Source organism: Aegilops tauschii, chromosome 4 (assembly GCF_002575655.3).
Source record: "Aegilops tauschii subsp. strangulata cultivar AL8/78 chromosome 4, Aet v6.0, whole genome shotgun sequence".
NCBI lineage: Eukaryota > Viridiplantae > Streptophyta > Magnoliopsida > Poales > Poaceae > Aegilops > Aegilops tauschii.
In genome coordinates, this window is record NC_053038.3 from 510,215,808 (window position 1) to 510,287,496 (window position 71,689).

Here is a 71,689-nt window from a genome sequence, read left to right on the forward strand (position 1 = left end):
CGAACTGGAATGCTGCTGCAGATCTACGGGTACAGGATGTCGCTGTGGGCGGAGCACACCGGGGGCGTGGAGGCGGTCTTCGAGCGGCCGGACACGCTGGAGTGCGTGCGGCGGGTGCGGGGCATCGGGGACGCCAACTGGAAGCGGTTCGTGGCGGAGGAGGTGACCGAGATGCGGGGGCACCTCATCAGGTACCCCGTCGCCGTCGAGTGGAACGGCAAGGTGGGGCCGCTGCAGGGGTGCGCCGCCTTCCCGGACGTCGGCGGCAACATCTGCGGCTCCTTCTCCGGCATCCAGGAGAACCTCACCATATGATCTCTTCTCTAGTAGTGCGCCAAGCATTCGTAGACGCACGATTAACAAATTAGTGGTCCAGATGCAAAGAGAGAGACAACTCAGTCATATGTAGTGCTCCCCGCAGTTTTATGCTCTTTCTCCGGTAAAAAAAAAGTGTTTTTGCATGGGTTTCACAATATTTTCAGGCATGCTGGAGCAAAGTTTGCTGAACATATTTTCAGGGAAAAAGAATGTTTTTAACACGTTTGTTTTTCTGTTTTGAAATACGCGATTTCAAACAAAGTTCCATGGTTCATTTCCTTTGGCCGCGTTTTCCCCATAATATTTAGGTATATTTCGCACGATTTTGTGAATGCTTGAGCATTTCGCCAAATTTGGTTAACATTTACACATTGCTTACATAGCCGTTTCATTCGAGTTTCAATAAATGAAAATTTTCAAAACATATTCAACATTGATCATGTATCGAAGAGCACGTCCAGACCAAGAGGATGGCGAAAACAGTTACTAAATCGGACACACACTTCGAAAAAAGATCTTACTTTGGGTAATTTTTTTAAAGCATGGATTAAATAATCGGAGACGGAAATGGTAGACTGTGGGCAGTTTTTTTAAATAGCTCACATATGTAAGTGAAAAATGTTTGAATCTAGATCAGCAAATCGAACGTCTCACAGTTAGGCCCCTCAGCATAGTTGTGCTTCCCCACAAATTTAACCACGTATGTGCATATGCGTGAAGCACATTTGTGCTTCCTCGAAAGTGAAGCATAGTTATGCTTCACCCCGTGGAAGCACATATTTTTCTAGGGGATGGGGAAGGACATGTTAGTTTATTTGAAAGCACGGGTTAGTATAGTTTGAAAGCACATATTACTGCTAGTTAAAAGCACAAATTAGCCCCAAAAAAAGTTCATCAAAAGTTATCAACATGAGATCTAGTTTCGAAGATCTCGACACGAGAAAGACAACAATGAAAATGGTTCGTGATTTGGATGCACAGTAAAAGAGATAAAACCTTTTTAAAAATTGAATCTACAAAAAGGCACAAACAAACCCAATCGTGTCTCCCTGCGTGGGAAAAAATGCCACCAAAATTCTCAAGTTGCGATAAGTGTCACACATGCAGTCAGTAGTAGAAAAATGGCCTAATGTGAAGCTCATTAGTCCCGGTTTGTAATTGAACCGGCACTAGGTTCGAACGGCTAGGCGGGCGGCGCTCATTTGTATCGGTTCGTGGCGAATCTTTAGTACCGGTTCGTGCCACGAACCGGTACTAAAGAGGTTGTGGCAGGCTATTATCAGGATGGGGCCCCACCAGCACCTTTAGTACCGGTTCATGCCACAAACCGGTATTAGAGTTTTTTAGTTGATTCTTTTTGCAGCGGTTTTTTAGTCCCACCTCGCTCCGCTAATAGGTTTTTTACCACCTTAAATATGTTACTTTTCAAATTATCACAACCACTTGGTCTTCATTGAACTCTATGTGTAGAATTTGTGGCCGCAATATGAGTCTCCTCCGGTTTCAAAATCGGTGAGGACTCATATTGACAATTCAAATTGTATACAAAAAGATCATTGATGATCAATGTATTTTTGATATATATTTTTTACATGTTTACACATAGCAGTAGCGCGTTTTAGCTGAAAGGTGCTACTGGTCAATGTATTTTTCATGTATATTTTTACATGTTTATACAATCTCTTTCGAAGTATCAGGGTTTCGGATGAAAAACTCATCTGTTATAAAGGCATTTCATTTTTTAAATTTATTACACAACTTCAGACTTTTTATGCGTTTAGTATGCACCATTCAAAGCCACGTCATCAACTTTCAACCTTTTCTGACATCGTTTGCTATTTTTCATGCATTTACTGATTTGTTTTGAGCTAAATGACCCTGAAATTGAAAAGCACTACAAATGAACTCTGAAAAGGTTGAAACTTGGCATGGTATCATCATTCCACCCACATAGCATGTGCGAAAAAGCAGAGAGGGTTACGGCAAAAACTGGATGCACTTCGTGTACAAACTGGACAATCTCTTTCGAAGTGTCAGGGTTTCGGACGAAAACTCATCTGTTACAAAGGCATTTCATTTTTTAAACTTATTACAACTCCAGACTTTTTGTGCGTTCAGTATGCACCATTCAAAGCCACGTCATCAACTTTCAACCCTTTCTGACATCATTTTGCTATTTTTCATGCATTTACTGATCTCTTTTGAGCTAAATGACCCTGAAATTTAAAAGCACTACAAATGTACTCTGAAAAGGTTGAAACTTGGTATGGTATCATCATTTCACCCACATAGCATGTGCAAAAAAGTAGAGAGGGTTACAGCAAAAACTGGATGCACTTCGTGTACAAACTGGACAATCTCTTTCGAAGTGTCAGGGTTTCGGACGAAAACTCATCTGTTACAAAGGCATTTCATTTTTAAAACTTATTACAACTCCAGACTTTTTGTGCGTTTAGTATGCACCATTCAAAGCCACGTCATCAACTTTCAACCCTTTCTGACATCATTTGCTATTTTTCATGTATTTACTGATTTGTTTTGAGCTAAATGACCCTAAAATTGAAAAACACTACAAATGAACTCTGAAAAGGTTGAAACTTGGCATGGTATCATCATTTCACCCACATAGCATGTGCAAAAAAGTAGAGAGGGTTACGACAAAAACTGGATGCACTTCGTGTACAAACTGGACAATCTCTTTCGAAGTATCAGGGTTTCGGACGAACACTCATCTGTTACAAAGGCATTTCATTTTTTTAACTTATTACAACTCCAGACATTTTGTGCGTTTAGTATGCACCATTCAAAAGCACGTCATCAACTTTCAACCCTTTCTGACATCATTTGTTATTTTTCATGTATTTACTGATTTGTTTTGAGCTAAATGACCCTGAAATTTAAAAGCACTACAAATGAACTTTGAAAAGGTTGAAACTTGATATGGTATCATCATTTCACCCACATAGCATGTGCAAAAAAGTAGAGAGGGTTACGGGAAAAACTGGATGCACTTCGTGTACAAACTGGACAATCTCTTTCGAAGTATCAGGGTTTCGGACGAAAACTCATCTGTTACAAAGGCAACGCACCCCCTTTACTACTGGTTCGTGGCTCCAAACTAGTGATAAAACACAGTAATATTAAACATAAGAAAAAAGAATCACTGAAAGTCTAAATTTTAAAGTTAAGTTATTCACAAACTAGTGATTTACACAAATTTCAAATAATTCAAATTTAAAAACTACTCGCACTAACATAAAGTTTGTAATTTTTTGTACCTAAAGCAAAAATATTCACAAAGAAACTCTAAATACAGCAAAAAATAACTCAGAAATAAATAAAAGAAAATATATAAAGCAGAAAAGAAAAAAAAACTACATAAGAAAAACAACTTTGCGCGCTGCCTAGTGGGCCTGCTTGGCCTTGGGCCAGGATGCAGGCCCGTTAGGCCCACAGGGCAGCGCGCAGTTAGGCCTAGAAGCCTGCTATAGAGAGAAGCTCGCGAGAGCTACCGCACTGGGGCTTATAAACCAGTGCGGACGCCCCTCGGCTAGCGAGGTGGGACTAAACTTGCCGCACCGCACTTGCGCCAGCGCACCCCTTTAGTACCGGTTCGTGGCTCCAACCGGTACTAAAGGGGGGGGGCTCTTTAGTACCGGTTTCAGCCACGACCCGGTACTAAAGGGGATCGCTTCCCGCCGTTTGGCCTGACCAAAATTGACCTTTAGTACCGGCTGGTGGCTCCAACCGGTACTAAAGACCCCTCCTATATATATAGCACTTACGAAAATTTCAGTTAGTTTCTTCTTCATCTGCTTCGTCGTCGCGCCCGTCCCCGTCGTCGCCCATGTCGCGCGCGCCCGTTCCCTTCCCCGTCCCCGCCCCCGGCCAGTCGTCGCGCGCACCGCCCCCGGCCCGTCCCCGTACGTCGCCGCCCCGGCCCGTCGCCCCCCACCCCCCCGTCGCCTCGTAGCGCCGGCCGTCGTCCCGCTGTAAGACCGCCCCGGCCTGCCGCGCCATGGCGGCCCTCACACACACACAGTACACACACACAGTGTACACACACAAAGAGACATTTTTTTCTTAATTAATTTCTTTTTTTTAGTTTTTTATACTTTTAGTTTATATAAATGTTAGATTAATGTCAACTTTTGGATGATTATATATATATAGAAATGTGTGCGACCAAACGTCACAACGTAACTGGGTGATTATAAAGGTGCTCTACAGGTGTCTCCGAAGGTACTTCTTGGGTTAGCGTATTTCGAGATTAGGATTTGTCACTCCGATTGTCGGAGAGGTATCTCTGGGCCTTCTCGGTAATGCACATCACTTAAGCCTTGCAACTAATGAGTTAGTTGCGGGATGATGTATTACGGAACGAGTAAAGAGACTTGCCGGTAACGAGATTGAACTAGGTATTGAGATACCGGCGATCGAATCTCGGGCAAGTAACATACCGATGACAAAGGGAACAACGTATGTTGTTATGCGGTCTGACCGATAAAGATCTTCGTAGAATATGTGGGAGCCAATATGAGCATCCAGGTTCCGCTATTGGTTATTGACCGGAGACGTGTCTCGGTCATGTCTACATAGTTCTCGAACCCGTAGGGTCCGCACGCTTAAAGTTTCGATGACGGTTATATTATGAGTTTATATGTTTTGATGTACCGAAGGTTGTTCGGAGTCCCGGATGTGATCACGGACATGACGAGGAGCCTCGAGATGGTCGAGACATGAAGATTGATATATTGGAAGCCTATATTTGGATATCGGAAGTGCTCCGGGTGAAATCGGAATTTTACCGGAGTACCGGGAGGTTACCGGAACCCCCCGGGGGCTTAATGGGCCATAGTGGGCCTTAGTGGAAGAGAGGAGAGGCGGCCAGGGCAGGGCCGCGTGCCCCTCCCCCCTAGTCCGAATAGGACAAGGAGAGGGGGGCGGCGCCCCCCCTTTCCTTCCTCTCTCCCTCCTCTTTCCCCCTCCACTCCTAATGCAATAAGGAAAAGGGAGGGAGTCCTACTCCCGGTGGGAGTAGGACTCCTCCTGGCGCGCCCCCTCCTGGCCGGCCGCACCTCCCCCCTTGCTCCTTTATATACGGGGGCAGGGGGGCAACCTAGAGACACAACAATTGATCGTTTGATCTTTTAGCCGTGTGCGGTGCCCCCCTCCACCATAGTCCACCTCGATAATACTGTAGCGGTGCTTAGGCGAAGCCCTGCATCGGCAGAACATCATCATCGTCACCACGCCGTCATGCTGACGGAACTCTCCCTCAACACTCGGCTGGATCGGAGTTCGAGGGACGTCATCGGGCTGAACGTGTGCTGAACTCGGAGGTGCCGTGCGTTCGGTACTTGATCGGTCGGATCGTGAAGACGTACGACTACATCAACCGCGTTGTGCTAACGCTTCCGCTTTCGGCCTACGAGGGTACGTGGACAACACTCTCCCCTCTCGTTGCTATGCATCACCATGATCTTGCGTGTGCGTAGGAAATTTTTGAAATTACTACGTTCCCCAACAGTGGCATCCGAGCCAGGTTTTATGCATAGATGTCATATGCACGAGTAGAACACAAGTGAGTTGTGGCCGATATAAGTCATACTGCTTACCAGCATGTCATACTTTGGTTCGGCGGTATTGTTGGATGAAGCGACCCGGACCGACATTACGCGTACGCTTATGCGAGACTGGTTCTACCGACGTGCTTTGCACACAGGTGGCTGGCGGGTGTCAGTTTCTCCAACTTTAGTTGAACCGAGTGTGGCTACGCCCGGTCCTTGCGAAGGTTAAAACAGCACCAACTTGACAAACTATCGTTGTGGTTTTGATGCGTAGGTAAGAACGGTTCTTGCTAAGCCCAGTAGCAGCCACGTAAAACATGCAACAACAAAGTAGAGGACGTCTAACTTGTTTTTGCAGGGCATGTTGTGATGTGATATGGTCAAGACATGATGCTAAATTTTATTGTATGAGATGATCATGTTTTGTAACCGAGTTATCGGCAACTGGCAGGAGCCATATGGTTGTCGCTTTATTGTATGCAATGCAATCACCCTGTAATGCTTTACTTTATCACTAAGCGGTAGCGATAGTCGAAGAAGCATAAGATTGGCGACACGACAACGATGCTACGATGGAGATCAAGGTGTCGCGCTGGTGACGATGGTGATCATGACGATGCTTCGGAGATGGAGATCACAAGCACAAGATGATGATGGCCATATCATATCACTTATATTGATTGCATGTGATGTTTATCTTTTATGCATCTTATCTTGCTTTGATTGACAGTAGCATTATAAGATGATCTCTCACTAAATTTCAAGATAAAAGTGTTCTCCCTGAGTATGCACCGTTGCCAAAGTTCGTCGTGCCCAGACACCACGTGATGATCGGGTGTGATAAGCTCTACGTCCATCTACAACGGGTGCAAGCCAGTTTTGCACACGCAGAATACTCAGGTTAAGCTTGACGAGCCTAGCATATAACAGATATGGCCTCGGAACACGGAGACCGAAAGGTCGAGTGTGAATCATATAGTAGATATGATCAACATAGTGATGTTCACCGTTGAAACTACTCCATCTCACGTGATGATCGGACATGGTTTAGTTGATATGGATCACGTGATCACTTAGAGGATTAGAGGGATGTCTATCTAAGTGGGAGTTCTTAAGTAATATGATTAATTGAAATTAAATTTATCATGAACTTAGTCCTGATAGTATTTTGTAAATTATGTTGTAGATCAATAGCTCGCGTTGTTGCTTCCCTGTGTTTATTTTTGATATGTTCCTAGAGAAAAATTATGTTGAAAGATGTTAGTAGCAAAGATGCGGATTGGATCCGTGATCTGAGGATTATCCTCATTGCTGCACAGAAGAATTATGTCCTTGATGCACCGCTAGGTGACAGACCTATTGCAGGAGCAGATGCAGACGTTATGAATGTTTGGCTAGCTCAATATGATGACTACTTGATAGTTTAGTGCACCATGCTTAACGGCTTAGAATCGGGACTTCAAAGACGTTTTGAACGTCATGGACCATATGAGATGTTCCAAGAGTTGAAGTTAATATTTCAAGCAAATACCCGAGTTGAGAGATATGAAGTCTCCAACAAGTTCTATAGCTAAAAGATGGAGGAGAATAGCTCAAGCAGTGAGCATGTGCTCAGATTGTCTGGGTACTACAATCGCTTGAATCAAGTGGGAGTTAATCTTCCAGATAAAATAGTGATTGACAGAATTCTCTAGTCACCATCACCAAGTTAGTAAAACTTCGTGATGAACTATAGTATGCAAGGGATGACGAAAGTAATTCCCGAGCTCTTCGTGATGCTGAAATCGACGAAGGTAGAAATCAAGAAAAACATCAAGTGTTGATGGTTGACGAGACCACTAGTTTCAAGAAAAGGGCAAAGGGAAGAAGGGGAACTTCAAGAAGAACGGCAAGCAAGTTGCTGCTCAAGTGAAGAAGCCTAAGTCTGGTCCTAAGCCTGAGACTAAGTGCTTCTACTGCAAAGGGACTAGTCACTGGAAGCGGAACTACCCCAAGTATTTGGTGGATAAGAAGGATGGCAAAGTGAACAAAGGTATATTGGATATACATGTTATTGATGTGTACTTTACTAGTGTTTATAGCAACCCCTCGGCATTTGATACTGGTTCAGTTGCTAAGAGTAGTAACTCGAAACGGGAGTTGCAGAATAAACAGAGACTAGTAAAAGGCAAGGTAACGATGTGTGTTGGAAGTAGTTCCAAGATTGATATGATCATCATCGCACACTCCCTATACTTTCGGGATTAGTGTTGAAACTAAATAAGTGTTATTTGGTGTTCGCGTTGAGCATGAATATGATTTGATCATGTTTGTTGCAATACGTTTATTCATTTAAATTAGAGAATAATTGTTGTTCTGTTTACATGAATAAAACCTTCTATGGTCATACACCCAATAAAATGGTTTGTTGGATCTCGATCGTAGTGATACACATATTCATAATAATGAAGCCAAAAGATGCAAAGTTAATAATGATAGTGCAACTTATTTGTGGCACTGCCGTTTAGGTCATATTGGTGTAAAGCGCATGAAGAAACTCCATACTGATGGGATTTTGGAATCACTTGATTATGAATCACTTGATGCTTGCGAACCGTGCCTCATGGGCAATATGACTAAAACGCCGTTCTCCGGAACTATGGAAAGAGCAACAGATTTGCTGGAAATCATACATACAGATGTATGTGGTCCAATGAATATTGAGGCTCGTAACAGGTATCATTATTTTCTGATCTTCACAGATGATTTGAGCAGATATGGGTATATCTACTTAATGAAACAGAAGTCTGAAACATTTGAAAAGTTCATATAATTTCAGAGTGAAGTGGAAAATCATCGTAACAAGAAAATAAAGTTTCTACGATCTGATCGTGGAGAAGAGTATTTGAGTTACGAGTTTGGCCTTCAGTTAAAACAATGTGAAATAGTTTCACTACTCACGCCACCTGGAACACCACAGTGTAATGGTGTGTCCGAACATCGTAACCGTACTTTATTAGATATGGTGCGATATATGATGTCTCTTACCGATCTACCACTATCGTTTTGGGGTTATGCATTAGAGACAGCTGCATTCACGTTAAATAGGGTACCATCTAAATCCGTTGAGACGACATCTTATGAACTGTGGTTTGGCAAGAAACCAAAGTTGTCGTTTCTTAAAGTTTGGGGTTGCGATGCTTATGTGAAAAAATTTCATCCTGATAAGCTCAAACCCAAATCGGAGAAATGTGTCTTCATAGGATACCCAAAGGAGACAGTTGGGTACACCTTCTATCACAGATCCGAAGGCAAGACATTCGTTGCTAAGAATGGATCCTTTCTAGAGAAGGAGTTTCTCTCGAAAGAAGTGAGTGGGAGGAAAGTAGAACTTGATGAGGTAACTGTACCTGCTCCCTTATTGGAAAGTAGTTCATCGCAGAAACCAGTTTCTGTGACGCCTATACCAATTAGTGAGGAAGCTAATGATGATGATCATGGAACTTCAGATCAAGTTATTACTGAACCTCGTAGGTCAACCAGAGTAAGATCCGCACCAGAGTGGTACGGTAATCCTGTTCTGGAGGTTATGTTACTAGACCATGACGAACCTACGAACTATGAAGAAGCGATGGTGAGCCCAGATTCCGCAAAATGGCTTGAGGCCATGAAATCTGAGATGAGATCCATGTATGAGAACAAAGTATGGACTTTGATTGACTTGCCCAATGATCGGCGAGCCATTGAGATTAAATGGATCTTCAAGAGGAAGACGGACGCTGATAGTAGTGTTACTATCTACAAAGCTAGAATTGTCGCAAAAGGTTTTCGACAAGTTTAAGGTGTTGACTACGATGAGAGTTCCTCACTCGTATCTATGCTTAAGTCTGTCTGAATCATGTTAGCAATTGCCGCATTTTATGAAATCTGGCAAATGGATAAACAAAACTGCATTCCTTAATGGATTTATTGAAGAAGAGTTGTATATGATGCAACCAGAAGGTTTTGTCAATCCTAAAGGTGCTAACAAAATATGCAAGCTCCAGCGATCCATCTATGGACTGGTGCAAGCATCTCGGAGTTGGAATATACGCTTTGATAAGTTGATCAAAGGATATAGTTTTATATAGACTTGCGGTGAAGCCTGTATTTACAAGAAAGTGAGTGGGAGCACTACAGCATTTCTGATAAGTATATGTGAATGACATATTGTTGATCGGAAATAATGTAGAATTATTCTGCAAAGCATAAAGGAGTGTTTGAAAGGAGTTTTTCAAAGAAAGACCTCAGTGAAGCTGCTTACATATTAAGCATCAAGATCTATAGAGATAGATCAAGACACTTGATAAGTTTTTTCAATGAGTACATACCTTAACAAGATTTTGAAGTGGTTCAAAATGGAACAGTCAAAGAAAGAGTTTCTTGCCTGTGTTACAAGGTGTGAAATTGAGTAAGACTCAAAGCCCAACCACGGCAGAAGATAGAAAAAGAATGAAAGTCATTCCCTATGCCTCGGCCATAGGTTCTATAAAGTATGCCATGCTGTGTACCAGATCTATTGTATACCCTACACTGATTTTGGCAAGGGAGTACAATAGTGATATAGGAGTAGATCACTGGACAACGGTCAAAATTATCCTTAGTGGAATAAGGATATGTTTCTCGATTATGGAAGTGACAAAAGGTTCGTCGTAAGGGGTTACGTCGATGCAAGTTTTGACACTAATCTAGATGACTCTAAGTCTCGGTCTAGATACATATTGAAAGTGGGAGCAATTAGCTAGAGTAGCTCCGTGCAGAGCATTGTAGACATAGAAATTTGCAAAATACTTACGGATCTGAATGTGACAGACCCGTTGACTAAAATTATCTCACAAGCAAAACATGATCACACCTTAGTACTCTTTGGGTGTTAATCACATAGCGATATGAACTAGATTACTGACTCTAGTAAACCCTTTGGGTGTTGGTCACATGACGATGTGAACTATGGGTGTTAATCACATGGTGATGTGAACTATTGATGTTAAGCACTACAACATTTCTGATAAGTATATGTAAGTGACATATTGTTGATCGGAAATAATGTAGAATTATTCTGCAAAGCATAAAGGAGTTTTTCAAAGAAAGACCTCGGTGAAGCTGCTTACATATTGAGCATCAAGATCTATAGAGATAGATCAAGAAGCTTGATAAGTTTTTTCAATGAGTACATACCTTAACAAGATTTTGAAGTGGTTCAAAATGGAACAGTCAAAGAAAGAGTTTCTTGCCTGTGTTACAAGGTGTGAAATTGAGTAAGACTCAAAACCCGACCACGGCAGAAGATAGAAAAAGAATGAAAGTCATTCCCTATGCCTCGGCCATAGGTTCTATAAAGTATGCCATGCTGTGTACCAGATCTATTGTATACCCTACACTGATTTTGGCAAGGGAGTACAATAGTGATCTAGGAGTAGATCACTGGACAGCGGTCAAAATTATCCTTACTGGAATAAGGATATGTTTCTCGATTATGGAAGTGACAAAAGGCTCGTCGTAAAAGGTTACGTCGATGCAAGTTTTGACACTAATCTAGATGACTCTAAGTCTCGGTCTAGATACATATTGAAAGTGGGAGCAATTAGCTAGAGTAGCTCCATGCAGAGCATTGTAGACATAGAAATTTGCAAAATACATACGGATCTGAATGTGGCACACCCATTGACAAAGCCTCTCTCATAAGCAAAACATGATCATACCTTAGTACTCTTTGGATGTTAATCACATGGCATTGTGACCTAGATTATTGACTCTACTAAACCCTTTGGGTGATGGTCACATGACGATGTGAACTATGGGTGTTAATCACATGGTGATGTGAACTATTGATGTTAAATCACATGGCGATGTGAACTAGATTATTGACTCTAGTGCAAGTGGGAGACTGAAGGAAATATGCCCTAGAGGCAATACTAAAGTTATTATTTATTTACTTATATCATTATAAATGTTTATTATTCATGCTAGAATTGTATTAACCGGAAACATAATACTTGTGTGAATACATAGACAAACAGAGTGTCACTAGTATGCCTCTACTTGACTAGCTCGTTGATCAAAGATGGTTATGTTTCCTAGCCATTGACATGAGTTGTCATTTGATTAATGGGATCACATCATTAGGAGAATGATGTGATTGACTTGATCCATTCCGTTAGCTTAGCACTCGATCGTTTAGTATGTTGCTATTGCTTTCTTCATGACTTATACATGTTCCTATGACTATGAGATTATGCAACTCCCGTTTACCGGAGGAACGCTTTGTGTGCGACCAAACGTCACAACGTAAATGGGTGATTATAAAGGTGCTCTACAGGTGTCTCCGAAGGTACTTGTTGGGTTGGCGTATTTCGAGATTAGGATTTGTCACTCCGATTGTCAGAGAGGTATCTCTGGGCCCACTCGGTAATGCACATCACTTAAGCCTTGCAAGCATTGCAACTAATGAGTTAGTTGCGGGATGATGTATTACGGAACGAGTAAAGAGACTTGCCGGTAACGAGATTGAACTAGGTATTGAGATACCGACGATAGAATCTCGGGCAAGTAACATACCGATGAGAAAGGGAACAACGTATGTTGTTATGCGGTCTGACCGATAAAGATCTTCGTAGAATATGTGGGAGCCAATATGAGCATCCAGGTTCCGCTATTGGTTATTGACCGGAGACGTGTCTCGGTCATGTCTACATAGTTCTCGAACCTGTAGGGTCCGCACGCTTAAAGTTTCGATGACGGTTATATTATGAGTTTATATGTTTTGATGTACCGAAGGTTGTTCGGAGTCCCGGATGTGATCACGGACATGACGAGGAGTCTCGAGATGGCCGAGACATGAAGATTGATATATTGGAAGCCTATATTTGGATATCGGAAGTGTTCCGGGTGAAATCGGAATTTTACCGGAGTACCGGGAGGTTACCGGAACCCCCCGGGGTCTTAATGGGCCATAGTGGGCCTTAGTGGTAGAGAGGAGAGGCGGCCAGGGCAGGGCCGCGCGCCCCTCCCCCTAGTCCGGATAGGACAAGGAGAGGGGGGCGGTGCCCCCCTTTCCTTCCTCTCTCCCTCCTCTTTCCCCCTCCACTCCTAATCCAACAAGGAAAAGGGAGGGAGTCCTACTCCCGGTGGGAGTAGGACTCCTCCTGGCGCGCCCTCTCCTGGCCGGCCGCTACTCCCCCCTTGCTCCTTTATATACGGGGGCAGGGGGCACCCTAGAGACACAACAATTGATCGTTTGATCTTTTAGCCGTGTGCGGTGCCCCCCTCCACCATAGTCCACCTCGATAATACTGTAGCGGTGCTTATGCGAAGCCCTGCGTCGGCAGAACATCATCATCGGCACCACGCCGTCGTGCTGACGAAACTCTCCCTCAACACTCGGCTGGATCGGAGTTCGAGGGACGTCATCGGGCTGAACGTTTGCTGAACTCGGAGGTGCCGTGCGTTCGGTACTTGATCGGTCAGATCGTAAAGACGTACGACTACATCAACCGCGTTGTGCTAACGCTTCCGCTTTTGGTCTACGAGGGTACGTGGACAACACTCTCCCCTCTTGTTGCTATGCATCACCATGATCTTGCGTGTGCATAGGAAATTTTTGAAATTACTACGTTCCCCAACAACTATACGATGTTCTTCAACAGGGACTCCCGATGATAGTTGTGCCTCAGTGGATCGAGACTAAAGGTCGCATGTCAATGGTTGATACGTCTCCAACGTATATATAATTTTTGATTGTTCCATGCTATATTATATTCTGTTTTGGACATTAATGGGCTTTATTATACACTTTTATATTATTTTTGGGACTAACCTATTAACCGGAGGCCCAGCCCAGAATTGCTGTTTTTTTGCCTATTTCAGAGTTTCGCAGAAAAAGAATATCAAACGGAGTCCAAACGGAATGAAACCTTCGGGAACGTGATTTTCGGAACGAACGTGATCTAGAGGACTTGGACGCGACGTCAAGATATCAACCAGGAAGGCACGAGGTAGGGGGGTGCGCCTACCCCCTGGGCCCGCCCTCCACCCTCGTGGGCCCCATGTTGCTCCACCGACGTACTTCTTCCTCCTATATATACCTACGTACCCCCAAACTACCAGATACGGAGCCAAAAACCTAATTCCACCGCCGCAACCTTCTGTACCCGTGAGATCCCATCTTGGGGCCTTTTCCGGAGCTCCGCCGAAGGGGGCATCGATCACGGAGGGCTTCTACATCAACACCATAGCCTCTCCGATGATGTGTGAGTAGTTTACCTCAGACCTTCGGGTCCATAGTTATTAGCTAGATGGCTTCTTCTTTCTTTTTGGATCTCAATATAATGTTCTCCCCCTCTCTTGTGGAGATCTATTCGATGTAATCTTCTTTTGCGGTGTGTTTGTTGAGACCGATGAATTGTGGGTTTATGATCAAGTTTATCTATGAACAATATTTGAATCTTCTCTGAATTCTTTTATGTATGATTGGTTATCTTTGCAAGTCTCTTCGAATTATCAGTTTAGTTCGGCCTACTAGATTGATCTTTCTTGCAATGGGAGAAGTGCTTAGCTTTGGGTTCAATCTCGCGGTGTCCTTTCCCAGTGACAGTAGGGGCAGCAAGGCATGTATTGTATTGTTGCCATCGAGGATAACAAGATGGGTTTTTATCATATTGCATGAATTTATCCCTCTGCATCATGTCATCTTGCTTAAGGCGTTACTCTGTTTCCATGAACTTAATACTCTAGATGCATGCTGGATAGCGGTCGATGAGTGGAGTAATACTATGAGAAGTTTGATACTTGGTAATTGTTTTGAGATATGAAGATGGTGATATTAGAGTCATGCTAGTTGAGTAGTTTTGAATTTGAGAAATACTTGTGTTAAAGTTTATGATTCCCGTAGCATGCACGTATGGTGAACCGTTATGTGATGAAGTCGGAGCATGATTTATTTATTGATTGTCTTCCTTATGAGTGGCGGTCGGGGACGAGCGATGGTCTTTTCCTACCAATCTATCCCCCTAGGAGCATGCGCGTAATACTTTGCTTTGACAACTTGTAGATTTTTGCAATAAGTATATGAGTTCTTTATGACTAATGTTGAGTCCATGGATTATACGCACTTTTCTTCCTTCCACCATTGCTAGCCTATCTAATACCGCGCATTTTTCGCCGGTATCATACACCCAACATATACCTTCCTCAAAACAGCCAGCATACCTACCTACAATGGCATTTTCATAGCCATTCCAAGATATATTGCCATGCAACTTACCACCGTTCCGTTTACTATGGCACGCTCCATCATTGTCATATTGCTTTGCATGATCATGTAGTTGACATTGTATTTGTGGCAAAGCCACCATTCATAATTCTTTCATACATGTCACTCTTGATTCATTGCATATCCCGGTACACCGCCGGAGGCATTCACATAGAGTCATATTTTGTTCTAAGTATTGAGTTGTAATTGTTGAGTTGTAAGTAAATAAAAGTGTGATGATCATCATTTTTTAGAGCATTGTCCCAAGTGAGGAAAGGATGATGGAGACTATGATTCCCCCACAAGTCGGGATGAGACTCCGGACTTAATAAAAAAAAGAGGCCATAAAAAAAGAAAAGGCCCAAATAAAAAAATGAGAGAAAAAGAGAGAAGGGACAATGTTACTATCCTTTTACCACACTTGTGCTTCAAAGTAGCACCATAATCTTCATGATAGAGAGTCTCCTATAATATCACTTTCTTATACTAGTGGGAAATTTTCATTATAGAACTTGGCTTGTATATTCCAATGATGGGCTTCCTCAAAATGCCCTAGGTCTTCGTGAGCAAGCGAGTTGGATGCACACCCACTTGGTTCCTTTTGTTGAGCTTTCATATACTTATAGCTCTAGTGCATCCGTTGCATGGCAATCCCTACTCACTCACATTGATATCTATTAATGGGCATATCCATAGCCCGTTGATACGCCTAGTTGATGTGAGACTATCTTCTCCACAACCACCATTCTATTCCACATTTAGTGCTATGTCCATGGCTCACGCTCATGTATTGCGTGAAGATTGAAAAAAGTTTGAGAACGTCAAAAGTATGAAACAATTGCTTGGCTTGTCATCGGGGTTGTGCATGATTTAAATATTTTGTGTGGTGAAGATAGAGCATACCCAGACTATATGATTTTGTAGGGATAACTTTCTTTGGCCATGTTATTTTGAGAAGACATAATTGCTTAGTTAGTATGCTTGAAGTATTATTATTTTTATGTCAATATTAAACTTTTGTCTTGAATCTTTCGGATCTGAATATTCATACCACAATTAAGAGAATTACATTGAAATTATGCCAACTAGCATTCCACATCAAAAATTCTGTTTTTTATCATTTATCTACTCGAGGACGAGCAGGAATTAAGCTTGGGGATGCTTGATACGTCTCCAACGTATCTATAAATTTTGAATGTTTCATGCTATATTATATTCTGTTTTGGACATTAATGGGCTTTATGATACACTTTTATATTATTTTTGGGACTAACCTATTAACCGGAGGCCCAGCCCAGAATTGCTATTTTTTTTGCCTATTTCAGAGTTTCGCAGAAAAAGAATATCAAACGGAGTCCAGACGGAATGAAACCTTCGGGAACGTGATTTTCGGAACGAACGTGATCCAGAGGACTTGGACCCTACGTCAAGACATCAGCCAGGAAGGCACGAGGTAGCGGGGCGCGCCTACCCCCCGTGGGCGCGCCCTCCACCCTCATGGGCCCCACGTTGCTCCACCGACGTACTTCTTTCTCCTATATATACCTACGTACCCCCAAACTACCAGATACGGAGCCAAAAACCTAATTCCACCGCCGCAACCTTCTGTACCCGTGAGATCCCATCTTGGGGCCTTTTCCGGAGCTCCGCCGGAGGGGGCATCGATCACAAAGGGCTTCTACATCAACACCATAGCCTCTCCGATGATGTGTGAGTAGTTTACCTCAGACCTTCAGGTCCAAAGTTATTAGCTAGATGGCTTCTTCTCTCTTTTTGGATCTCAATATAATGTTCTCCCCCTCTCTTGTGGAGATCTATTCGATGTAATCTTCTTTTGCGATGTGTTTGTTGAGACTGATGAATTGTGGGTTTATGATCAAGTTTATCTATGAACAATATTTGAGTCTTCTCTGAATTCTTCTATGTATGATTGGTTATCTTTGCAAGTCTCTTCGAATTATCAGTTTGGTTTGGCCTACTAGATTGATCTTTTTTTGCAATGGGAGAAGTGCTTAGCTTTGGATTCAATCTTGCGGTGTCCTTTCCCAGTGACAGTAGGGGCAGCAAGGCACGTATTGTATTGTTGCCATCGAGGATAACAAGATGGGGTTTATATCATATTGCATGAGTTTATCCCTCTACATCATGTCATTTTACTTAAAGCGTTACTCTGTTCTTATGAACTTAATACTCTAGATGCATGCTGGATAGCGGTCGATGTGTGGAGTAATAGTAGTAGATGCAGGCAGGAGTCGGTGTACTTGTCGCGGACGTGATGCCTATATACATGATCATACCTAGATATTCTCATAACTATGCTCAATTCTATGAATTTCTCAACAGTAATTTGTGCACCCACCGTAATACTTATGCTCTCGAGAGAAGCCACTAGTGAAACCTATGGCCCCCGGGTCTATTTTCCATCATATTTAATCGTCCGACAACAAGTTATTTTTAGCGCCGTTTTTATTTTGCTTTCTTTACTTTGCATCTTTATCATAAAAATACCAAAAATATTATCTTATCATATCTATCAGATCTCACTCTCGTAAGTGACCGTGAAGGGATTGACAACCCCTTTATTCCGTTGGTTGCGAGGATTTATTTGTTTGTGTAGGTGCGAGGGACTCGTGCGTGGCCTCCTACTGGATTGATACCTTGGTTCTCAAAAACTGAGGGAAATATTTATGCTACTTTACTGCATCACCCTTTCCTCTTCAAGGGAAAACCAACGCAGTGCTCAAGAGGTAGCAATGGTTTACGGCCAAGACATCCTACAACGCACATGAGTGCATTCAGGATTTCTAAAACCGTGGAATGCTTAATAGTGAAAGACTGGAGCAAAATTGTGAAGGATCGTAGAGAAGTACTTGGGGGCAGCAATCAAAAGCGCAGCCCACGATTAGGAGACAGGTTCATCTACATGCTCCAATATGATGAATAAGTAGAACTACACATGTTCTATGCTATTTTACCTGAGAGAGAGCAGCAGGAGTGATTAGCTAGTTCCTGCTCTTAGTACTTTGTCCTCTCATGTCCGTGTTCTTCGTCCTGAACTGAATCTCAAAGTGATTTGCTTTTGTGATCTTATGAACACTTATAATGTCGTGACCATGTTGAACTCGATGATATCTTTGCTTCTGGTACAAGTGAATGTTTCTTCTTTAAGCTAGTGTTGGTGTGGTGATTAGATAGCGGTAATGACTATGATGATTAAATAGTGGTAATGACATGATGATTATTAGCTAGTGTTGTTGGTGATGATATGATGCAAGAGTTTTTATATTAATATGATGATGATGATAAGTTATTATATCATTTATGAAAGAACCGCGGATTAGTTTCAACTGGATGGATCCTAGCTAAGTGATCAAGTATTATGGATAATTCATGTTACTTGATCACTTAGGATCCATCCACTTAAAACTAATCTGCGGTTCTTTCACCTAATGATTTAATAACTTATTATAATGTAAAAACAATCTCTAAATTAAATGAAAAACACAAAATTAAAGGAAAAAATAAAAAATAAAATCAAAACCCCCAAACCTTTTAGTATCGGTTGGTGTTACAAACCGATACTAAAGGTCTCCACGCCCTCGTCGCTGGCTCGTGCCACGTGGTGGCCCTTTAGTGACGGTTCGTGCTGAACCGGTACTAGGGGGGACCTTTAGTCCCCACCCTTTAGTGCCGGTTACAAAACCGGCACTAAAGGGCCTTTCGAACCGGTGATAATGCCCGATTCTGCACTAGTGAGTGTGTCATCGAACATATAAACCACGCTAGGCAACTCGCCTAGCGAGGGCACTTGCATCCCGCTTTTGATCTCGTTCGCTCGATCTGCCTCGCTGGAGGTTTTTCACCCCGGTGTCAAAAATCCCACGGCTTGTTTCTTTCCACACCACTCTTTCTTGCTCAAGCGGATGACAAGTGAGCCTTCGTCTCTTACGGGCCTAGCTTGGAAGTGCGCGTGCTGTGTGTTCGTCGCCCGCGCCTTGCGTGAAAAATACATTAACCGCGCCCATCGTGGATGATTCACCCACCAATCCCGTGTCCTCCCCCCGCTCATCCTCTCCAGACGCCGCCGCCGCCGCCACCGCCGCCGCCACCCCTGTCTCTCCTCCTCTCTCCTCATCACCATCATCACGCGTGCCCACCCAACGAATCAGGTGGCCAGTGCGGGATGCAATGGCGCATCTGGCCAGAGGAGAACGGAGCGGCTGCATCTCCTGGCAACGGCAGTGGGGGCGGGCGAGGTTGCAAGGTGACGGGCTGAGGCGGCTGCGGTGCCAGCGGATGGAGGAGCCGCTCTCAGGTCGAGTTGGGGCTGGCAAGACTGCAGGGCGACGGCCCCAGGCGGGGGTGCAAGGATCCGGTCGGTGTGCTGTTGCTGCCGCCGACGGACAGAAGAGGCGCCCTCGGCCGGGTCGAAGTGGCAGCGCTGTCGGTGATGCCAAGGTGAGCTTCTCTGCGTCCTGATCCCCCTTTGCTCCTGGTCTTTATCCCTCTCTTTTTCTGCTCATCTATGCAAGTGTGTGTGGTTCCTTTTTTTTTGAATAAACCTCTGACAGCAAGCCAAGCAGGGGCAAGGAAATGGGCAAGCGAGACCAGAGAGGGAAGGAACAGGGCGTGGCCTCACACTCGTCGTCAGCTTCACCGTTACTTGCAGCTGAAGAAGACAGATACCAGCAGCCGATGGCGCCGTCCCAGCTGGTGTTGCTTACCACAGGCTCTGAGGTATGGTAGGATGCGATTCTTATTTTGAAGAGTGGCACGCTCGAGTTGTGAATCTGCTGCCATACGTTGGCTGAGGAAAAAATAATGGCACTTATAATATTTGTGCAGCCAAGTTTGCGAGATTTACAGACTTGATGCAGTAACACTGTAAATAGGTATAGATTCAGACCTCACCAAAGACATGTTCATCCTATTGCTTGCGTCGGTATTCCATAGATTATCTGCCCTGTATGCCTATTGCTTTCCTAGCTTGGTAAGTTTGTTAGCCTGAATTTTTTGAGGTGAATATGCTAAGTTTACATGTTGTAAATAGATTATGATCTAATAGCCAGCAATCTCTCGGCACATTCGCTCACAGTAGTTTGTGTCATTGATGTTTTTCTTAATCTACACATGCGCTTGTATCATGCCCCTCATATATTAGAATAGATCAGTTTTGTTCTAAGGTTTTATTCATTTATTTATTTCTGCGAGGTGGCTATCCAGTATTCAAATTAACCAGACCATTTTTTACTTACCTATAGACCATTTTAGATCTACTCTGACAACCAATACGGCCTTCAAGTCCACTAGAAGAAGCAGCTTGTGAAGCATCCAAGTGGTTAGCCTAGAGCACATGAAACAATTACCAGCTCATCAAAATTTATAGCTGAAGTTAGGTAAAAAAATTAGTAACAGTGATCAAGTGGATGTACACCCAACTGGATTTATAGCTGAAGCAGAAATAAAAGGAAACTAGCAACAAAATAGATGTGTTACACGAGATCTGACTTAAAATGGCAGATTGCTTGAAGTTGCAGAACTAGCTAACTTGAAATTACCTCAGGACCAAGGGGGTCTTCTGGGTGTCTTTCTCTACGTACAGGTGAATATTTATATCCAGAGGATCCAATGGCACCATTCAGAGTGACATTAGCTGTTTGCTGAATGTTATTTTTATCAGATGCATTATCCCCTTGAGTTATAGCCTATAGTTCCTCACTTCCTTCGAAGTTCTTGCAATCCATACATTTACAATTCTTGGAGCAAAGAATATTTGCTTGAAAGCATTCACAGTACTTCTTGAGACGCCCTGATTTTTTGCAGTGCCAGCCTTTATTATGTTTGGGAAGTGAAGGTGCTCTAGCATCCTGATGGCAGCGAAGATTAGTCAAATGCACGAAAAAGAATCACAAGAAAGTATTTTATTTAAATGCAGTAAACTTATTTTTGAGTAATCATGTTCTTTTTCTGTTTTCCAGGAAGGTACAAAGGCTAAGGTAAAAAATGATTTTAGTGGGAGATTCAACCTGGGAGAGGTGCGCAGAACTACTCAAGAAAAGAGGTAATCACTATAATAAGTGATATATTTCACTGTTTTATGGTGGAACTTGCATATGAGGTCTTTTAATGCTTCAGAAAGGAACTCAACAGTTTTACGTGGATAAAAGAAGACCTGCCTAATGTTTTATTGGTCTTCTTTTATCAACATACCTGCTAAACACCATATTTTATATTTCATTTTTAGCTGGACAGTAGGCAGTCTTAAACAATTTAGACCCACCCCCCTGAACTTCACATTCTAGACCCAGCCTGCTTTATTTATGAATGTGAAATGGCATTGCATTGTTACTTTATATTAGTGACAAATTCCTGAACATACTTTGGTTCTCTGAACTTTGTTTGAAGTGCTTCTTCCGTTATCAAGTCTCTAACTAGGCTTCGTTAACCATGTTGCTGAATTTTCCTTATTTTATAGTAGACTCACATGATTAGTTGATGCAGATTCTACAACTTGAAAAGCACCTCAAGGAATTGTTATTTCTGATTGCAGTTGCATCCCAGGTGTGCTGAGGTGATAACAACTGAATTCTGTTCTACTGCAGATAGATTCCGTATTCACTTATATTTGCATGGGCCCAAGGATAGTTCTCTTTATGTTGTAGTACCACTTACAAATGTATATTCTGTGAAAGGAAGCGGATAATTTAAATGGGCCCAAGGGACTTGTGGTGAGGCCTACAAGGCTGGAACACTGTCTGTTGGATATTTATTTGTCAACTAATACATGACCATACTAGAGAAGCACACACCACGCACACACAAGGACCCTAACAGGTTGTATATATGTATGTGGACGATCTTTAAATACCTGGATGATAATCATTTAAATACCTGAATGATTATTCCGCATAAACAAAGTCATATTGTCATTTTTAACACAAGAACAAAGCGGTGTCCCATAACACAAATAGGTACTGTTTGTGCTGAGTAGCAAATTCATTTATTAGTTATCTGGCATCAAGAAGAGCAAACACCAATGCGGCGAGACATACCTGTTCCATGTAAACATGCGGAAAGTGGTAAATCCTTTCACCTTGGCGAGGCACTGTGATCAACGGCCTAGCGCAAGCATGCCATAGCTCCTTGTATAATGTGTCGCTAGAACTCCCTGCACAAAGGACTCATTATGTGAACTGGGCATGCAATTCAAGGGACCTTTATTTATAGCAGCAAATTCTAACAGTTGATCATGAGTTAATTTTACCAGTATTGCATCATCTTTTATTTCTAAATAGCAATACTGAATATGCTCATTCCTATGGCTACAGTACAAGTTAAACCATCCCAACTCCATAGCAGTACTACTCCAAGCAGAACTGGAATGATTATATATTTTTTATTGATTTTACAAATTCAGCAGGTTGAGCATTTTCCTATGATTTTCTTGATAAATCAAATATTAGAGTAAACTTTCATACTCAGCGACAACTTGACTTAGCCTAATATATGTTGGTTTCTGAACTTGGTAGATCAAATCAGCCAGGAAAGCTACATGTGTGCAAGCTAGCTAGACAAGCACACAAGGAAACTGCTCGATTGATGAACAGTAGAGTTAAACATAATATAGTACGAGAAAAACAATTCTCCCATGCACGGGATGTCCCGTGCATGTGGGAGCCGTTGATTTAATTTGGAGATCCGATGCCATGCAATGCATTGATTGTTTGATACGGCTGGTAGTTGGTTACGTCTTTCTCTGACCACATGAAAGCACACTGTTCTGGTTAGGCTCCACCATCCCATACTTTTGCATTTTATTTCCAAGTAAAAATCTATTCTATCTTTTAAACCAAAGTACAATTTATGACCCGTTTGCATATTTGTGTTTATGACAACAAGAACTTTAATATGAGACCAATTTTTAATATATTTCAACAATTTTAAAATTGAAGCTCTGAAACATGGTAAACAATGTTAATTAATAAGAAAATCAGTTTGATACACATTGTTACACAACGTAAAATTATGATACGAAACACGGCGAGCCATAGTGAAACAGTAATATATTTTTAAGAAATAGAATGAAACATTTTTTATTTTTTCGCATGTAATTAAAAATTACGAAACAAGTTTGAGCATGGTTATTTAGTTGTTTAAAAGTTAATTTCTAAAAATATACTCAATATTAGTCTTGTTTTAAAAATCTTGTAAGGAAAAATATATACAGTTGTGCAAACAGATTGTAAATCAAAATTTTACTTCAACATACATGAGGTGTCTATTTATTTGAATGAAACTGAGTGAGTAGACAAAACACTGAGGATGTTAGTGGGCCCACACAGCAATAAAAGAGGAGATGGATGCATATAGCAAAAAGCTCTCTCTTTCTCAAGTACAAGCAGCCCACGAGCAGCAGCAAGCAGAGCAATAGCGAGCAGCCAACAAACAACAACAACAAACAGCAGAAGTAGCAGCGGCAAGCAGCAGTAAGCAGCAAAAGCGAGGGGCAACAACCTCGTGGCCTAAACATGTTGGCCCGGACAAAAATGGTCACAGGAGGCAGCGCCACAACCATCTCCAGCGACGGTCTGAATGAGAAAAAAACGACGTTGACCAAGAAAAGAGGGCACGAGAAGGCAGGGCGGCTTCTCACCCTACTGTTTGTAGCGAGGCTGGACGGCATGGGGACGAACGACAGCGAATTCAGGACGGCAGCAACGGCAGTCAGCTTCAAGGAAGAAGTAGGAGAGACCCGCTGCTTCGAATTCTTGGTCCAGAGGAGACGCGGGGCCCGTCACGGTCCCTGAAGTTGCTCGGGGAGGAGGACGACCGTGACAGCGTCGCAACGGCGGCTGACGGAACAGAGGAAGGCGGCCTCGGTCCAAAAGTTTGCTGCATGCTCGATGTCCACGAATAGCATCAAAACGACGTCCGGAGCTGAACAGAGTTAGGGAAAGTACCTAGGATCAAGGACTCACTGGAAAAATGAGGCAATTCACGGCGTTGTCCAGCGGGCCTGCATGTTGGACCCTGGGGCGTGGACGTCGAGCCGGACGGAGGGCCGGTGGATCCCGCCCGTTCCTATGGCTGGCGTTGCTGCGGCGAGCCGCGGTGTCCCCGGCGAGCTCGACCAGAAAGAGGATCCAGGAGGAAGACGAAATGGATTGAGGAGGGAGGTAGTGGAGTAGGAGTAAAACGTGAAGGGGCAGGGAGTCGCGGGCGCATGTGCCGCGAGCTGGCGCTGCCAGCCTGACTGGTGGGTTCACGAGAGGGACCCATTGGTCAGTAAGGTTGAAAGAAAAATAACAAAAATAAATAAATGAAAATGACTGTAATATCTCTTCCTCCTCTACTCCCTCATAATCTACTCAGTATTAATTTCAGTGCTCAAAACTCATCAGAAATATCTTGAAAAATTTCACCTATGCTACTACTTATATAACTGTGAAAATGTCCAAGACTTTTCAGGAGTATTTGACTGCCTTTTTTCAGATTTGAATTCAAATATGCCCTGAGTTTGGGTTTGAATTGTAAGCCGGTGATATGAAATTCCAAAATTCATCAATCTTTTACTAGAGTTTGTAAATAACACACAACTCCAAGATATAGCATGGAGTATGACTTAAGACTTGTCAAACTATTTTAAAATTTTGTCTGCAGATTACTCTTGGTTTGGATCAGTTTTTTTTCGTCTTAGAAAACATGTATCATCATGAACCATCTATCTATCATCAATCCGTACTTATTTCCATATGTTTCATTCTGTGTCTATATATTTTAATGCACACTCTTTCAATACTTGGCTTGCACTCGGCCTTTACGCCATTGGCGCAACGGGTCATCTAGTTTGTAGAAACTCTCAAGGTGTGAGTGATCTGTGTAAGGGGTACCCCTTAACAAACAATGTCGTTTTTTCAAGCCCCAAAAGGAAAAAAATCACGTGAAGTAAGATTTTTCGGGCGCTAGAGCCCGTTCCACGGTGGTGCAATGGCGGGCTGGGCCCAAATTATTTTTCCTCTGGGCTAGACACTCACATAAAACAGATTTTTCTGTGAGGCATAGTTACTCCTACGATACTCCCTCAAAAAAAAAGTTGCTCCTACAGTAAACTAGGTAATTTTTCCTGTGATGAATTCGTTTGAGCTACTCGCCCGGTCCATACATCTAGATACATTCGATTGTGCGACAAGTAATATGAGTTGGATGGAGTATCTAGTAATGAATCCACATATGTGCTGCTTTGAAGCTAATACTCCTTCCATTCCACAATGTAATGCCTATAAATTTTTGTGAAAATCAAACTTTGCTAACTTTGACCAAGTGTATAGAGAAAACCGTCTACATCTACAATACCAAACATGTACATTCTGAAAATATAACTCATGATGTATCCAATGATGTCTATTTGGTATTCTAAATGTACCTACTTTTGTTTATAAATATGGTCAAAGTTTGTAATGTTTGACTTTTACAAAAAATCTATAGGCACTACATTATGGAACGTAGGGAGTACTAGTTTGTTTGCAGACGCAAAAAAAAAAGAAAAAGAAAAAAAGACGCTCATCTTCCCTGCAAGAGACAGGTCCCGCTCTGCTCAGAGCCGTGTACGCAAGCATGGCCCACCTCGAGTTCCACGAGTAAAATTTTTAAATCCATATTAGTTGCTGTCGTAGGAGGTAGTTAGAAGTTAAGTAGACGCGTCCTTTAATTCCAACAGTCACGATCCCGGCCTGGTCGTATCATCTTCCCTGCAAGAAGCAGCTCCCGGTCCCGGCTGTGCTCCTACGAGGCGTGTACGCAAGACATGTCCACAAAAGCATGGCCCTCCACGGGTTCCACGAGCGAAATATTAAATCATGTTAGTTGCTGCATACGTAGTAGTACTAGCTAGCAGTAACACAAACGCATGCTATATAAATCCTCTTAGCCAGCCGAGCAATTTACACCCACTACACAGCCCTGAGACTGGAGAGTGATAGAGCAAGAATGGCAGCTCACATGACAGTCCCCAGCGACGCCCAGCTGATTAAGGCGCAGGCTGACCTGCAGCGCCACAGCCTCACCTACCTCACGTCCATGGCACTCAGGTGCGCCATCGAGCTCGGCATCCCGACGGCCATCCACCGCCTCGGCGGCACCGCGTCGTTGGCCGACCTGATGGCCGCGCTGTCCCTTCCGCCACCCAAGGCGCCGTTTCTCAGCCGCGTCCTGCGGCTGCTGGCCAAATCCGACGCACTGTCGTGCACCGAGGACGGGGTCTACAGCCTCACCCCGCTGTCCTACATCCTTGTGGACGGCGTGCTCATCGACGGCGAGGCCAGGCAGATCGCCTTCCCGCTGGCCGTCACCTCGCGGTACCACATGGAGTCAGGTTTAGGACTGGCCGACTGGTTCAAGAATGATCGTGCACTACCAGTGCCATCTCCGTTTGAGCATGTGCACGCGGCGGCGCCCTTCGACGAGAGCATGACGCTCCTCGATCCTGAGACCGACAAGCTGTTCTATGAGGCCTTGGCCGCCCATGACCATATGGGGATCGGCACGGTTGTACGGGAATGCCGTGGGCTGTTCAATGGTCTGGAGTCACTCACCGACTGCTGTGGTGGTGATGGGACGACCGCAAGGGCCATCGTCAAGGCCTTCCCGCATATCAAGTGCAATGTGTTGGACCTTCCAAAGGTGATCGAGAAAGTCCCAAGTGATGGTGTTGTTAACTATGTCGCTGGTGACCTCTTCCATACCGTCCCACCAGCTCAGGCCGTCATGCTCAAGGTACGACGATATATATGGCCTTCTCTCCATTTAATGTTCTAATATATATTTTTCTTCTACGTACAGAGGAATTTTGGGATATAACCAAACTAATATAGACCGTTAATTCTTCGTGATCCAACTGCTAGCCACTTGTAGACAGTATTGCCTGTTAATAGGTACACAAGATTTTTTTTTTCTTCCAAAAGTCAAACTTAGCAAAATTTGACCAATTTCTAGAAAAATAATCTATATCTACAATACCAAACACTTACAATATAAAAATATATCTCATGACATATCTTTCTTAGTGGGGTATCTCATGACGTATCTAATGATGTATATATTGTATTCTAAATATAGACATTTTCATATATAAACTAGGTCAAAATTTGCAAAGTTTGACTTTGAAAAAAAATCTATAGACACTACATTATCGAACAAAGGCGGTAATAGCTATGTCCTTGACTAAAAAAATACAATATAGACTTATTTATAAGTAAACTGTGTCATCATAAGCACAAAGTGACTATTTTTTCCATGCATGTTAAGTTTTTTTTTTACTTTGGTGCTATATCCCGCAAGTACAAAGTTTGATTTTGACTACAAGTCGGTACGAACAATTATCATTTCAAAAATGCTGAGCGATTTTGGTAAGTGATATACCAACACATAGGCTAGATATATCTTACTTTGGGATGTGGTACAAATTTATTTTCTTAATTATGAATCATCCTAAAATGATCTAAATAGGCAAAATGTTTAATTCCTCGCAATCTTATTAAGTGATGCACCTATTTCCATGTATACGACTATACATGTAGTGATCGATCTCTCTACTATGGCATGATCTTATTTTAGAAAAGAAAGCCTAACATTTTAAGGTGCATACAAAATAGTAGTGGTATCCTTGTGCTCTGTACTAGTGAAATTCATGCAATTCGTGTGATTCGAAATTATGTGTTATGGATACATATGGTATTAACCAAGTGAAGAAGAAAATGGTACTCCCCCATTTCTAAATATTTTTTAGATATTTCAGTATGGACTCTAAAATATTTCTACATACATCCGCATGTAGCTCATACTGAAATCTCTGAAAGGACTTATATTTAGAAACGGAGGGAGTAATTTAGTTCATTGGAGCCTTCCTTTTTCTAACAAACAACGAACAGCTTGCCATAATTAGACATTTTTATACACAAACTTACCCTTTGCCAACGAAGGACTGTAATTAATATTCTTCTTGCCTCTAAGGAGGTAAGTGGGAGCACCTTAAAATTGCTCTTCCATATAACATACCACATAGCACAGAGGGAACTGAGAGTTTGGATTGAACCAATTATTTCATGTTTCGGTATTGGTTTTTTGTAGGACTACCAACACCTATGCATAATTACATTATGTTGATAACTTCTGCGTCCCTGATTATCCATTGCTTAAACAATATAGATTTTTTTTCCATTCCAGCTTGTTCTACACTTCTGGAGCGACGAGGATTGCATCAAGATCCTCGCTCAATGCAAGAAGGCCATACCTTCCCGAGAAATGGGAGGAAAAGTGATCATCATAGACATAGTGCTTGGATCTTCTCTAGAGACAATAACTGAAACCGAACTGCTGATGGACATGCTGATGTTCATATGTACCAGAGGACGGCAACGGGATGAAAAGGAGTGGAGCACGATCTTTACGAAAGCAGGGTTTAGCAACTATAAGATTGTCAAGAAACTTGGCCATCGAGGTGTCATCGAGGTCTATCCATAAGGTTGGTGCAGATGCCCATCTGGTGTGTGTTCTATATGAATAGTAGTGTGAAATAAGAAATAAATAAGTACAGTGCCTTACTCGTCAATGGAAAATGCAACAAATTCTTAAGTAGACGAAGTGGTAAGGGGCCGGTCGCTTGAGAACTGTATGCACGTAACCACTCATATGTATGTATGTATGTATGTATGTATGTATATGGCATGTTTGTATGTTCCAATAATTTAAGATGTTAAGCCTTGTTGTTTTGGTATGTGTATAACTTTATTTTTGAATAGTTTAGTGGGCAAGTATTTGTGTATGTTCATCATGCTAAAGCTAGCATTTTCTTAAGAATAGCTACATATCTGTTGTGTCTTGGGAAAGGAGATAAGTCATTTTTTTTTCATATGCCTCCACCAGCACCGCCCTCCTTGTCGGTTCTCCAATTTTCTCTATGGTTCCTTCGCTTGTAGTTGCACTCTTCAGTGAATAGATTTGCAATAGGAAGATTTTCACAATAATGACACTAGTGTCAAGAAATAGACATCGCTGGAGGTGACAACGACAAGAAAAGAAGACAGGCCTAGTAAAATAGAAGAAATCTGGAAGTTCAATCAATGGTCGTAGAACCGAGGAAGATGGAAAACACACATTCCGACAAGGCTAGAGTTTTCCGTAGCATGCAGATGGTTCATATCTACAATGACTTGGGAGTGCCAACCCTCCCTGCCGGCACTCCTCAACACCCCCTCCTCGCAGTCATCTAGAAACACCCTTGCGGCGGCAGCAGCAGGGCATCTACCTTTGCTTGCAGACGGTGGTATTTGCGCATGGAAGAGGTTGATCGGGTGTCCGTTGGGTGGCCCATCAGCATGACGTGGATCTGGCTGGTGGCCAACACGTGGACCTAGTGGAAAATGTGATGCATCGAGGCATGTGGCTCCTCCCAGGTGTACCAGGGGAAACTGTATCTCACGCTTGGTGTTCGGGACGCGTATATCCGACACCGCTATGGGTGCATATGCAGTGGCAGTTCTGTACATAGATTATTACTGGGAGTCGACAAGTTGCCCCAGGATCCTCCCTCTCTCTCCTCTGAGCCGCCTTGCCGGCTAGTGGGGAGGGGGGGAGGAGGCATCGTTACGTAGATAGTAGTATCCTATATATCTAGGAGAATGATCACCACTACTCTATTTATCTTGACATGCAACATATCTACATCATCAAGTATGTCCAACATGCAATAAACGCTTCTCACTACCTCTTCATGTGCATGCAACCTACCATAAATAACCATTTTTCATGCACTCTCAAGCATGCACATCATCCTACATTTCTTTTCGCTATGTGTACATGTGTTGACGTCGTCCGATCATCCAGACGTCCGACAAGAGTCCCTTACCAACCATTTGGTTAGACTTCACTTGTTGTTAATGTGATCATTCGATTCGGAAAGCCCAACCGACCGTCTTCCCTAATTCTCATGCCTTTCATGTCCATGTCTCCTTTTTTCCCCATAGAATTCCTTACTTCTTCATTGCCCATGCCAAGCTATCGTCTAGACTAGTTGAACATTTAGCTACTGCATGCGGTTGGCTCCTTGGAATTTCCCTGTGCTGCTCACTCACTATGCTCAAGTCTGCACCATGCACATGGCCCTCAACAGCCGCCTGAGTGCACGCCGGCCTATCGATCGACCTCAACTTCTCTTCATCTGGTCCACAACGTACGAAGATACAACAAGACAATAGTGTGTATGCTTTATCCCGGTCATTCCTCTATGTATGTTGTTGACTATAGAAAACAATCAAACCGTGTGATTGGTTTTCTTTCATGCAAACCAGCTTTGATAGATTACAAACAGAAAACCAAGTCAACAAATAGAAAACCAAGTCATGTGCACTATTTTGGTTGCAGGATTTGGCCATGTCCCAAGGTTTATGTATCCTCTATTGTAGAAAAATCGGCCCAGAGCAATTTAAAGGCATGCTTTACCACCATTAATGTTGTAAAAACTATGTGCTAATAATAGCACTTGCTATTATATCTCTATGATCACTCTTACATGTTATTTCATAAGCAACTACCTGATGATTCTTATTTAAAATTTTGATTTAGTATAAAGTTTATATTAGTCTTAATATAGTTATTATTAGTGGTAGACGTGGACTTCTCATGTGGGAGACTGACATTAGCATGGGAAGAAGCCGCTGGTGCAGGCGAGCCTGGTGGCTGGTGGTAGCTTCCTGTTGTCCATGGTGCTCCTGAGGTCGGACCTGACGGAGTATCTGTTGGCACCCCTATAAATATGGTACTTGGTCTGACACTCTGACTAATACCAGCCGCGTCCATTTTCAAAATGGTTGAAAACACCTGGAATGGTTTGAAAGAATATCCTCTGCTAATTGAAAAGGAAAACACCATCGACCACACTTATGACCCCCTCATCATGAGCCAAACTGTCTTCCTCCTCTTCCCCGTCCACTGCACAAATGTTCAGATCCCAGTAAAGACCACGACGTGGTCTCACTTCCATGTCCGCGTTGTTACGTCGTCGCTTCACCCGTTGGGAGGAAGCGGAAGCCACAGACCTCGAGTCACACACGTCGGAGCTCAGCACCACGATGGCATCCTCCAAACCAACCATGTCATCGTTGTATCCCCTCGCTATTGTTCCTCCCGCGATAGCATTCTTGATGCGCATTTCCGAATCGCCATCCAGTCGGTTGACGCCATCGATCAATATGACGCGGTGAGGGTTCTCCACAATCGCTTCAAACAGCCTCGCCCTGACGTCACCACCATTGCCCTCGCCGTCGATGTCCGGTGATCTCTGCCTCTTGAGGGCAAGTTTGCCGGTTTGTGCGGGGATGTCGGGGTTACCCTGAACCTGCAAGGTGGTGAACTCGGCGTAGGAGCCAAACACGAGCCTCGCGAGCTCGCGAGCAACCGCCGTCTTGCCCCCACTGTCCCTTCCTCGGAAGAGCAGCCAGGTCGTCGGCCATACGCCCGCCCTCCGCCTTGTCACGCCGGACCGGCATCGAAGCACTGTGCTCGATATGCCGGGAATGATGTTCGCGTGCCGTGGAACGCGCAGCTCGAGCGCGCCACACAGGATCTTGAGATTTTGCGCGGTGAGCTCCGTGAACTTCGGACGGCAGGAAGCAGACTGCATGTGTCACGTGTCATGGATAATCAAATCGCGAGTTTTTGACTTCATGCGTGCATGATACATTAGACACATGTATCTATCTGAAAATGTGTTATACGTACGTTTGCTTGAAGACTGGCGCCGCAGTACGTTGTACTGGTGTATTTTGTACATTTGTAGCGGTGGAGCCAGGGAGGCAGGATCACCTCGGTGCCGCATAAGAAAGCCGGCTGCGCTGTTCCTGATTTTGCTTTGCTAGCTTGACATTCACTGCAAGAAAGCAGGCAAATTAGTCTATTTCTCAGCCCTAATTATGTTCCATACATACGCATGCATCTACATTGGCCAAATGGGAGATTGTTGCCTTGTTAGAAACTAGATTTACTTCCAGCACAGACTAGGATATTCGAGATGGATAAGGTTTGGTTGGTCCCGGTTCCACAGACACCCTCTATCGACTTCGAATATGAACATATATGAAAATACTAATAATGGTGAAGTGAAAATAGTACTATCATAAATATATTTTGCAAAAAAAAGACCATACTTTCTTACCAACATAGTAAACGCATACAATGTTACATTCAAAGATACACAGACCATGTCAGTATCTAAAACAACAACAATTTATGGAGTGGTTTTTTACAAGGAAAATGACTTCTATTATTATGTAAGTAAACTAGTGCAAATTATCCCCACAAAAAAAGCTAGTGCAGATTAACTCTAGGACAAAACAAAAGAGAATAACTCAAGTCATAGGGACCTTCTTCCTCGACGGTTTTTTAATTCACCAGCTAGGCAAAACTAGTATTTCATCTTCAAACCGTTGCTAAACTAGAGGAAGAATGAAATACCCGTAGGCATGTGGGCTCCTAATCCCAAAGAAGTTGGCATATGACAACACGAAGATTGTGTAAAAGGTTCACTATGAGAAGCATGATCGACAGGACAGAATAGTGCATCATGCAAGGAAAACTGCATAGATGAAAATATAGTGCCATCCCTCCCGGTGGTCGGACAAAGAGGCCATCATCTGTAGTAGTCGATGAAGAGAGCCCTTGTTACATTTCTAACACTAGAACTGCATGATAACACTCTCATCATCCATGACTCCATGTAGTGACACCTTACACAATTAATGCCAACGAGTGAAACAAAATGTTAGAGAACCATTATTATAACCGCGTGAATCCATAGTGTGATATTTCAAGTAGCTCACTAGTTGAACTATTAGGCTGGTTTGCAAAAGGTAAACTTTCCTTCCAAGACGTTTGTTGTGTTTCCAAGCGTGTGCCTTGTAATAGTGAGGGCCCGGACTATTAATAGTCTCTTCGCCCGGAATTATTTGTCGCAGAAATGGATGTATCGAGATGTATTTTAGTTCTAAATACATGTATCTATTTTTTATTCATTTATGTGACAAGTAATTCGGGGCGGAGGGAGTAATTTGAAAACACTGAAACCCTATGTTTCTAAAGATCCATCTATACACAGACCGAGCGGATCATGTTCAAACACATAGGTTCCTCAGGGTCAAGGAAGCGGATCCGGGAGAGGTTGCCACTCTTTCCCTTGCGGAACCACGCGCGATGCCTATGCTATCATTTGTGCCAGTCAGGAAGAAGAAAAAAGTCAATCATAGACGTTCATGCATGCCACACTCTGGAGCTAGTAGGCTACGTACCTTCCGTCCGGGACGACGTGGGCGACGACCGATGGCTGGAGTTTCGGGACGTCGCAACTTGCCCTAATCGGCTGCTCCCACGAGACGGCGGCGCCTACCATGGTGGCCCCGACCTGGGACTGGGAGCTCCAGAAGCCGGCCGCGCGCATGACGCGGTCGACGCTCGGGTCGTTGAGGATGGAGAGGACAAGCTGCTCGCGGCTCGCCGACCACGACGCCCCTGCGCCCCCGGTGCGCCTGCGCCCGCTTCAGCGCGGCCACGAACGCGTTCGAGGGCGCCGGCTCCACGCGGTCGCCACCGTGGTGGATCACCGATGCTGGCCTGGCCAGGGGGAGGCGGCCGAGCGCCATGTCTAGGCGGAGGCCGAGCGCGTTGTGCTGCTGCAGGGGGTGGGACTGGGACCTGGCGCAGGCGGCGTGGAGGATGGCTGCCGCTGCCGGGGACGCCGAGAGCATGGCGCTGGCGATGTGGAGCGGGGTCACCTGCGCGTGCCCCCGCAGCCTCGCCAGGCTGACCGCCTGCCGGACCACGGCCGCCGCCTCCTCCCCCAGCGCGTGCTCCTGCCCGCCGGTGATCCGCATGCTAGACCGATCGTCCCACGCGCGCTAGCTAGCTACTCCTACGTACTTTTGGGTGTGGTAGACCGTAGACATACCCACACGCCGAGATTTATGCAGGTATGAGGCCGTGATCGAACTATGTCGTGGTTTTCTTGATGCATTATTCGGTTACGTACTTAGGATAGATCTGAGGACCCGCAAATCTTTTGTGGTCACTAGTCCCGGCACAAGATCGACCGTACATCATCCTCATCCATGTACATGCAGAGTCATGGCAGAAGGGTGCAGGGCCCATATATATAGAAATATATCTGTGCCTATTTTTATCCATGCGGATGTGGTAATCGGCAGTACTCATGGTGGACACGACCTAGTGATTATTGCCGAACATACGAAGGACAACAGCTATAATTTTCTGGATTATTACTAAGAGCATCTCCAATAGGCGCTCAAAAACAGCTCCGCGCGCTAAAATTCAGGTGTTTTGGACGCCGGACAGCTCCTCGAGAAGCTGTAAAACAGTGCGCGCGCCAAAAAGGGTTGGGGCCGCGCGAAAAAACGCTATCGCATGCTGCAAATTTGAGGTGCCGGATTGCGCACGCTTCACAATTTACACTGCGTGTTTTTTTGGGCGCGTGTTTTTTGGCATCTGATAAAGCAATGTTGGGCCCGGCGCGCTAAAAGTGCTACAATGACGCGCTAAAACTATTTTAAGACGTGAAACTTTTGTACGCCTGTTGGAGATGCTCTAAAGTGTTTTTTTTTTCAGATGGGAATATATGAATTGGAACTCTATCAACTTTTTCTCTGATTGCAGGACTTTGATAGAAGTGGTGAAGGCGAAGGACCTAATACGACATCCAGGACATTGGAACTTACGGCCTACTTTTGCTGATTAGTTCTTACAGGATCGAGCACATTCCAAGGATCAAGAATCTTATAGCGCATAATCTTGCAAAGAAGGCTTTCTCTAGTAGATCAAGAATCTTATAGCTGGAGCTTTCTTTGCAGGACAGGTTTAAGGTGTAACTCTAAAATGGCTTTTGAAGCTATCTCTTTTCCTAGGGAAACTTGATCTCTGTACATTGCCTTGGTTGCTAATAATAAAACGTGAAGCCCTCTTTTGAGGGTTGTTGTTTGCTCTCCAAAAAAAAGTCTCGCATGGGAACTGACGTCGTCAATATAAGTACCAAATCCTATGTATAATGTTTACAAATTTTATCGATGAAGAATCTAAATATATATTTTTATAACATACAACACATTTTCTACTAGTCAAATCACAGATCTAAAACTCCATGCCCGACCCTCCGGAGGGAGTAGTATACTCCCTTCGTTTCATCTGGCGTTGCATCAATGAGTAAGACACACCTTTCTAGAATCAAGTTTGGCCAATAAAATGTGGGCTCTATGCGAGAAAAGTAGTAAACTTGTATACGGAAAAGGTTTTCAATGGTATAACTTTGCTGTCCGACGTATTTGTCGAAGGGTTCTCGCCAGGGGTTCCTTTGCGATGTTATGTTCCATATGTCATGGGCTTGAAGTTGTTGCGTCTGGGTAGTGTCTAACGGTTCACCTTTGCGGGCGCGTGATTATATGCTTTGGGAGTAGTTCACATGTGGACATGTTTATAACGGTTTTCATGCGTTTTATGTTAATTAACTTAGAAATTCTATATGCAGACTAAAAAAAACGGAGGGAGTATAAGGGACGAGGCAAATCATTGAAATGAAGTGAGAGTTTGTAGGACAAAGCAATATTGTGTGTGCATGTGCATGTATCATTGTGTGAAGAATGAAGTACCCTTATGGTTTCAAGGTTAGCCCCTCAGCACTAAAACTAGTTACTTAATACCCTGAGTTTATAAAAACATAATAAATCATCCCCGAAGTGACCCGGAAGTGGTTTTGAGAACCTTTTCACAAATACTCTCTCCCTTTTGGTTTAAAGAGCATATGTCAAAATTTTCAAATTTAGATTATATTAGTCCCATGTTAGGTCTCATTTAGTTGTGTTTTGAGTCCCACACCATATTTAATCCATTGAGATGAGAGGGAGAATTAGAGGCCACACATGCACTCTTATTTTAAATGTACATGCAAATCCAATAATGAACAAGAAGGAGGATGACGCACTTACAGCTTCGGGAGTCGAACATGTGGGACATATTTCATTAGACAGTTTTGAACCTGCGAAAGTCGTGTCCTCCACTCACCATCTACCTTGATTGTTGAGAACTTTAAGATGAACCCTTTAAACCTGAAAAGAGGGATTATCTTAGTGTCCCCATGCAGTATATCTTAAGCTATATATCTAATAGCATGAAATAAATGTTTAGATATAGCAGTCCCATTCACCCGCAAAAAAAAGAAAAGATATAGCAGTCCCAGTGCACTATATCTTACTAGTGTTGTATCTAAAAGCAAGACTATGCATGTCAACGATATGCATGTTCGAATCTGAAGTACAGCAGTCCATCTTCATTTTTCAAACCTAACACATGTGCAATATAAATTCTGAAACCAGAAAAGCTTGTTAACTCTGTGGAATAGATTTACTCTACTGCCTAGAATCAACGGCAGGCAGCATGCTGCGGCAGCTTTTAATCCTGCACTGCTCCGTATGCACACACACACAATATCAATCTGATGTTCACCGGCAGTGTGGCAGCAGCAACGTCAGAGCACAGTGCCGTATCCAGGCCAGCTAAACATATCCTGATCTAACATTAGTTCCTCCTCTATTAAATGGTCTGACTGGCGGCACTTATTCAAAAGACAGCCAACGGTAGTAAAGGCATGCAGGTGGAGTCATTTACGCCAAATATTTTCTGATCTTGGCTCGCAGCGTTGCACTTGCAACCAGCCCCATCCTCCATTGCCAGAGACAATCTTGAAAGTGTACCTTCAGCCAATCTTTACTCTCTCCTGCTGTAGAGATTTTTTTTTTTTGAGACAACCTCTTGCAGTAGAGATGGTTGCCCCAGCCCACAACTGACACCACCGTCCAATGGAGCTAGTTGAAGTGCTGAGCCCAAATGATCGAGCAGCAGCTGTAGTAGCGCTGCGACTGGCTACTCACTGGAGCATTTACAAGACAGTTAATATTGGACCAATGTTCTCCCCATTAATAAGTTGCATGCCACCCTAAAAAAAATTGCATGCCGTATCAAATTTTTTTACAACAGGGAGGGGTCCTGAACGACCTAGAAACTGGCATGACGAATAAAAGCCATTATATCGCAGCAAGTAACTGAAACACGACATTTTTAAAAAATATTGATAAATATTTGAATTTTATGAACATTTTTCTAAAAAAAACTTGAAAAGGAAAATGAACCAAAGGAAATCGGTAAAAAGAACAATAGGAGAAAGAAAAGGGAAAAACTCTCTCACACACGCTAACACGCGGACCCCAACCAAAAATAAGACTTATTTAAAAAAAATTGTTAAGCCCCAGGACCCACATGTCACTGGCACAAATTAATAGTTTTAATTAGCAATGGCACAAATAACAGTTGCTTAGCCTAACCAGGCATTTATTTACGTCATTATTCCTGTCAAAAATATATTTTACCTATCAGTGGCCGAATGCTGGCACCCGCGCGCGAAGGCACGACGGCGATGTAGGGGAAGATGATTGAGCGGTCAAGGGGCTGCGAGAACAGGCTTGCGACGATGCCGGCGCGAAGCTGCACTGGCCTGGGGTGGTTGGGTTCAGCGGGGCTTTCAGAGACCACGACAACGGTGAGCGGCGGCGCTAGGCAGGGAGAAGCTACGGGCACGACAAGGTCTAGGAAAAAAGGGGAAACGTCCTACGGCTCGCCGAGAGACGTGATTCAGGACCATGGTTCAGCCGAACCTATAGTCTATGCCGTACGATTTAACATCCTACTACATGTGAATCTGTGACATGCATGCCAACTGCATTTTTTAATCAACCATGCATGGATTCTCATGAATAGACATGCATGCCAACTGCATTTTTTAATCAACCATGCATGGATCCTCATGAATAGTGTCTAGAAATCAATGGCGTCGAGCGTAGGTTCGGCTGAACCATGGTTCCGTAAAACATTTTCGACGGCTCGCCAGGAACTCGAGTATGCTCTCAGAAGAAGCTGGGGTAGCACATCAGAGGAGATCGGGCGATGAGCGCCGCCGGTCGTCGGAGGTCTTTGCCATCGATTCTGGCGTGCCCCTCTCCAATTCCTAGCGGCAAGGGGCCCTCCTCGAGCCCCTTATTCCTTCACGCTCGTCAATTTTGTGCTTGGACGTCCCCTGTGAGCTCCCCGCGACGACCATCTCCGTGCGCGTGATGGATCTGGGGGCTTCTTGCGTGCCGAACTAGGGCCAATCGACGCGTGACGGAATGATGGTGAGCTCACTGGGGCCACGCCGGCGAGCCTGGCACCGCCACTTGTTGCTGGCCGCTTCAAGTTCCTTGTACACACCGGAGTTGAGAGAGAGAGAGACAGGGAGGGAAGAGAGAGAATATTTATTTTTTATTTTTTCTTCAAGTGGGTCCTGCATGTAAGTGACACATGCATAGAGGTGCAAAAATGTCCAAATAACGTCTCCTAAACGGTCAAAGGTGGATGAAAACGGCACGGAAGAGCATTTCTGTAAGGGCACCAAACGGTAGAGGGGCAAATTTGAGCATGCTTCGAAATTAGGGGTAAATCTGAATAATGGGTTCGAGTTAGGGGCACAAATGTAAAAGCTCTTTTTTTAACGCCGACCCACCGGCGCGAACACATCTGTTTTTTAACGCGTGAAGGAGCGAGTTTGCAAGGATTAGAACTCATGACTTTGCAGTCCTGGCGCGAGCTGCTAACCCCTCGACCTGACGGCTATCGATGATCATGGGAAGCGTGAAATATATAAGAACACATAACAGTGTTCAAATTCAAAAAATAATTAGAAACATTTCTTGAAAATCGTGAACGATTTTGAAATGCCTCAATATTTTTTGGACACGCAAATAATTTTTGAACAAAAATTCCAAACTTTTTTAAATTCCCAAATATTTGCTGTATTGCCAACAAATTTTGAAAACATGAACATATTTTGAATTCCTGAACAAATTTAAAAAAAATTAACATTTTTCTAAATTCCCAAACATTTTTGGATTTGTTAACAAAATTTTAAAATGTGAATTTTTTTTCTGAATTGTGAACATTTTGTTGAAAAGAAGCAAACAATTTTCGAAATAATAATATTTTTTGAATTACTAATCATTTTTGAAAGTATCCGAACGAAATCTGGAAACAGGAACGATTGTGAAATTTTGAACTAATTTTGAAAATGCGAACATTTTTTAAATTTCTGATATTTTTTGAGAAAATAAAACTAGACTTGGCAAAAAGATACGGGAAAGAAAAAGAAAAAAGCAAAAGAAAAATGGAAACAGAAAAAAGTGACAACGGGACGGGCCTGTCGTGGGTGCCCCTACGCGAAGCACCGACTACCTGATCTTTGAAAAAATACTGTAAAATATGATAATTGGTCTGACTAATACCTGCCGTCCATTTTCCAAACCGTTGAAACTACCTGGAATGGTTTGAAAGAACATCCTCTGCTAATTGAAAAGGAAAACACCATCCACCACATTCTGGCTGGTCATAGTGGGGAGTAACTTAGACTAGTAACATGCATATGTTACTAGTTTATGTTACTACCTCTATAGTGCATAGTATCATAGATTAGTATCATAGATGGTCTCATTTATTGTCATGCATGACACATAGTAGCATTACATGTATTATGTTACGGTATCTACCTACACTAGTAGAAAAAGGGGCTTTCGTTCGGGCCTGGCCAGCCCATTAGTCCCGGTTCTGCCACCAACCGGGACCAATGGAGGCATTTGTCCCGGTTCGTGAGCCCAGGGGGCCGGCCGGGGCCTCGTGCGCATTGGTCCCGGTTCGTCTGGGCCCATTTGTCCCGGTTCTTGGCACGAACCGCGACCAATGGGCCTCGCTCCTGGCCCACAACCATTGGTCCCGGTTCGTGGCAGGAACCGGGACAGAAGGACGGCCTTTAGACCCGGTTCCAGCCACGAACCGGGACAAATGAGTTGCCTATATATACCCCATCGCCCGCGAGCAGAGCACTCCACAATGCTCTGTTTTTTGCTGGCCAGCGAGGGGGAGGGCATTGGGTGCTCTAGCTCACCTCCTATGCACATGAGGTGTTCGATGAAATGCCCGAGCCACATTAGTTAAGCTTTCTCCTCTCGAAGCTCGACCTCCGAGCTCCATTTTTCCGAGATTTGTCTAGGTTTAGCGGTCCGTCACGACCGTCCTCGTCTTCACCGCCGTCGATCGCCCGCGCCGATCTCGTCGCCGGCACCACCGTGGTGAGCCTCTTGTTCTTATCTTCTTCCTGAAAGAAAAAAATCTTACTTTAGATAGATACTTGTCTAATTTTCTTACTTTTGACACACATAATTATATATAATGCACGCAGATGAACCGGCAATGGATGTACGGTGACAGACACACCTCTGAGTACATTAAGGGCGTGCATAATTTTCTCGAAGTGGCTGAGGCAAACAAGCAGAATGGTTTTATGTGTTGTCCATGCCCTAATTGTTGGAATACGAGGTCTTACTCTGACAAGAAAATCCTTCACACCCACCTGCTTTATAAGGGTTTCATGCCACACTATAATGTTTGGACGAAGCACGGAGAAATAAGGGTTATGATGGAAGACAACGAAGAAGAGGAGGACGATGACAACTATGTGCCCCCTGAATACGGTGATGCTGCAACGGGGGAAGCTGAAGATCAAGAGGAAGCTGAAGATCCAGAGGAACCAGACGATGTGCCTGATGATGATCTCCGCCGGGTCATTGTTGATTCAAGGGAAAAGTGCGAAAGTGAAAAGGAGAAGCTGAAGTTCGATCGCATGTTAGAGGATCACAAAAAAGGGTTGTACCCCAATTCGAAGATGGCAACACAAAGCTCGGTACCGTACTGGAATTGCTGCAGTGGAAGGCAGCGAATGCTGTGCCTGACAAAGGATTTGAGAAGCTACTGAAAATATTGAAGAAGAAGCTTCCAAAGGATAACGAATTGCCCGACAGTACGTACGCAACAAAGAAGGTCGTATGCCCTCTAGGATTGGAGGTGGAGAAGATACATGCATGCCCTAATGACTGCATCCTCTACCACGGTGCGTACAAGGATTTGAACGCATGCCCGGTATGCGGTGCATTGTGGTATAAGATCAGACGAGATGACCCTGGTGATGTTGAGGGCGAGCCCCGCAGGAAGAGGGTTCCTGCGAAGGTGATGTGGTATACTCCTATAATACCACGGTTGAAAGACTGTTCAGAAACAAAGAGCATGCCAAGTTGATGCGATGACACAGTGAGGACCGTAAGAAAGACGGGAAGTTGAGAGCACCCGCTGACGGGTCGCAGTGGAGAAAAATCGAGAGAAAGTTCTGGGCTGAGTTTGCAAGTGACCCAAGGAACGTATGGTTTGCTTTAAGCGCGGATGGCATTAATCCTTTCGGGGAGCAGAGCAGCAATCACAGCACCTGGCCCGTGACTCTATGTATGTATAACCTTCCTCCTTGGATGTGCATGAAGCGGAAGTTCATTATGATGCCAATTCTCATCCAACGCCCTAAGCAACCCGGCAACGACATTGATGTGTACTTAAGGCCATTAGTTGAAGAACTCTTACAGCTGTGGAATGGAACAGGTGTACGTGCGTGGGATGAGCACATGGGGAAGAATTTGACCTAAAGGCGTTGCTGTTCGTGGCCATCAATGATTGGCCCGCTCTCAGTAACCTTTCAGGACAGACAAACAAGGGATACCACGCATGCACGCACTGTTTAGCTGACACCGAAAGTATATACATGGACGATGCAGGAAGAATGTGTACCTGGGCCATCGTCGATTTCTCCCAACCAACCATCAATGTTGAAAGAAAGGCAAGCATTTCAAAGGCGAGGCAGATCACCGGAAGAAGCCCGCCTTGTGTACCGGTGATCACGTACTTGCTATGGTCTCTCATTTACACGTAATATTTGGAAAAGGTCCCGGTGGACTAGCTGTTCCGAATGACACTGAGGGACGTGCACCCATGTGGAAGAAGAAATCTATATTTTGGGACCTACCCTACTAGAAAGAGCTAGAGGTACGCTCTTCAATCGACGTGATGCACGTGACGAAGAACCTTTGCGTGAACCTGTTAGGCTTCTTGGACGTGTATGGGAAGACAAAAGATACACCTGAGGCACGGGAGGACCTGCAACGTTTGCACGAAAAAGACGGCATGCCTCCAAAGTAGTATGAAGGTCCTGCCAGCTACGCTCTTACCAAAGAAGAGAAGGAAATCTTTTTTGAATGCCTGCTCAGTATGAAGGTCCTGACTGGCTTATCGTCGAATATAAAGGGAATAATAAATATTCCAGCGAAAAAGTTCCAGAACCTAAAGTCTCATGACTGCCACGTGATTATGACGCAACTGCTTCCGGTTGCATTGAGGGGGCTTCTACCGAAAAACGTCCGATTAGCCATTGTGAAGCTATGTGCATTCCTCAATGCAATCTCTCAGAAGGTGATCAATCCAGAAATCATACCAAGGCTAAGAAGTGATGTGGCGCAATGTCTTGTCAATTTCGAGCTGGTGTTCCCACCATCCTTCTTCAATATCATGACGCACGTCCTAGTTCATCTAGTTGACGAGATTGTCATTCTGGGCCCCGTATTTCTACACAATATGTTCCCCTTTGAGAGGTTCATGGGAGTCCTAAAGAAATATGTCCGTAACCGTGCTAGGCCAGAAGGAAGCATCTCCATGGGCCATCAAACAGAGGATGTCATTGGGTTTTGTGTTGACTTCATTCCTGGCCTTAAGAAGATAGGTCTCCCTAAATCGCGGTATGATGGGAGACTGACTAGAAAAGGCACACTAGGAGCGGACTCAAAATAATATGCAGGGACGGGCATTCTTGGTCTCAAGCACACTACACAGTTCTACAGAACTCTACCTTGGTGACCCCGTATGCCGATGAACACAAGAACAGTCTGCGCTCCAAACACCCGGAGCAGTGTGACGACTGGATTACATGTGAACACAGCAGGACTTTCAGCAGTTGGTTGGAAACACGTCTCAGAGGTGACACCACTATTTGTGATGAGTTGTACTCGTTGTACAGGGGACCATCTTCGACTGTATTGACTTATAAAGGATACGAGATAAATGAGAATACATTTTACACGATCGCCCAAGATCAAAAGAGCACCAACCAAAACAGCGGTGTCCGCTTTGATGCAACAACCGAGAGGGGAAATGACACATATTATGGTTACATAATGGACATATGGGAACTTGACTACGGACATGATTTTAAGGTCCCTTTGTTTGAGTGCAAATGGGTCAATCTGTCAGGAGGCGGGGTACAGGTAGACCCACAGTACGGAATGACAACAGTGGATCTGAACAATCTTGGGTACACTGACGAACCGTACGTCCTAGCCAATGATGTGGCACAGGTTATCTATGTGAAGGACATGTCTACCAGACCGAGAAAAAGAAAAGATAAGGAAGCGAATATATCATACGATGAGCCAAAGCGCCACATAGTTCTTTCAGGAAAAAAGGACATTGTGGGAGTGGAGGGCAAGACAGATATGTCTGAACATTATGAAAAGTTTCATGAAATTTCTCCCTTCAAAGTCAAGGCTGACCCAAGCATCCTGATAAACGATGAAGATTATCCATGGTTACGGTGCAATAAGCAAAGCACACAAGCGAAAAAAGTGAAGACTTTCTCTCCACAACTATTATGATGATACCATGCCAACTTTCAACCTTTTTGTAGTTCATTTGAAATGCCTGTTGTAACAGAAGAGTTTCCGTATGAAATCCTGATACTTCGAAACAGATTGTCCGTTTTATACACGAAGTGCATCCAGTATTTGCCGTAACCCTCTCTACTTTCTTGCACATGCTATGTGGGTGAAATGATGATACCATGCCAACTTTCAACCTTTTCAGAGTTCATTTCTAGTGCTTTTCAATTTCAGGGTCTTATAGCTCAAAATAAACAGTAAATGCATGGAAAATAACAAATATCCTAAAAAATAAATAAGTAATTAGAAACAGAATAAAATAAACTTTAATAAAATATATAAGTAGAAACAAAATAAAATAAACTTTAATAACATAAATAAAATTTATGAAACTAAAATTATCAACGTATTTTCTGTTCAAAAGATTATAAGCAACCTCTATTACTGAAACTAAAATTATATAAAATTTATGCAACTAAAATTATCAAAGTTTTTTCTGTTCAAAATATTAAAAGCAAAAAGAATTTTCATAAAGAACTTTTTTGTTAGAAACTTTAATAGCAAAAAGAATTATCTAAAATAAAATAAATAAGTAATTAGAAACAAAATAAAATAAAATAAATAAGTATTTTGTTGTACGTAGAAACAAAATAAAATAAATAAAGCAAAAAACAAAAGAAATAATCTGGGAAAAAATAAAAAACGCCACCTACTGGGCCACCACGGCCTGAATACGACTAGAAACCCACCCATGGGCCAGGATTCAGGCCCGTAGAAGGCCCAATAGGCCCACAGGCAGATACAGTGTGTTTAGGCCCAAAAGCCTGCATTTGAGAGGACCTCGAGAGGGCAGCGGAAGTGGGGCTTATAAACCACTCTCGAGCTCCCTTAGCTAGCGAGGTGGGACTAAACTTCCGTGCCGCGATGCAGGCAGCACAAGGCCTTTAGTCCCGGTTGGTGGCACCAACCGGTACTAAAGGCATACATTGGTACCGGTTCGTGGCACCAACCGGTACCAATGCCCCCCCTTTAGTCCCAGTTTGTGCCACAAACCGGGACCAAAGGCCTCTGCTTCCCTCCCTTTGGGCTGCTGAAAAGAGGCCTTTGGTCCCGGTTGGTGGCATCAACCGGGACTGAAGGTGGGCTTTGGTACCGGTTCGTGTCACGAACCAGGACTAAAGCTTTTCCTATATAAGCCAACACTTAGCATTTTTTCAGATTTCATCGCCAGTTGCCGCCCGACGACGCCGACCTCCTCGACGCCGTCAGGCTGCCCCGCCGACGTCGCCATCACCCGTGCCCCCGAGCCCACGCCGACGCCGTCCGCCGCCCTCGAGCCCACGCCGTCGCCGGCCGCGCCCCTGCGCCACGCCCCGACGCCGTCGCGCCCCTGCCCCGACGTTGCCTCCTCGTCGCCGTCGCCGCGCACCCTGTGAGTGCCACCCCGATCCCCTCCTCCTCCTCCCTGTAATGGCCGCCGCGCCCCCTAGCTATTATATATGTGTAGTTTAGATTTTTAATTTGGATGTGTAGTTAGATGTGTAGTTAATTTAGTTGTTGTAATTTAGATGTGTAGTTTAGATTTTTTTGGTGATATTATTATTGAATATGCAAATGTTTGTATGTTCATATATATGCAAAGAATATATCAATTTTTTCATAGAATTTTTATGATTTTTTTCTGTTGTAATTTTTTTCATAGAATTTTTATGATTTTTTTGTTCATAGAATTTTCTTTGTCAATTTATGTATGTATGTATGTTCATATTTAGAAGAAAAAGAAGGAGAGAAAAAAGGAAAATAAGAAGAGGAAGAAGGAGAAGAAGAAGAAGAATAAGAAGAAGAGGAGAAATAAATAAGAAGATGAAAAAGAAGAAGAAAAAAGAGTAGTAGAAGAAGAAGAAATAGAATAATATATTATTCTATTTTTTCTTCTTCTCCTCTATTCCTTCTTCTTCTCCTTTTTTTCTTTTTTTTTCTTCGATCTCCTCCTCTATTCCTTTCTTCTTCTCCTCTTTTTTTTCTTCTTCTTCCTCTTCTTATTTTTTATCGGGTATGTCATTGTCGATATACGTACCCCCCTCCCCGATAACTTTTAGTAAGTACTACTTAGAAAGTGTTTAATAGAATTAGTTATAAAAATAATAGAACTAGTTAAACTAGCTAGTTTATTTTTAGTAAGTACTACTTTATTCTATTTATAGTAAGGAAATTAATAGGACTAGTTTGTTTTTTTAGTTAAAGCAATTATTCCCGCATCGACGTCGACGATGCCTATCCCGCATCCTCGTCGTCGACTCGGCGGAGGAGGCCGGCTTGATCAGAGCGGCCATGTCCGGGACTGGGCTCCGCCGGGCTGGTTTTGGGAGGTGCTACCTTCCGGGGGGCGTAGGTTGGTGAGGAGCCAGCCCGTCGTTGACCCGATCATTGTTTGGTGGCGGTCGCGTGGGCCAGTGATGGTGCCAAGGCTTCCGGACACCGCGGAGGTGGTACGTCACCGTGTCAGCGAGGAGGACTAGCACGTCCGTCGCTACATGGTTGCGTTGGAGGGCAGGTTCGACAATACCTGGCAGGTTCTTCAGGGATCTCACTAGAGCTATGATCCTGTGATGGTTCCTTCCCTTTGGGTGTCCACCGCCCGCGCCGATACCCGTCGGGCGCTACGGTTCTAGCTGTACTGGCGATATGTATGATAGAATTCAAGGTGTATTAGTGATAATATTCGACGACATACGGACGCATGGAGATGATGTAGCTTTGCTTATAATTGAATGCATCCTAATTTGAATACTACTTTATTTTGCGATTTGATTTTGCTTATTGAATGCTCAAATTGGAAAACTACTCCTACTTTGAATGCTAAAATTGGAGAGCACTATGCAAGACATATGCATACGATTAGTTGATAGCTTATAGGGTTTTTGTTTTTGCAGAAATCTAGGAGCCCCCGGCCCCTCCATCATCCCCGCCGTCGTCCCCGTCACCGACCCCCTCCGACATCGAGGTGAGACCAGCCAAATCCTCTTTTAGAAAGATAATTAAACGATATTTCGGGTTGACTTTAAGTCTGTCGAGTCTCCACCATATATGAGAGGACGAAGAATCCCGACTGTTGTCGTGGGGGTAGCTTCTCCTTCGTTCCCGTGTGCTAGACAACTTGGGGTAATGCACTCGAGAACGAAAGGAGGAGCTACCATCACCGACGGTCGCAAATGTCAGAGAGGAATCAATGAGGGAGAGTTCCGACTGTTGCCGTGGGGGTCGCTTCTCCTTCGTTCCCGTGTGCTAGACATTTTGGTGTAATGCACTCGGGGACAAATGGAGGAGCGACCATCACCAACGGTCGAATGTATACACCACGTGAGCTGAGAGTTTTCAAGAAAAGACTCGACAAACCGATAGTCAACCCGTGATGAATAATAATGATCTAATTTAGTTTTTGTAGTACATATATTTAATTGTACAAGTTTAATATTTGAATTATGAACGTAGGAAATGTCATCATCGGACGACGAAAGTCTCCCGGGGGAGTGCGGGTGGTGCCATGACGATCGAGGTTTGTGCGACAGGCCTCACCTGGACGATGATCGGCGCTTCAGCATTAAGCTCGAGGAGACCTTCGATGTTGAAACGGTACGCAACGGCGACAAGTGTTTTTTCGCAGTTAAGCATGACTTCAACTATTTCAACGTGTAATTTTCATCTTTTACAATTCGAGTATAGCTTATCCCATGCCATGCAAGACGCTATGTCTTGGAGAGGATGGATTTTGAAGACCATGAAAATTTTGAAACGAAGAAAATTCACCTAAGGACCCATCATGATGTGGATTTTGAAGTAAATCTGTATAATGCTGAGAGCGTAACCCATTTTGGTTGCAAAAATTGGGAAGCATTTTGTAAGATGTATGGTTTTGATGAGGGTATGCTTGTCACCATGGATCTTGGTGATCCTGAAATCGAGCAAGACAATATGGACATTTGGGTCCTTGTTGATACGCCTCCAGTTCTACCGCTATGTGAGTTTCTCAAACATAGTTATTAGCTAATTTATATTGTTTATTTCAAAATAGTTGACAGCTTATTTCCATTGACAACTTATTTTGATTGTTCAAACAATGTGCGGAACATGGTAGACAAAACCCACTACACCGATGGCTCCGAATTAACTTATCAGGAGAAAAATCATCTGGTCGGATTTTGTACTGATATTGAGAATTACAATATCTACAATCAAACTCCTCAACATTATGGTCAATACGTGCCACTAGTGCACGTGTTGAACTACGGTAACTACCATGGAGATACCCTGGTAAGGTATTTTACTATTACGACATCCGTACATCTTTTGCATACTTCTAAAACTAGTACATCATTGCTAACTATGAAGTTATTACTATGTTTTTCAACAGAGAATCCCAGAGGATTGTGTGCCTCATTTGATGTATCAGAATGGCAGCCTTCGTGTTTTGAACATATATCCAGGTCATCCTATGAATCTCAACTGTCCATACCGGATTTCTCAAAGAAGTGGAGACATGCTAATCAATAAATGGAAAAAATGTATGGACACTCGTAAGGAGGTTCTTGGAAGCAAAAGGAAGCGAAGTGCAAGAATTGGAGACAGGATGATCTCCATTCTCCATAATGGAAAGTCAGGGTCTATATTGTTTTATGCTATTTTACCTTAAAGAGGGTATTTAGGTCCTACCTAATACTGATGATCATGTGCTAAGAACAAAGTAGGGTTGGTTCGATGACTATCAGGATGATGATCGTATGACTTGTTATTAATAACGAGTAGAAGTTGTATGATGATGATTAGTAGGACTTGTTATTATGATGATGCATGATGCGAGCATGAAGAGTTATTATATATCTGTGGATGAAATGAACATGGATTGGATTGAAGTGAAGGCAACATGCATTTGGTGCATGTCGAAAGTAGTACAATCCAAACTTGATCAAGTTAGGATTAGTATTACTTTCGACATGCACCACATGTTGCCTCACTTCAATCTAAGTCATGTTTAGGCATAGCAGTAGCAGTAGCACGGAGATAAGAGAGGACACATCTCTCTATTAGCTACCTATACCAACCTAAATTAACCTTCAAAACCCTAAAACCACCTTCTTTCAAAAAAAACCCAGCCACTGAAATGCTGACGCGTGGAAGCTTATTGGTCCCGGTTGGTGCTACCAATCGGGACCAAAGGCCCTCCTGCCTGGGCTCGCCGGAGCGGCCACGTGGAGGCCCATCTTTCCCCGTTTGTATAAGAACCGGGACTAAAGGCCTAGGGCATTAGTAACGACCCTTTAGTCCCGGTTCCCCAACCGGGACAGATGGGCCTTATGAACCGGGACAAATGGGCCTTTTTCTACTAGTGCTATGTTACTATAATCATCTTTTTTTTAATTGTTTGCCACATAAGCATGTTTGCGAGTCCCAAGTGCATGATACTTCCTCCGTTCGGAAATACTTGTAATCAAAATGGATAAAAGGGGATGTATCTAGACGTATTTTAGTTCTAGATACATCTCTTTTTCTTCATTTTGATGACAAGTATTTTTGGACGGAGGGAATACTAATGTTACCCCACTATGGCTAGCCTCAGGATCCATCATCATCAGCCAAACTGTCTTCCTCCTCTTCCCCATGCACTACACAAACGTTCATGTCCCATCAAAGACGATGACGTGGGCCCACTGCCATGTCTATTACGTCATCTTCGTCCTCGTTGTCATGTCGTTTGCTCCACCCGTGGGGAGGAGGCGGAAGCCATAGACATCCCCGAGTGACACACGTCGGAGCTCAGCACCACGATGGCATCCTCCAGACTGACCATGTCGTTGTTGCATCCTCCCACCATTGTTACTCCCACGATCGCGTTCTTGATGTGCATCTCCGAATCGCGATCCAAGCGGTTGACACCGTCGATCAATATGACACGGTGAGGGTTCTCCGTGGTCGCTTTGAATAGCCTTGCCTCGACGTTGCCACCATTGCCATCGCCGTCGTTGTCCAGTGATCTCTGCCTCTTGAGGGCGAGCTTGCCGGTGCGTGCAAGGATGTCAGAGTTACCCTGAACCTGCAGGGCACTGAACTCGGCGTAGGATCCAAACACGAGCCTTGCAAGCTCCCAAGCAACCGCTGTCTGGACACCATCGTCCCTTCCTCAAAAGAGCAGCCAAGTTGTTGGCCATACGCTCGCCCTCCGTCTCGTCACGCCGGATTATTTGCTACTCTTTTTTATTTTCTTAAAAACACGAGTCCATGTATCATGAAGTGGAGTGTTAGCCATCGGAGAAATAGATGTATCTAGACGTATTTTAGTTTTAAATACATTCATTTCTATTTTTTCGCACAAGCAGAATCACGGAAACTGCTCTCCCCAAAAAACGGATCGGCACCCGCGTCCTCTCCGGCAATGGATGTACGGTGACAGACACACCTCTGAGTACATTAAGGGCGTGCATAATTTTCTCGAAGTGGCTGAGGCAAACAAGCAGAATGGTTTTATGTGTTGTCCATGCCCTAATTGTTGGAATACGAGGTCTTACTCTGACAAGAAAATCCTTCACACCCACCTGCTTTATAAGGGTTTCATGCCACACTATAATGTTTGGACGAAGCACGGAGAAATAAGGGTTATGATGGAAGACAACGAAGAAGAGGAGGACGATGACAACTATGTGCCCCCTGAATACGGTGATGCTGCAACGGGGGAAGCTGAAGATCAAGAGGAAGCTGAAGATCCAGAGGAACCAGACGATGTGCCTGATGATGATCTCCGCCGGGTCATTGTTGATTCAAGGGAAAAGTGCGAAAGTGAAAAGGAGAAGCTGAAGTTCGATCGCATGTTAGAGGATCACAAAAAAGGGTTGTACCCCAATTCGAAGATGGCAACACAAAGCTCGGTACCGTACTGGAATTGCTGCAGTGGAAGGCAGCGAATGCTGTGCCTGACAAAGGATTTGAGAAGCTACTGAAAATATTGAAGAAGAAGCTTCCAAAGGATAACGAATTGCCCGACAGTACGTACGCAACAAAGAAGGTCGTATGCCCTCTAGGATTGGAGGTGGAGAAGATACATGCATGCCCTAATGACTGCATCCTCTACCACGGTGCGTACAAGGATTTGAACGCATGCCCGGTATGCGGTGCATTGTGGTATAAGATCAGACGAGATGACCCTGGTGATGTTGAGGGCGAGCCCCGCAGGAAGAGGGTTCCTGCGAAGGTGATGTGGTATACTCCTATAATACCACGGTTGAAAGACTGTTCAGAAACAAAGAGCATGCCAAGTTGATGCGATGACACAGTGAGGACCGTAAGAAAGACGGGAAGTTGAGAGCACCCGCTGACGGGTCGCAGTGGAGAAAAATCGAGAGAAAGTTCTGGGCTGAGTTTGCAAGTGACCCAAGGAACGTATGGTTTGCTTTAAGCGCGGATGGCATTAATCCTTTCGGGGAGCAGAGCAGCAATCACAGCACCTGGCCCGTGACTCTATGTATGTATAACCTTCCTCCTTGGATGTGCATGAAGCGGAAGTTCATTATGATGCCAATTCTCATCCAACGCCCTAAGCAACCCGGCAACGACATTGATGTGTACTTAAGGCCATTAGTTGAAGAACTCTTACAGCTGTGGAATGGAACAGGTGTACGTGCGTGGGATGAGCACATGGGGAAGAATTTGACCTAAAGGCGTTGCTGTTCGTGGCCATCAATGATTGGCCCGCTCTCAGTAACCTTTCAGGACAGACAAACAAGGGATACCACGCATGCACGCACTGTTTAGCTGACACCGAAAGTATATACATGGACGATGCAGGAAGAATGTGTACCTGGGCCATCGTCGATTTCTCCCAACCAACCATCAATGTTGAAAGAAAGGCAAGCATTTCAAAGGCGAGGCAGATCACCGGAAGAAGCCCGCCTTGTGTACCGGTGATCACGTACTTGCTATGGTCTCTCATTTACACGTAATATTTGGAAAAGGTCCCGGTGGACTAGCTGTTCCGAATGACACTGAGGGACGTGCACCCATGTGGAAGAAGAAATCTATATTTTGGGACCTACCCTACTAGAAAGAGCTAGAGGTACGCTCTTCAATCGACGTGATGCACGTGACGAAGAACCTTTGCGTGAACCTGTTAGGCTTCTTGGACGTGTATGGGAAGACAAAAGATACACCTGAGGCACGGGAGGACCTGCAACGTTTGCACGAAAAAGACGGCATGCCTCCAAAGTAGTATGAAGGTCCTGCCAGCTACGCTCTTACCAAAGAAGAGAAGGAAATCTTTTTTGAATGCCTGCTCAGTATGAAGGTCCTGACTGGCTTATCGTCGAATATAAAGGGAATAATAAATATTCCAGCGAAAAAGTTCCAGAACCTAAAGTCTCATGACTGCCACGTGATTATGACGCAACTGCTTCCGATTGCATTGAGGGGGCTTCTACCGAAAAACGTCCGATTAGCCATTGTGAAGCTATGTGCATTCCTCAATGCAATCTCTCAGAAGGTGATCAATCCAGAAATCATACCAAGGCTAAGAAGTGATGTGGCGCAATGTCTTGTCAATTTCGAGCTGGTGTTCCCACCATCCTTCTTCAATATCATGACGCACGTCCTAGTTCATCTAGTTGACGAGATTGTCATTCTGGGCCCCGTATTTCTACACAATATGTTCCCCTTTGAGAGGTTCATGGGAGTCCTAAAGAAATATGTCCGTAACCGTGCTAGGCCAGAAGGAAGCATCTCCATGGGCCATCAAACAGAGGATGTCATTGGGTTTTGTGTTGACTTCATTCCTGGCCTTAAGAAGATAGGTCTCCCTAAATCGCGGTATGATGGGAGACTGACTAGAAAAGGCACACTAGGAGCGGACTCAAAATAATATGCAGGGACGGGCATTCTTGGTCTCAAGCACACTACACAGTTCTACAGAACTCTACCTTGGTGACCCCGTATGCCGATGAACACAAGAACAGTCTGCGCTCCAAACACCCGGAGCAGTGTGACGACTGGATTACATGTGAACACAGCAGGACTTTCAGCAGTTGGTTGGAAACACGTCTCAGAGGTGACACCACTATTTGTGATGAGTTGTACTCGTTGTACAGGGGACCATCTTCGACTGTATTGACTTATAAAGGATACGAGATAAATGAGAATACATTTTACACGATCGCCCAAGATCAAAAGAGCACCAACCAAAACAGCGGTGTCCGCTTTGATGCAACAACCGAGAGGGGAAATGACACATATTATGGTTACATAATGGACATATGGGAACTTGACTACGGACATGATTTTAAGGTCCCTTTGTTTGAGTGCAAATGGGTCAATCTGTCAGGAGGCGGGGTACAGGTAGACCCACAGTACGGAATGACAACAGTGGATCTGAACAATCTTGGGTACACTGACGAACCGTACGTCCTAGCCAATGATGTGGCACAGGTTATCTATGTGAAGGACATGTCTACCAGACCGAGAAAAAGAAAAGATAAGGAAGCGAATATATCATACGATGAGCCAAAGCGCCACATAGTTCTTTCAGGAAAAAAGGACATTGTGGGAGTGGAGGGCAAGACAGATATGTCTGAACATTATGAAAAGTTTCATGAAATTTCTCCCTTCAAAGTCAAGGCTGACCCAAGCATCCTGATAAACGATGAAGATTATCCATGGTTACGGTGCAATAAGCAAAGCACACAAGCGAAAAAAGTGAAGACTTTCTCTCCACAACTATTATGATGATACCATGCCAACTTTCAACCTTTTTGTAGTTCATTTGAAATGCCTGTTGTAACAGAAGAGTTTCCGTATGAAATCCTGATACTTCGAAACAGATTGTCCGTTTTATACACGAAGTGCATCCAGTATTTGCCGTAACCCTCTCTACTTTCTTGCACATGCTATGTGGGTGAAATGATGATACCATGCCAACTTTCAACCTTTTCAGAGTTCATTTCTAGTGCTTTTCAATTTCAGGGTCTTATAGCTCAAAATAAACAGTAAATGCATGGAAAATAACAAATATCCTAAAAAATAAATAAGTAATTAGAAACAGAATAAAATAAACTTTAATAAAATATATAAGTAGAAACAAAATAAAATAAACTTTAATAACATAAATAAAATTTATGAAACTAAAATTATCAACGTATTTTCTGTTCAAAAGATTATAAGCAACCTCTATTACTGAAACTAAAATTATATAAAATTTATGCAACTAAAATTATCAAAGTTTTTTCTGTTCAAAATATTAAAAGCAAAAAGAATTTTCATAAAGAACTTTTTTGTTAGAAACTTTAATAGCAAAAAGAATTATCTAAAATAAAATAAATAAGTAATTAGAAACAAAATAAAATAAAATAAATAAGTATTTTGTTGTACGTAGAAACAAAATAAAATAAATAAAGCAAAAAACAAAAGAAATAATCTGGGAAAAAATAAAAAACGCCACCTACTGGGCCACCACGGCCTGAATACGACTAGAAACCCACCCATGGGCCAGGATTCAGGCCCGTAGAAGGCCCAATAGGCCCACAGGCAGATACAGTGTGTTTAGGCCCAAAAGCCTGCATTTGAGAGGACCTCGAGAGGGCAGCGGAAGTGGGGCTTATAAACCACTCTCGAGCTCCCTTAGCTAGCGAGGTGGGACTAAACTTCCGTGCCGCGATGCAGGCAGCACAAGGCCTTTAGTCCCGGTTGGTGGCACCAACCGGTACTAAAGGCATACATTGGTACCGGTTCGTGGCACCAACCGGTACCAATGCCCCCCCTTTAGTCCCAGTTTGTGCCACAAACCGGGACCAAAGGCCTCTGCTTCCCTCCCTTTGGGCTGCTGAAAAGAGGCCTTTGGTCCCGGTTGGTGGCATCAACCGGGACTGAAGGTGGGCTTTGGTACCGGTTCGTGTCACGAACCAGGACTAAAGCTTTTCCTATATAAGCCAACACTTAGCATTTTTTCAGATTTCATCGCCAGTTGCCGCCCGACGACGCCGACCTCCTCGACGCCGTCAGGCTGCCCCGCCGACGTCGCCATCACCCGTGCCCCCGAGCCCACGCCGACGCCGTCCGCCGCCCTCGAGCCCACGCCGTCGCCGGCCGCGCCCCTGCGCCACGCCCCGACGCCGTCGCGCCCCTGCCCCGACGTTGCCTCCTCGTCGCCGTCGCCGCGCACCCTGTGAGTGCCACCCCGATCCCCTCCTCCTCCTCCCTGTAATGGCCGCCGCGCCCCCTAGCTATTATATATGTGTAGTTTAGATTTTTAATTTGGATGTGTAGTTAGATGTGTAGTTAATTTAGTTGTTGTAATTTAGATGTGTAGTTTAGATTTTTTTGGTGATATTATTATTGAATATGCAAATGTTTGTATGTTCATATATATGCAAAGAATATATCAATTTTTTCATAGAATTTTTATGATTTTTTTCTGTTGTAATTTTTTTCATAGAATTTTTATGATTTTTTTGTTCATAGAATTTTCTTTGTCAATTTATGTATGTATGTATGTTCATATTTAGAAGAAAAAGAAGGAGAGAAAAAAGGAAAATAAGAAGAGGAAGAAGGAGAAGAAGAAGAAGAATAAGAAGAAGAGGAGAAATAAATAAGAAGATGAAAAAGAAGAAGAAAAAAGAGTAGTAGAAGAAGAAGAAATAGAATAATATATTATTCTATTTTTTCTTCTTCTCCTCTATTCCTTCTTCTTCTCCTTTTTTTTTTTTTCTTCGATCTCCTCCTCTATTCCTTTCTTCTTCTCCTCTTTTTTTTCTTCTTCTTCCTCTTCTTATTTTTTATCGGGTATGTCATTGTCGATATACGTACCCCCCTCCCCGATAACTTTTAGTAAGTACTACTTAGAAAGTGTTTAATAGAATTAGTTATAAAAATAATAGAACTAGTTAAACTAGCTAGTTTATTTTTAGTAAGTACTACTTTATTCTATTTATAGTAAGGAAATTAATAGGACTAGTTTGTTTTTTTAGTTAAAGCAATTATTCCCGCATCGACGTCGACGATGCCTATCCCGCATCCTCGTCGTCGACTCGGCGGAGGAGGCCGGCTTGATCAGAGCGGCCATGTCCGGGACTGGGCTCCGCCGGGCTGGTTTTGGGAGGTGCTACCTTCCGGGGGGCGTAGGTTGGTGAGGAGCCAGCCCGTCGTTGACCCGATCATTGTTTGGTGGCGGTCGCGTGGGCCAGTGATGGTGCCAAGGCTTCCGGACACCGCGGAGGTGGTACGTCACCGTGTCAGCGAGGAGGACTAGCACGTCCGTCGCTACATGGTTGCGTTGGAGGGCAGGTTCGACAATACCTGGCAGGTTCTTCAGGGATCTCACTAGAGCTATGATCCTGTGATGGTTCCTTCCCTTTGGGTGTCCACCGCCCGCGCCGATACCCGTCGGGCGCTACGGTTCTAGCTGTACTGGCGATATGTATGATAGAATTCAAGGTGTATTAGTGATAATATTCGACGACATACGGACGCATGGAGATGATGTAGCTTTGCTTATAATTGAATGCATCCTAATTTGAATACTACTTTATTTTGCGATTTGATTTTGCTTATTGAATGCTCAAATTGGAAAACTACTCCTACTTTGAATGCTAAAATTGGAGAGCACTATGCAAGACATATGCATACGATTAGTTGATAGCTTATAGGGTTTTTGTTTTTGCAGAAATCTAGGAGCCCCCGGCCCCTCCATCATCCCCGCCGTCGTCCCCGTCACCGACCCCCTCCGACATCGAGGTGAGACCAGCCAAATCCTCTTTTAGAAAGATAATTAAACGATATTTCGGGTTGACTTTAAGTCTGTCGAGTCTCCACCATATATGAGAGGACGAAGAATCCCGACTGTTGTCGTGGGGGTAGCTTCTCCTTCGTTCCCGTGTGCTAGACAACTTGGGGTAATGCACTCGAGAACGAAAGGAGGAGCTACCATCACCGACGGTCGCAAATGTCAGAGAGGAATCAATGAGGGAGAGTTCCGACTGTTGCCGTGGGGGTCGCTTCTCCTTCGTTCCCGTGTGCTAGACATTTTGGTGTAATGCACTCGGGGACAAATGGAGGAGCGACCATCACCAACGGTCGAATGTATACACCACGTGAGCTGAGAGTTTTCAAGAAAAGACTCGACAAACCGATAGTCAACCCGTGATGAATAATAATGATCTAATTTAGTTTTTGTAGTACATATATTTAATTGTACAAGTTTAATCTTTGAATTATGAACGTAGGAAATGTCATCATCGGACGACGAAAGTCTCCCGGGGGAGTGCGGGTGGTGCCATGACGATCGAGGTTTGTGCGACAGGCCTCACCTGGACGATGATCGGCGCTTCAGCATTAAGCTCGAGGAGACCTTCGATGTTGAAACGGTACGCAACGGCGACAAGTGTTTTTTTCGTAGTTAAGCATGACTTCAACTATTTCAACGTGTAATTTTCATCTTTTACAATTCGAGTATAGCTTATCCCATGCCATGCAAGACGCTATGTCTTGGAGAGGATGGATTTTGAAGACCATGAAAATTTTGAAACGAAGAAAATTCACCTAAGGACCCATCATGATGTGGATTTTGAAGTAAATCTGTATAATGCTGAGAGCGTAACCCATTTTGGTTGCAAAAATTGGGAAGCATTTTGTAAGATGTATGGTTTTGATGAGGGTATGCTTGTCACCATGGATCTTGGTGATCCTGAAATCGAGCAAGACAATATGGACATTTGGGTCCTTGTTGATACGCCTCCAGTTCTACCGCTATGTGAGTTTCTCAAACATAGTTATTAGCTAATTTATATTGTTTATTTCAAAATAGTTGACAGCTTATTTCCATTGACAACTTATTTTGATTGTTCAAACAATGTGCGGAACATGGTAGACAAAACCCACTACACCGATGGCTCCGAATTAACTTATCAGGAGAAAAATCATCTGGTCGGATTTTGTACTGATATTGAGAATTAAAATATCTACAATCAAACTCCTCAACATTATGGTCAATACGTGCCACTAGTGCACGTGTTGAACTACGGTAACTACCATGGAGATACCCTGGTAAGGTATTTTACCATTACGACATCCGTACATCTTTTGCATACTTCTAAAACTAGTACATCATTGCTAACTATGAAGTTATTACTATGTTTTTCAACAGAGAATCCCAGAGGATTGTGTGCCTCATTTGATGTATCAGAATGGCAGCCTTCGTGTTTTGAACATATATCCAGGTCATCCTATGAATCTCAACTGTCCATACCGGATTTCTCAAAGAAGTGGAGACATGCTAATCAATAAATGGAAAAAATGTATGGACACTCGTAAGGAGGTTCTTGGAAGCAAAAGGAAGCGAAGTGCAAGAATTGGAGACAGGATGATCTCCATTCTCCATAATGGAAAGTCAGGGTCTATATTGTTTTATGCTATTTTACCTTAAAGAGGGTATTTAGGTCCTACCTAATACTGATGATCATGTGCTAAGAACAAAGTAGGGTTGGTTCGATGACTATCAGGATGATGATCGTATGACTTGTTATTAATAACGAGTAGAAGTTGTATGATGATGATTAGTAGGACTTGTTATTATGATGATGCATGATGCGAGCATGAAGAGTTATTATATATCTGTGGATGAAATGAACATGGATTGGATTGAAGTGAAGGCAACATGCATGTGGTGCATGTCGAAAGTAGTACAATCCAAACTTGATCAAGTTAGGATTAGTATTACTTTCGACATGCACCACATGTTGCCTCACTTCAATCTAAGTCATGTTTAGGCATAGCAGTAGCAGTAGCACGGAGATAAGAGAGGACACATCTCTCTATTAGCTACCTATACCAACCTAAATTAACCTTCAAAACCCTAAAACCACCTTCTTTCAAAAAAAACCCAGCCACTAAAATGCTGACGCGTGGAAGCTTATTGGTCCCGGTTGGTGCTACCAACCGGGACCAAAGGCCCTCCTGCCTGGGCTCGCCGGAGCGGCCACGTGGAGGCCCATCTTTCCCCGTTTGTATAAGAACCGGGACTAAAGGCCTAGGGCATTAGTAACGACCCTTTAGTCCCGGTTCCCCAACCGGGACAGATGGGCCTTATGAACCGGGACAAATGGGCCTTTTTCTACTAGTGCTATGTTACTATAATCATCTTTTTTTTAATTGTTTGCCACATAAGCATGTTTGCGAGTCCCAAGTGCATGATACTTCCTCCGTTCGGAAATACTTGTAATCAAAATGGATAAAAGGGGATGTATCTAGACGTATTTTAGTTCTAGATACATCTCTTTTTCTTCATTTTGATGACAAGTATTTTTGGACGGAGGGAATACTAATGTTACCCCACTATGGCTAGCCTCAGGATCCATCATCATCAGCCAAACTGTCTTCCTCCTCTTCCCCATGCACTACACAAACGTTCATGTCCCATCAAAGACGATGACGTGGGCCCACTGCCATGTCTATTACGTCATCTTCGTCCTCGTTGTCATGTCGTTTGCTCCACCCGTGGGGAGGAGGCGGAAGCCATAGACATCCCCGAGTGACACACGTCGGAGCTCAGCACCACGATGGCATCCTCCAGACTGACCATGTCGTTGTTGCATCCTCCCACCATTGTTACTCCCACGATCGCGTTCTTGATGTGCATCTCCGAATCGCGATCCAAGCGGTTGACACCGTCGATCAATATGACACGGTGAGGGTTCTCCGTGGTCGCTTTGAATAGCCTTGCCTCGACGTTGCCACCATTGCCATCGCCGTCGTTGTCCAGTGATCTCTGCCTCTTGAGGGCGAGCTTGCCGGTGCGTGCAAGGATGTCAGAGTTACCCTGAACCTGCAGGGCACTGAACTCGGCGTAGGAGCCAAACACGAGCCTTGCAAGCTCCCAAGCAACCGCTGTCTGGACACCATCGTCCCTTCCTCAAAAGAGCAGCCAAGTTGTCGGCCATACGCTCGCCCCCCGTCTCGTCACGCCGGATTATTTGCTACTCTTTTTTATTTTCTTAAAAACACGAGTCCATGTATCATGAAGTGGAGTGTTAGCCATCGGAGAAATAGATGTATCTAGACGTATTTTAGTTTTAAATACATTCATTTCTATTTTTTCGCACAAGCAGAATCACGGAAACTGCTCTCCCCAAAAAACGGATCGGCACCCGCGTCCTCTCCGGACGACACGGCGGCAGGCCTTCTCCTCCGTCCTCTACCGGCGCCCGATCTTCTCGCCTTGCCGTCGTCCGAGGACGTCGCCAGGCAAAGCCTGCCGACAGCGGCGGCGAGGACTCATTTTTAGGTCTACCATCGGCGCGGCGGCCGCGTTCTAGTGGTGGTTTTGATCGGCTGCGCGTGCTCTACGTGCAGCAGCAGCGATGAGATGCGGTCGTCGCAGATGTGCTGCGCGCTGCCAAGACGGTGTGCAGTCCGGCGGCGCAATCCCCGGTGTGAGCTGCCTGACGGTCTGTGATCTTGTTGGGGCCTTCTCTCCGGATCAAGTGGCCGTTTAGCACTCCACGTCGGAGCTTCTCTTGAGGTGTCGTCTCCGGTGGCTGCCGGACTAGGGACGCCCAGATCGTGGCTGAACGAGGCACGGTATGTGTCAAGTACCGAGTACGTCCAGATGCAACCTTGCATGCAGTGCGGTGCCTCCTCACACTAGCTGCTCTCCATGGCCGGCGTACAGATGTAACGGCAAGTCCTCGTCATCGACGGCATCTTACATGCGCATGGTAACTGGATGCCGCGACTAGTCCTGTGCTATTGATGAGGACGCCATAGCAAGAGGGCATGGTGGTGTCATTTCAGATTTGCCACCGGCATTCACTTGCTAGATGGCGCAAGGCTGCCGAATCGTCCCGATCTTGGATTTTGGCCATGCTGATGCCCTTCCTCCCTCGTTAATGACCTCACCTCGATGTGTGATGCTGTTGGGATGGCGGAAAGTGGAGGCGGCAACACATGATGACTTCGATTGGTGGTGCATTTCGAGTACCTGATTTCGAGCTTCGGGGTGAATTCCCTATGTCTAACCTTAGTTGGTTGTACCTGGCAATGACGGTGTTTTGCGTCGTTACCTTTTTGAAGGCATTGCTTGGAGTTTACTCGGACATAATCTTCAGGGTGAAAACTCATGGTCTGACATTCAATGGTTGGATCTGGTGATGACGGCGCTTGTGCGTCGTTCCCTTCTTGAAGGCGTCACTTTTGAAGAACTTTTCTCGTAGTCCTTGTGTTGTCAAGAGATGATTGGTGCTGCTGATGGTCTTTTTTTTCAACACCTAGGTATAGCTTCGGTCTTGTATGACTTTGCTTTTGCCAACGTGATCCTTTGTGTGTGTGTGTTATTGTTGGCTGTGTGCATCCTAACTATGCAGAAGCCAGGTGTGTTCTCATTGTGTTGTATCCCCTTGATGTTACATTATGAGTCAATAAAAACGTCCTTTGTCGAAAAAAGATTTTATTTATTTATGCAATAAGTAATTCGAACAGAGGGAATACGTAAGAGTTGAAAAGCACCAAAACGCTGGTGTACTAACCTGATGCACGTCCCGAACGGAATATAATTTTTAAATGTCAATCAGACAAACGTGCATGCATGCATGCCACACTCTGGATGTAGCGAACTACCTTCCGTCCGCACAACGTCGGCAACGAGCGGCCACCGGCGGGTGGAATTCCGGGACGATATGACGAGAACGAGATGCTAGTCCACCAGCCCTAGCCTTCTTGGGAACCGGACTGAGAGAAGGCGTGACGTCGGAACTTGCCCTACTTGTTCCTTTCGGGTGCTTCACTGTGGACAGGTACTAAGCATACCACATAAGCAATATGACATGACATGGCAATTAAGGAAGAGAGAAAAGGCACTTTGGTGACCCAGGAAGAACTAATGTTAATCACGTGAACCTAGGCAAACCACTTAAATAAAACAATTTGACCAATGCATGAAAGATTTGGTGCTAACTCATTAAATAAGGTGAGCTTCGCAACAACAAGTTAAACACCTATGCATTATTAAGTTATGTTGCTAAGCTATTTAATGCACCTAGGACCTCGTCTAACCACCTTTGCATTGGATCAACTGCTTGGACGAGACGGTGCTGACTCTGACCTGCGAGCTCAACAAGCCAGTTGCGCGCATGACACGGTCCACGAGGATAGAAAGGACGAGCAGCTTGAGCTCGACCTTGCATCCTCTGCGAGTGCGCCCCCGGTGCGCCTGCGCCCGCTTCAGCGCAACCACGAACGCGTTCGACGGCGCCGGCTCGACGCGGTCCGAATCGGGGGCGACGGCGGACGTTGGCCTGGCTCCTTTGGCCAAGGAGAGGCGGTCGAGCGCCAGGCCTAGGCAGAGGTCGAGCGCGCTGTGCTGCAACGGGTGGGGGCAAAATTTCGTGTTTTGACCCTTTTATGGTACAAAATCGGGATCTGACCCCCTTTGATTTTTTTGGACATTTGACCCTTTTTCCTACCGCCACGAGGCCCGGCGGTAGGATTACCTAGGCTACCGGCGGACACTGCGGGGGTAGGAAACTTATCCACATCAGCAGCGTTAACGGCCTCCCTCCCCTCTCCGTCCCACCCTACCGCCGCCGGTCATGGCGGTAGCCTGTCCGATCCTACCGCCGGGTACCCTGGCGGTAGGGTGCGGGCTGTTATAAGCCGCCGGCCGCCCCACCCTCACCTTCTCCCCTAACCACCCGCCCAAGAACAGAGGAGTTCTTCCTCTCGCCCCTCTCTCTTCTCCTCCACTCCCCCTTGGATCTTCGTCGTTTGTTCACCGTTTTTGCGGATCGAGATGGCCCAGAAGAAAGAAAAGTAAGCTCCTTCGACCCCTCCAATTAGTTTTAGTCAAATAGTTTCCGATTCGTCGCATTATTTGATTCAAATCACCCCCCTTCTTGAACTAGATTTAAATATTTTGAACCCTAGGATTGATTTAGGTTGATTATAGATGTTATATTGTGTTAGATATGAACTCTAGTCACTAGTTGGTATGGTTATGTGAAGATGAACCCTCGTTCATATTATTTTTGGAGGATTTTTTTGATATGATGCATGTTGGAGGAATTTATTGTGATATGATGATGCATGTTGATATGCTATGATGCAAGTAGTGGATATAGTTGGAGGACAAATGTTGAACCCTCAAGATGAACCTAGTTCATAATTTTTTGTGTTAAATTTTTTTTATGATATGATGAATATTGGAGATATTTGTTTTGATATAGGATGCATGTGGATCTTATACGATGCAACTAGTGGATTTTGTTGGAGTAAACATGGTTAATCCGTCAAGATGAACCCTAGTTCATGGTTTTGTTCTTGAAAACAATATGATATGATGCATGTTGGGTGTTGTTGGAGAAATATGATATGATATGATATGATGCATTTGAACCATGGTAATTGCATCTTGGTATATGTATTTTATTTAGTTCTTGATATATGTATTGTATTTAGTTCATGTTCATGATAATCTTGATATATGATTATTCAAAGATTGAACTCATAGGTTTTTTTGGATGTGATGAACCTTTGTTATGCATCGATAGTTAATGATGAACCCTAGTTCATGTTGAAAAATCTTTTGATATGCTTATGCAATTCTTTTAGGAGGCCACCTCTTGCGGACGACATCGGCACGAAGTACACCATGCTTGACCCTAGGTTAGACAAGCGTCACCGTGCCCGTTTCATTGAGAATGGAGTGGTAATAACATTTTAAACCAACTCTTTCGAATTGATGAAAATAAGTTGCTAACTATTATGTCCATGCTAATTATGCTTTGGTTATTGATTTTCACAGATGCTGCCGCCACTGCGGATGAGGGCTCACAAGACGACGGTTAAGATGGAGTACGACGAGCGGTACGCAATGTTCTTCAGGAGAGCCCGACTATTGGGTTTTGTCCTGCAGTTCAAGCGTAAGCCGCCGACGCTCGTCCACTCGGCTCTCACGACTTTGATCGACCGGTGGCGGCCAGAGACGCACAACTTTCATCTTCCATGTGGGGAGATGTCCGTGACCCTCGAGGATTCGGCGATGATTACGGCCCTACCGCTCGAGGGTCGTGCTCTCACAGGAAGAGTGGAGAGGGCGAAGTGGCACAATAGGGTTGTCAGCCTCATCGGCGACTGCCCCCCCCCCCCCCGCTAAGAGCAATCGGACTTCCGGCATACCGCTGCCATGGCTCCTCAAGCACCGGAGCAAGTGCCCGGAAGATGCCGAGCCCTGGGTGGTGGAGCAGTACGCCAGGGCCTACCTGTGGTACATTCTCACGGAGGTAGTGTTTCCGGACTACTCTGGGAACTCTGCCCTATGGATGTATCTCGACTTCCTAAAGGACTGGGATGCGGCGTACAGCTGGGGGGCCGCCGGACTCGCCTACCTATACCGTTCGGTAAGTGAATATCACTTTCTTTCAAATATCATGGACGTGTGCTGCTTTAGATTTTGACATCTTATCATCTATACTTGGTTTGTAGCTCAACGACGCGACCCAGAGAGCGGAAGACACGTCCAGTATGTGTGGATGTGTATGGGGCCTCTCTATTTGGATGTGGGAGCGAATCCCGGTGGGCCATCCGGAGAAGCTGCGCTCGCGTGCATGGACAGACTATGGCGAAGATGACGAAGATGATCGGAACCCGACCGTTGCATACGCTTGGGACGTGGTGCGTGTCTACACGGGCGAATCGAAGGCCTTGTACAAGGTCTTCAGCAACGAGCTTGATGCTCTCACGCCTTTCCAGGTATAAGAACTACATTTTGAATAGTTTCGATAACACTTTCACTCGAGCTTACCATTGTTTGGTTATAGGTTACTTGGCGGCCGTATAACGATGATCGAGAGTGGGCGTTCGAGCTGAACAACATGTGCAAGCAGGACCGGCTTCTCTTCCGGTGCATCGTGCCCATGATTTGTGTCTATGCCGTGGAGTACCACTTGCCACAGCGCGTTGCCGCACAATTTGGTAAGGCACAACACACACCACCAGCCGGCCACGATACCGGTGGCTACGACCTACACCAGTGAGTACCACAAGCCGTCCTCATCGATTCTAAGTTCTTATTTTGATGTTTTACATTCATACAAGAAGGGTGTTTTACATTCTTTCTTATGCATTGCAGGATGAGCAGGAAGAACAATCAATCAATCACGGATTGGGAAGCCGAACATGCGAGATACGTGAAGGAATGGAACGAGTGGAAAGGACGCAAAGACACGGAGAGGAGAGTGCTTGACTGGGACGAGTACGAGGATCACATGCTGTGGTACGACGATGGCATCAAGCATCGTCTGCGTCTGAGGCCCCAACGGACGACAGCTGATGCCGAAGACCTGTTCGATGACGCCTCCGAGAATGAAGCCTACAACGAGAGCATCAGAGAGCTTCAAGGCGGGTTTAGGGAGTACGGACCCCTCATGAACAGAGTGGTATGTTGTTCTTACCTCTTTTGAACCGACGGTTGGATGAAATCAGCTTTTAGTGGTACTGACTCATTTTATTACTTTGCAGTCTTCGGAGCTGAACAAAAGCATTTTCATGCCTCTGATGCGCTTAGTGCTATCCCTGGGACTCGAGCTAGTGAGAACAAGTTGAGGGAAATGGTGAAGGTAATACGGAGTTCATTTTCGTAAGTTCATTTGTAGAAATTGGACATTCGAGAAGTTCACATTGTTTCGTTATCATTGCAGAAATACGTCAACAAAGCACGCCGGCTTGTGGGTCTGCTTGGGTGCGCTACAAACACCGAGGATGTTTTTCCTCCTGCACCGACGCGTAGCCTCGCTTCATCGAGCCATGCAACCTCGTCGTCTAGGGCGGTTCAAGATGAGGAGGAGGAGAGCGAGGACGATGATGATGAAGAGGAAGATGAAGAAGAGGGCACAGAAGAAGAACATGGTGAGGAAGAGGAAGAGGACGATGATGACGACGGACCTCCAGCAACTCAGCCAACCCAGCGTGAGAAGAGGAATGTGCCGAAGAAGGATTGGAAGAGTCCATCCCCGTTTCAGAAAGCACGTCCTACTCATCGCAAGAAGACGGCAGCCGAGAGGCGATCCAAGGATAACGAGGACCGAACGTCGAAGAGGGGAAGGAAGGACTGAAGTTGCTGCCGTGTCGTTGAACTAAAAACTTGCATGTTTGCTTCGTGAACCTCGTGAAACTATTTTGTTAATTTGCTATGTATAACTTGGTGAAAACCTTTGTGGATGTCTATTTGCTATGTATCCAACGTATCTTATTTATAGATTTGTGGATGTGTGCTTCATATATCATACATATGCTTCATGTTTACAAGTGTTTAAATGTTGTCTGCCAAAAATTGAACATAAGAGAAGTTAGGAGGTGCAAAAAATGCACTCTGGGCCACCCTACCGCCGGGTGTCACGGCGGTAGGTCTGTACAGCCTACCGCCGTGACACCCGGCGGTAGGGTGCCTCCCCCCACGCCCCCCTCCTGTGACCAAAAAAGCAAACTGCTCAGCGGTAGGGTTGCACACCCTACTGTCGGGGAGTTCGGCGGTAGGAGGGTGTGCAACCCTACCGCTGAGCAGTTCGCTTTTTTGGTCACATAACCCTAACACAGAACCCTAACACATGCTCCCATCCTACCGCCGTGCCCTATGGCGGTAGGTTGCGGTTTCCTGCCGCCGCGCCCTATGGCGGTAGGGTTTGGGCATTTATAAACCCAACCGCCCCGCCCACCCCACCCCAACCCCTTATCCCCAGCCACCCAGCCGCCTTCTTCTTCCTCTCGCCCCTTTTCTCATCTCCTCCACTTCGCTCCTCCGATCTTCTTCGTTTATTCACGGATTTTGCGGATCGAGATGGCTTCGGAAAGAGGAAAGTAAGCTCCTCCCATCCCCCAATTAGTTTGAGTCAAATCAATCCGCTTTTTTGTAGCCTAAAAAAGGTTCATGTTCATGTTCAAAATCATGAGGATCCCTAGTTGATATGATGAACCCTAGTTAATATAATGAACCTAGATGATTGCAATGTGATGAACCTAGTTGATGAACCCTAGGTTTAGTTTTTTTGACCATATGAGGAACCCTCCCTAGTTGATGAATGGTTTAGTTTTTTTGACCATATGAGGAACCCTCCCTAGTTGATGAACCCTAGGTTTAGGTTTAGATTTTTTTGACAAGTGTTGAACCATCAACTTCTCAATTTTTTTGTTAACAAATTTTTTGATATGATGAATATTGGAGTAAACAAAATTTATATGATGCAAGTAGTGGAGTAAATATGATATGATATGATATTGCATTTGACACATCTTGATATATGTATTTTATTTAGTTAATGATGAAATTTTGTTATCATCCATATGTTTAGGTCTGCAACAGTGGCGCAACCATCGCCCATTCATCTCCAACACGACCCTTCTGCCTTGCCACTTCCGTACGTGTACGAGTCCTTCCCCGAGCTTCTGCGGCCGGTGGGAGCTTTTTTAGACGAGTTCCTAGAGGAGACGAGGGCAGTGCGGTGGCACGAGAGGGAAGAACGGATCGCCGACGATGTGAAGTCTTGGTCGCTGAGTGTGAAGGAGTTGAAGAGAATGACTGCAGAGATGGAGGGAGATCCAACTATCTCCGGTGAACGCCGGGAAGGGACCATTGAAGTTGCCAAGCAGCACTCCAACTGCGAGCTGCGCAATTTGGGCCGGAGGATCTACTTGGAGAGCAATGCGGAGGAGAGAGCTAGGATGCCGCCCCCAAGTGCATCGGCGTTCGATATCATCAGCTGGGGAAGGGCGGAGGCGAGAACTCCAGCGGGCAAGGCAAGGTGGGAGTGCTTGAACGGTCGGATGCCGACCAGCGTTCCGCCTCCGCCTGAACCGGTGGATCCGCTGCCATATCTGTCTCCACGGCCAGCCCTAACATACGAGGGGGGGGGGGGGGGGGGGGAGGTTTATCCTCCCTATGAACTTGTCTTATGCATATGCATCTATGTGTTAGTTGGGGTTGTGAAACTATGTGGACAAGTTTCCTATTTGCTATTTCCTACTTATGAATCTATGTGTAAACTGTTTGATATTTGCTATGTGGAACCTTTATTAATATGTGAGCTCATATTTTGCTATTTGTGAAACTTGTGACAAAACAAACAATCAATAAAACTTGTAAAAACCTAAACCCACAGGACCTTACCGCCAAGACCTGCGGCGGTAGGGTAAGTCAACCTACCGCCAAGAGCTTCGGCGGTAGAGTAGTGCGCTGGCCGTTAGCTAACGACAGTGGGCCATCATGCCACCGCCAGAAGCCCTGGTGGTAGCCCGCGTGACCCTACCGCCGAGCCATTTGGCGGTAGCAAACAGGTCAGATGTCAAAAAAATTTCAAAATGGAGTCAGATTCCAATTTTGTTTGACAAAAAGATCAAAACACGAAATTTGGCCACGGCTGGGACTGGGATCTGGCGAGGAGGATGCCTAGCTGCCTAGCTGCCTAGCTATAGCTACTCTTCGGGTGTAACAGACGTGACGCACGCAGAGATTTTTAATAGCGTTCGTGCGTCCTTGTACAGCCCCAAACCCTCTCTCTGCGCAGGTGAGGCCGTGATCGAATTATGCGCTGGTTGTCGGATGGACGATTTGTCCTACGTACGTACGGTACATATGCGGAGGACTCCGTCGCGTCAGCCGATCTTCAGTACCATGTAAGAGCATCTACAGCCGCGGTGGACAAATCTGGTACCTTAAACATCCGCGGACGCGTCTGAACCCGTCCACGGACACTAACCTGTCACGCCTCAACTATTTAATTCTACAACCAGACACCTCAAATTAGAACCCTCAAATCTATATTATTACATGCAACGTGAAACCTAATCTAACCGGAGCTCGCCCGTTGTACCGTGGCCATGTCCGGCAGCCGGCTGCGCTCACCAGAGTGTTTGTCCAGTCGCCGGCAAGGTAGAGTAGGGCATAGGACACGAGCCGGCTCATAGGACTCAAGGCGCCGCCGTCTCTCATGCCCTACTCTTCCTCGTCGGAGCCCGTAACTCGGACGGTGCAGGTGGACGTCAAATCGATGATGGATATGAGCCGGCGACGTCCACCACGATGCGGTTGCGCCGCCCGGACTGATGCACCATACGGGGCGCTAGAGAATGCGACTCCGCCTCGCCGACATCCACTGCCGCGAGGGCTTCCGCCGCCTCCCGCGCCCGCTGCCTGGCACGGCGGGCACGCCATGCCATGTTCTCGTCAGACGAGGACCACGGTGCGTCCCGATGCTCGACGCGCCAATGGAGGGGTTGCACATCCGCCACGTGTTCGGACGAGGCCCATGGTGCGTCCCGATGCTCGTCCGGAACAAAATTTAAATAACAGGAACTCTTTTCTAAATTCCCAAATATTTTTGGATTTGTTAACAAATTTTTAAATGTGAAATTTTTTGAAAATTTGAAATTATAATTGTTTCTGAATCGTGAACATTTTGTTGAAAAGAAGCAAACAATTTTCAAAATTATAAACTTTTTTCGAATTACTAATCATTTTTTAAAATATCCGAACGAACTCTGAAAACAGAAACGTTTTTGAAATTTTGAACTAATTTTGAAAATGTGAACATTTTTTTCTGATTGTTTTTGAGCAAATTAAACTAGACTTGAAAAAAAAGATACATGAAAAAATGAAAAAAAAGCAAAAGACAAATTAGAAACAGAAAAAACTGACAACGAGACGGCCAGTCGTGGGTGGCCCTACACGAAGCACCGACTACTTGACGAAGGGCGCGTTAAATAGTTTTTCTGCGCTTTGGTAGTTCCTTGTGCCGAAATCAGTGTACTCGTTGCAAAGAACACTCCAACTTTCCTGGACGCGACAAGTGGCGCACATTCAGCGTGCCACTTGTCATAACCTGGGAGTTTTCTGTTTTTTCTAGATCTGTTTATTTAAAACGTTTTATCTGTTAAACCGTGCGTTCAAATCTCGAACCGTTTTCACCATTGAATTCTTCGCGTCGAGATCTTCAAGACTAGATCCCATGTTGATTGGTTTTGACGAACTTTTTTTCATGAAAAAAACCGGACGAAAAAACCGAAGCGGAAGCACGGATTTTTTCCTTTCCAAAATAGGCACGCCCGTGCCTCTCGCGAAATCAGAACCGTGCCTCTCGTGGAAGCAAAACCGTGACTCTCGTGGAAGAAAAAAACAACAGAAAATGCGTTTTTTTCCGTTTTCAAGAGGCACGGCCGTGACTCTCGCAAAAGCACAACCGTGCCTCTTGTGGAAGCAAAACCGTGACTCTCGTGAAAAAAAACAGAGAACGCGTTTTTTTCCTTTCTGAGAGGCACGGCCGTGACTCTCGCGAAAGCACAACCGTGCCTCTCGCGGAAAAAAACCGTGACTCTCGCGAATGAAAAAAAATAGAAAACGCGTTTTATTTTTCCCTTTCCGATAGGCACGGCCGTGACTCTCGCGAAAGGGCAACTGTGCCTCTCACGGAAGCAAAACCATGACTCTCGCGAAAGAAAAGAACAGAAAACGCGTTTTGTTTTTCCCTTTTAGAGAGGCACGGCCGTGACTCTCGCTAAAGCACAACCATGCCTCTCGCGGAAGAAAAACCATGACTGTCGCGAAAGAAAAAAAAAAGAAAACGCGTTTTTTCGCGCAATTTTTTTTTGAATTTTTTTATTGAAAAGTTAAGGAAGACCGGGGGAAAACCAAAACGTCGAAAAACCCCAGGAAAAACCGTTTAAAAAACAGAAAACGCGTGCGAAAAAAAAACAAAATCCGGAGGAAGCGTCCAGAGCGCGACACGTGGCGAATGGCTGAGAGCGCGCCAAGTGGCGCTGATCATTGCGAGGCTCCCGAAGGAGCGCTCGTTAACTAGTTGCTCTCTCCTTGTGCCGCCCTTGGGGACGAGTGACGTGGAGTGCTGGCAAAAAACAACCCATATGAGGCCCAAAAAAACATAATTTTTTGCGAGAAAATTTCTGATCTATTCATCAACTGTCAAGGCAGTACTAAGAACACTAGAGGTAAAAATTACATCCAGGTTCGTAGACCACCTAACGACGACTACAATCACTAAAGCGAGCCGAAGGCGCGCCGCCGTCATCACCCCTCCATCATCGGAGCCGGGCAAACCTTGTTGTAGTAGACAGTCGGGAAGTCGTCGTGCTAAGGCCCAAGAGGACCAGCGCACCAGAACAGCAGCCGCCGCCGATGAAGAGAAGCGTAGACGGAAGGATCTAACCTGAAGACACACGAACACAAACGAACGAAGACCGGATCCAAGTGGATCCACCGAAGACAAACACCGACCGAATCCCTGTGAGATCCGTCAGAGACAAGTCTCCAACGCCCTCTGATAATGCTAGACGCATCACCAGAATGGGGCATAGGCGAGGAGAACCTTATTCCAACATCAGAAAGCCGCCGCCGTCTTGTCTTCCTAAACAAAACACAATCTCTAGATGGACACAAAAAACATCTAAAAACGATGTAGGAGCCTTCCCGTCCGCCGGCAAGAGCCGAGATCCACTACGTCTCCATGGCCGGACACCACGGAAGACAAAGCGATCTACGACGGCGCCAGTGGGAGGCGTCGGTTCGCCCTCACGCGAGCGCACGAGGCGAGGGGCTGGAGACGTACGTACTCCTCTGACCTAGTGGTTGCTAAGTTTAATCATATTCTAGTTCATAGAACCGTAATAATCTCAGAAAAGAAAAAGTTGACAGAACCAAAATCTTTTTATGGTACAAATGGTTTTTTTAGGAATCACCAGAGGTGCAAGCTGCCCCACCTGAATATATATCTAAAACTAAACTGCAAAGCGGCCGATGTTCT

The 71,689-nt window shown here is 44.7% G+C and overlaps 4 protein-coding genes and 1 long non-coding RNA gene across 17 annotated transcripts in view; 3 read left to right on the plus strand and 2 right to left on the minus strand.

The window, feature by feature from the left end:
• The window catches only part of LOC109735067 (phospholipase D beta 1-like), a 5,882-nt gene extending 5,354 nt beyond the window's left edge, over nt 1-528 (plus strand). For all 5 annotated transcript variants that reach the window (XM_040386336.2, XM_045228039.2, XM_020294267.4 and 2 more), the window contains one exon: nt 22-528. In XM_040386336.2, coding sequence (XP_040242270.1) covers nt 22-315 — 294 coding nt within the window. In that variant the 3' untranslated portion in view covers nt 316-528. The remainder of the gene's footprint in view (nt 1-21) is intronic.
• Nucleotides 529-15,770: 15,242 nt separating this feature from the next.
• On the plus strand, nt 15,771-21,838 carry LOC123493809 (uncharacterized). 8 transcript variants are annotated; one of them, XR_006663165.2, is made up of 5 exons: nt 15,773-19,614; nt 19,740-19,893; nt 20,002-20,048; nt 21,135-21,217; nt 21,658-21,727. XR_006663165.2 is itself a non-coding variant. In XM_045228044.2 (4 exons), the coding sequence occupies exons 1-4, from the start codon at nt 19,607-19,609 to the stop codon at nt 21,729-21,731; spliced, it is 282 nt and encodes a 93-aa protein (XP_045083979.1). In that variant the 5' UTR covers nt 15,771-19,606; the 3' UTR covers nt 21,732-21,833. The 8 variants fall into 8 exon arrangements, 3 of the variants coding, with proteins under 3 accessions (XP_045083979.1, XP_045083980.1, XP_045083978.1); XR_006663162.2 differs by having other exon boundaries at nt 15,774-19,614; nt 21,707-21,833; XR_012182669.1 differs by lacking the exons at nt 21,135-21,217; nt 21,658-21,727 and adding an exon at nt 20,980-21,113 and having other exon boundaries at nt 15,771-19,614.
• Nucleotides 20,572-24,355, minus strand: LOC109735077 (uncharacterized). 2 transcript variants are annotated; one of them, XR_002226036.3, is made up of 4 exons: nt 24,135-24,355; nt 23,810-24,048; nt 22,209-22,324; nt 20,572-21,023 (listed from the first exon to the last, which is right to left on the minus strand). It is a non-coding gene; the product is annotated as an uncharacterized lncRNA (long non-coding RNA). The 2 variants fall into 2 exon arrangements; XR_012182670.1 differs by having other exon boundaries at nt 20,572-24,048.
• A 1,731-nt stretch (nt 24,356-26,086) lies between these two features.
• LOC109735078 (flavonoid O-methyltransferase-like protein Os11g0303600) lies at nt 26,087-28,936 on the plus strand. The gene is made up of 2 exons (XM_020294278.4): nt 26,087-26,928; nt 28,378-28,936. Exons 1-2 carry the CDS (start codon nt 26,143-26,145, stop codon nt 28,672-28,674), a joined length of 1,083 nt encoding a protein of 360 aa, XP_020149867.1. The 5' UTR covers nt 26,087-26,142; the 3' UTR covers nt 28,675-28,936.
• Nucleotides 28,937-29,752: 816 nt separating this feature from the next.
• On the minus strand, nt 29,753-34,179 carry LOC120962635 (protein SMAX1-LIKE 3-like). Its single transcript, XM_040386338.2, has 3 exons — nt 33,492-34,179; nt 31,930-32,077; nt 29,753-31,825 (listed from the first exon to the last, which is right to left on the minus strand). The coding sequence occupies exons 1-3, from the start codon at nt 33,638-33,640 to the stop codon at nt 31,058-31,060; spliced, it is 1,065 nt and encodes a 354-aa protein (XP_040242272.1). The 5' UTR covers nt 33,641-34,179; the 3' UTR covers nt 29,753-31,057.
• Nucleotides 34,180-71,689: the final 37,510 nt, after the last annotated feature.

Excerpts from the sequence above, each read along its gene's own strand:
- LOC123493809 (XM_045228043.2), top strand. Across the intron at positions 19,894-21,134 it reads TGCTTACCACAGGCTCTGAG|GAAGGTACAAAGGCTAAGGT; the intron begins GTATGGTAGGAT and ends TCTGTTTTCCAG. Across the intron at positions 21,218-21,657 it reads AGAACTACTCAAGAAAAGAG|ATTCTACAACTTGAAAAGCA; the intron begins GTAATCACTATA and ends TAGTTGATGCAG.
- LOC109735078 (XM_020294278.4), top strand. The coding sequence starts at position 26,143 with ATGGCAGCTCACATGACAGTCCCCAGCGACGCCCAGCTGATTAAGGCG. Across the intron at positions 26,929-28,377 it reads CTCAGGCCGTCATGCTCAAG|CTTGTTCTACACTTCTGGAG; the intron begins GTACGACGATAT and ends TTTCCATTCCAG.
- LOC120962635 (XM_040386338.2), bottom strand. The coding sequence starts at position 33,640 with ATGCGCGCGGCCGGCTTCTGGAGCTCCCAGTCCCAGGTCGGGGCCACC. Across the intron at positions 32,078-33,491 it reads CACGTCGTCCCGGACGGAAG|TGAATGTCAAGCTAGCAAAG; the intron begins GTACGTAGCCTA and ends GCTTTCTTGCAG. Across the intron at positions 31,826-31,929 it reads GCGCCAGTCTTCAAGCAAAC|TCTGCTTCCTGCCGTCCGAA; the intron begins GTACGTATAACA and ends TGACACATGCAG.